We start from the raw sequence: 72,089 nt of genomic DNA, 5'->3' as shown, positions 1-72,089 counted from the left end.
ATAATGGTTAAACCAAAGGCAAGCCTCCAGAGGCTCCATTATTAAGACTATAGTTCCCAACGGTGTACCTCCAACTAAGTCCTTCTCAACCAAGATAATAGATCCTTGTCCCACTTACCCTATTGCAATAAACAGGTCCAACCTTTCATGGACAACTTAAGGACCTCTCTTCTAAAACAAGAAGAGAGAAACCAATAGCTCTGATACCAATGTAATGGAAATGTCCTATGAACTTTAAGAATATCAAAATTAAGAGAATTAGAGTGAACATTTTTGTGAGACTACTTTGAGAACATAGAGGGTGAACTTAATTAGCGGTAGCAACATAACCATAATACTTAATTAACTTGGCATGAAGAATACTTTTGCAAGAGAGAGAGTTAGAGAACTTGACAACAGTTGAGGACCATATTTATGTGGAGTCAGTCCCCCCTCCATTATAGATTCTCCCATCAAGAGAGACTTGGTACAATACAATATTTGTGTTCCTTGTGACCTAGGTGATGCAAAGAAGCTGGAAAGCTTTATGCATCACGAGTATAACATAGACTTTGTAAAAAGCATTAACCATCCTTGACCTTAGTCCAAAGGCCTCAAACAGCTTCAAAGGTGGAGAGAGCTAGCGGGGAATGAGGGTAGGGAAGAGGAAGAAGAAACATCCATAGGAAAAATAAATAGTTCCTCACTTATCATCACTCTTCTTGCTTATCATAGCATAACAGCATAGTAATGAAGATGAAGAAGATGGCAAGCTTAAGCATTGAAGCATGGCTCTCGGTTGGATCTGCATTCCATAGCCAAGGGTGTTGGTGTAGGCTCTCAACTTCTCAACAAGATTGGAGAAGGAGATGGAGCTCTTGCACTTTGCACACAATGAGAGTGTGTGTATGTGTGTGTGGGAGAGTATACCCCCCAAGCTAGCCCCTTCCTTGCTTTGGTCAACCCCTTCTTCTAGCTCAAGATGGAAGCTCATTAGACCCCTCCAAGCCTGGCCAATTACATGCAGAGTGCATATCAGGCAAGCATGCTAGCCTTGGGACAAGTGTCCCCCTTTCCCCTTTGAGAGAGAGGACTTGATAGATGCATAATAAATTTATTCAATTAACTAAATTATCATTGGACCCCTTGAGAGGCCAACCAATAGGCTTTAGGCACACCATGAGGGCAACATGAAGAAAAACTTGACAAGTGTTCTAGTTGCTTCTTTAGACCAAGCTTGACTTGTGTGAGGGTGTGTGTGTTCTCTCTCTAGCTCCTACAATGAGGGATCACTCCCACTTGAGTAGGGATCATGTTGACTTTTGGGAACACTTTGATCCCTTCAAGCTTGGAGAAGGTTCTCACTACAAGCTGGAGAAGGTCTTAGGTTCCCACATCAAGCTCAGCCCTAGAACCTCAAGCACAACAAGCACCTCAAGCACCTTAGTCATCAAGCACAACAATCACCTCAAGCACCTTAGTCAGCAAGCACGACAAGCACCTCAAGCACCTTAGTAGCAAGCAAGGAGGACATGGGCCAGGTTCCCACCTCAAGCACAACCTTAGCTTGCCTAAGGTCAAAGGACTTTTTAACACTAAAATTTGGAGGTCTTTAATGAAGCTAACCCTAAGGTCTTTAAGCTCCATTAGGTAGCATTGCTCTTTGACAGACCATCTCTCATTTGGACCCTTTTACCTTGGCCCCGTGTTGAGATAGATCCATAAGAAAATGTCTATATCCTAACCGTTGTTCCCATTTATTCTCCCACATTAAATGATCAATTTAATATGAGAAAATCATTTGGGTTGATTAGATATTGGACTTGACAGACCATCTCTCATTTGGACCCTTTTACCTTGGCCCCGTGTTGAGATAGATCCATAAGCACATGTTTATATCCTAACCCTTGTTCCCGTTTATTCTCCCATGTTAATTGATCAGTTTAATATGAGAAATTACTGGGTTGGTTAGATATTAGATTTTATGACAGATCGAATGATAGAAGGAGATGAGATGTTGGAGGAAGTCCCTAACCTCCAATTACTCAATTTTCATGCAGTGGTAGTGGAGGGTCGTCAATTTTTGCTCCTTGATGACATTGCTTAAACACTTAGACGTAGAGCAGACGAGTCACTCTCAGTGATTTATATCTATGAAAGCATGAAGGATCCATGTGGAAAGGTAGATTTGACCAAATTTTAAATTGACTTTGAAAACCTAAGTCTCCTTGCAAGCCTCTTCTACCTCCCCACCAACTTTGAAAATGAACAAAATTTGGTGCAAATAGTGGCAACCACCCTAGTAGAGGTAAAATCATGTGCCTCCTTTTATGGAAATGTTCTCAAAAGCACTTTCCACCCACACAAACCATTGGTTCGAATGGGTGGAGATGATCACTCAGGCATCAACCTTGCAAGGAAGTCTCTTGAATAAATAAATGAAGATAAATGTAAACATTTTTAAATCTAAATGATTGTCTATGTTTTTCTTACAACAAGTGGTAATGTCCTTTTAAATGTTTTGCAGGCCCCATATCATGTTGATAAATTCAAAATGCAAACTAGAGGTTCTTGCAAACGTCCCCACTAGTAGGGATACCTTCTTGTGGCATTATTTGAGCCACTTTGGACCATCCATTCTTCAAGTTACTCATGTAGAGTTCTCAAAGCATGGTTTCATGGAGCTACTCAAGTGCAAAGCATTGAGTGTCATCCTTACCAAAGATTCCCTGGACCTTAATGCAAATGAATGTATATAAGTGGATTGCAAGGCGGCCATGTATGCCTTTACAAGCAAGCACTCTAGATCAATCCTCTCTCGCTATTCCTTAAGCCTAGGTCAAGGGGTGAGAAACCCTAAAGAAATTGTAAAAACCTTTGGCATTAGGCCCGCCATTTGTCCCATACCCACTTTTGTAGAAAGAGAAGCCATCCATGATGTAATTCCAAGAACAATAGAGAAAAATTCGGTCTTTTGTATTGTGTTTTTAATTCATTTTGTACTATACATTTTTTCTTTGTTCATATTGTCCAACCAAATTTGATTAAAGTAGAATGGCTTCCATAAAAACCCTTGACCATGATCACGTATTCCGGACTAGCCGAGGGACACCGTAAGGCAAACTTTTGTCAAAATGAGGCAACGGGGGGACCGAATGGATGTGGCGAGTGGCCCACAATGCACCATGACACCCGATGGAGCCAGCGAGGCTAAGAAAACTCCATGTGCACCACAACGCATAGGGGGCCATTTTGACCACAGTGTGTAGGGATCTTTTTTGCCTCTGTTGGCCCCCATGGCACATGGGCCACCTGCCACATGCATACAGTTCGCCTGTTGCCCAATTTTGACAAAATTTTACCCGATGATATCCCTCGGCCACCTAGACTACATTATCATAGTCAAGACTTAAATTAAATGATTTGAGATGTACAAATACTGAAAAGTTACAATGTAAACAATTAATTTTACAGTTGCACCAAATGGTAGAAATTGAATCATTGATATTATATGAAAGATTACAAATATCAAAAGAGAGGTTACATGGAAATAATTTAATTCTTATGGAGGCAACCTTCATTTTGCAAGTTGATTGCAAGAGCTAAATCTGTGTTTTTTAAAGTGAATCGCTTTGCATGCACCATACAAGAAATGCCATCATAGAAAGTTGCATCAAGATATCCTTGGAAGCCTCTTGTAGGGCCAATAAGGCAACATGATCTATCCTGGTTACAGATTCACTATATTCTTTGATAATCTCTCTACCACTCGAGAGAAGGCCACTTTTGGAATGATCGGCTTGGTGCTCTTCTCATAATTTTTTATCTCCCAAAGAGACATCATTCCCAAACTCCATCTCTGCTTCTTTTGGGTTATTGGTGGTGGAGGAGGAGTTGGCTCCTGGGTCCTTTGAGGAGGGTCATTTTTTATACTTTGCCCTCCGCTCATCTTGGGGCATGTTGTTCTTTGGGTGTCAAGTTGTCTTTTTCTTCTTGGCATATGTTTTTCCTTGTTGTGGAATCTTCAAAGACTTAGATCCCCCAACTACAGCTTGTTGGGAGGCTCTAGCCCTATCCTCTATCGCCTTCTTCTCTGCCTCTACCCTTGCTTGTAAATTTTCAAGGTAGGCTCTCTTGATCTCTACCCTTCCTCCTACTGCCTTTGCCTTCTATGTTTCTCTTTCAACCTCCTCTTTCTTTTGTTTCTCCTCAATGCTTTTGATTCTCTTGGCTTATTATGCTTTGGATTTGGGGTCTCCTAGGTATTACCTATCGAATCCTTTGTTTGATGTGAGGGCCAAATCTTCACCATGTAGTTCTTGAGCTGCAAGTGTTTTGATGACAGGCGGGATCTCCTCATTAAGTAGCAAGCCCTGATATTCTTCTTTAGTGGGTCATGTTTCTTGTTCCGCTTTTTGTAGAGTAGAGAGCGGGGGGGATCCTACAGAGACGTGCGGCTGGCATGATTTAATGGTGGTAGATTTCCAAAAAAATTCATATGGTGGTTTGATTCTCCCTATTTTAAGGTTGGCGAGGCTTTTGGATGTCTAAAGCAGGTTGTGGCGGTGGGTTTTCCATGTGTTTGAGGTTGTGAGCGTTAGGAACAGAAGTTTTGCCACTCGCAGCAGAACCATAAGAAGTGGCTGCATTGTTGTTACCACCCTTTCTTTGAGAAGAAATAAAAGCCTGTTCAATTGCACGTTGCCTAGTCCTGTTTTTTCAAGAAAGTGACTCTTGCAACAGCAATGTGCATAATGCATCAAAACTTGACAACTTCAGGATTTCCTTGGGTCATTAGTCTCCAAGTACTAGCAAAAGTCTAGTATGAATCTGGTAAGGCATCAAGAACAGTCTGCACAAGGGAACTGTCTGAAATGACTTCACTTGCAGAAATAAGTTGCTCATTGATATCCTTGACACCAGCAAGGAAAGTGTCTATATCATCTTTCTCATGCATAATCTTCGATTCCAGCTTTTTATGCAGCAAAGCAATTTTAGCCTCAGTCTGGCTTGCATAAAGACCTGCTAGAATATCCCAAGCCTGTTTTGCAGATTTTGTTGAACGAATGTGAGGAACAATGGTGCACTTCACAGACAATGCAATCAATGCATGAGCATGCGCATTCTTTACATCCCAACAAGCTTGTTCTCTGTCGTAGGCAAAACAACTCTAATAGCAGCAATCCTTGCAACAAGACCTGCAACATCCTCAACATCGCCTACGTCTTCAGAACCAGAACATACATCAATGCCCTACACAATATTCCAAATGCCCTTTGACACAAGAACATGTTGCATCATGTAAGCCCACACAGGGTAATTGTCCCCGTCCAACTTGTCCTCAACAGAAAACATCTTGAACACATCTGTGTTGTTGTTAGTCATGGTAAATGCTGCACCTGATGTGAAATCTACCTAAAAAGAGGAGAAACAAAGCGGCAACAACATGTGCTATATATCACAAACCGTAGAAGACTGTAAGGCACCTGTTATGCAAAAAACGGCATTGACAAAAACACATGTTTTGTCGACCTGCGAACGTTCACCAAAGCTCACAGAAATCGGAGAAAGTGAGCAGGCGTGTGCTGGAGCTACCAGCGATTGAGCCCGAGAGGACGGAACCTGCTCTGATACCAATTGTTGGAATTAGGGTTGCAGAGAAACGCACACAGCTTGGAGAAGACGAAGGAAGCTCAAGGTACACAATAGAGAGTCTGTTACTTAGTGTGCAATGGAAAGATAGATAGCCCTAGAGTGATGGGCATATATACAATGCACGGGGGGAAAAACCTCCTAAAGAGGGAAAAAATGCCCTAGCGGTCCTAGTGTGTTTACACACATCACTACCACATGTATATGGTAGCAGCTAGGCTGATATGAGTGTGTGTCTAAAACAGCCCTTCTGCTCTCTCTCCGATGCCGATGGTGAGAGAGGACCCGGCTAAAGAAGATATCGATGCCAAAATTCGAGAGCTTGCCTCTCTCTTTTGATGCCAAAGGTGTGTGTGCATGTGCGCGCAAGGCACACATCCTTCTTCCTCCTTGCAAGCACACAAGAGCTCTCTCTCTCTCTCTCTCTCTCTCTCTCTCTCTCTCTCTCTCTCTCTCTCTCTCTCTCTCTCTCTCTCTCTCTCTCTCTCTCTCTCTCTCTCTCTCTCTCTCTCTCTCTCTTTCCCACTTTCTCCACAGCTTGTAGCGCTACCTCATGGAGCCAACAATATCTTCAATTTCAAAGCCAATTATTTCTACAAAACCAATTCTCTATAGTGCTTTGCAATTTATCTGCTAATGTGCTCGTTTTTATAGCGTTGTTGTAGAGTCCACAATTTCCATTGATTTGCTTCTGTAGTGCTATATTTGACTAAGGAGATAACGCCATTCCTTCAAATTTCTCTTACCTCATTGAGTTTTTGTCAAGGCTGCAGAGTGTCGAGCTCTTTCGGTCTCTGTAAAATCACTTGCTATAAGGCTTTGAGCCTTAGCTCAAAACGAGAGCTTGTGCACGCTTTGTCGTAGGACCCAAGAGAGCTATCGTGCTCTGATACCACTTGTGAGGCGAACAGATGCGTATGGAGTGTGAGTGCATAGTGCAAAAGAGTGAGCGCTCAGGTTTGGGTGGAGCTTTAGTGGATAATACACCCACAGCCCCTTATTATGTTTTTGTATTAAAAAAATGAGGTTGAAGTTAGATGGGCAGCACCCGGGCCGGGCCAATATGAATTGCACCCTTACAAGGAGAGAGAGAAACAAAGATATGATAGAGAGAGTACTTGAATTGGCATTAGTTGATTGATGAAGCAGAGCTTTGTTCCAAGTGCTTTAATGCATCAGTGAATATAACTTGTACCAAATGCAAGTGGCATGAGCAACATGGGCTCAAGTCTTGAAATGATTGGGTGTTGGACTTAGGATAATGCAATAAGGACTAGCCCTCTCCTAGCTATTACTAGAAATCCAAGTCATGTTTGAGGAGATTAGCTATTGCTAGTAATCCAAGCCATATCTGAGGAGATTAACTATTAGATAAACCCCTAGAAGACCTTTAGGAGTTTTCACTAGGTCATGTCTATGAAAATTTCCTTGATTCTAGTATCCAAGCTCCAATCAATAGGAATTGTAATATCTATAAATCAATTTTCTTATTCGCTCTTCACTCATGCATGCACATTGATTGCCTTGCTTTTGTGTATGAGCTTGATCTAGTGCACACATTCTCTAATTAGTCCCTTTAGGATTAGCGTTGTAGCTCACATACATTGTCATTTAGCATCTTGTGCACCCTCTTATAACTATAGCTCTTAATCAGGAGACAATATGAGATCTTCCACTCTTCATCCATGCTCGCTTGCATCTGTGTATGAAATTGATCTATTGCACACACTCTCTCATTTGGTTAGCATGGTGCTAGCATCCACTATGATGAGAATGTTGCACATTGTGCTACCTCTTGTAATCATATCTCTTAATCAAGGACATTTACGTGTGGGGCAACCTTATGGTTGAAGCTTTATATAAATTTTCTAGGTATATTGTTTGTACTATCTATCCCCTTTAATCAAAGAAGAAATTATATTGTTTGATAATATCTATCCCCTTTAATCAAAGAAGAAAGTATATTGTATGGAGCTATCTCTTGTGTATTGGCGTGCATGTAGATGGGGCACTAAATGGGAGTCTACTACCATTACTAGGCCATCAACTTGGCTTTAGCTTAGACGATGCAACCTATGCACCATTTACAATTCTTATTCATAATGTGGACAACTGATTGGCATTAACCCTCATTTTAATTGTGATTTAACATATTTGGAGATGAGAAATTAAGGCTTTCAAGCATGAAACCCATTTTTAAATACTAATGTGAATTAATAGGGAAACATCTCACATGCAATTTCAACAGGTAGTTGTAGGCAGTTTATAAAAATTCTAGAAAACCTCTTTGGCTTTAATGAATTTTAGTTATTTAAAACCTTCCATGTATGCCAAGTGTCCATTTTAACAAGAAAACGCTCTCACTGGTTTCCATATCATAACAAAGCTATCCTAATGGCAGAGCTATAAATTTGTTGTTAGCTTCTCAAGATAAATACTGAAAGTTGGTAAAAAGAAAACCAAACATGAAACTATCCCAAGATTCTTCTCTTCTTTAATAGCAACTTGCGCATATGTATATTAGAGAAAAATAAAACAAAGTATAGCAAGTAGCGAGGTCATGGTCCCAAGGTTCTTTAGTGTCCAATATTATACAGAACTAGACCAGAAAGTTTCAAATGGTGGTTTTCATATCAAAAGATGGGTTTTACATGGATAATTGTTACACTACTAGTATGTGACCCACGCGGTACTACGGCTAATAAGAAGCAAGGTTAAACTCTGTGACGCTCTCCTAAGCGAAGAAACCTAGGTTTATTAGTGTGATTCTACCTACAAATTTTACATGGATAATTGTTACACTACTAGTATGTGACCCACTCGTTACTACGGCTAATAAGAAGCAAGGTTAAACTCTGTGACACTTTCCTCAAGTGAAAAAACCTAGGTTTATTAGTGTAATTCTACCTAAAAATTTTGAGATTTGCCTCTGAGTTTTAAACTTGAAGGTTAAAAAACCTACAAATTTAGTCAATTTACCTCTAAAATTTCTTATGTATAGGTTTGCCAAGGTTTTGGATTTATTTCTTTTGGAGCGCTTCTCTCCTCTCTCATCTTCCCCTCAAGATGGCAACATGTGCAAACATGAGAGAGAGAGAGAGAGAGAGAGTATTATGAAGAATAATTCCATTTTTGTGTGCTTGTTGCAGGTGACATCGGACTGGGAGAGTAGTTATGCATCTTGCAAGGCTCTGGGTATGAAGAGAGAGAGAGGGGGGGGGGGGGGGGGGGGGGGGGGAATGTGGAGCTATGGGCTGGAGAGATGCCTCGAGCAACGAAAAAATGCAGGTATGGCTAGGTCTAACCTCATTTCATCAACCCCCTCCCTCTCATATGTGACTACTGGTGGCAAGTGCAACTATGTCTGCAACCTCTAATCGCCAACCATCGCCTTCTCATCATCCATGATAGCGCATATTTTTTTTCAAAAAGAAATGGCCAAGAATGTCTCTGGATTCTTGCAAGGGCCGACACGTTTGCATATAGCCCCAACATGATGACACATCGAAGGGCTAGTGGGCAACAACATTCACATAGAAGATGCAAGTTGGCGGGGAGATTTCATCGTACATAATCAAGTGGAAGAGCTAGGATAGACTGATGTGGGGTTACCTGGAGCTTGTGTTATTTTTTTGAGCTCAATAAGGAAGAAGATTAGATCCTTCTTTGCATGAGTTGGATCCAATGGGGCATCTCAAGAGCATCTTGTTATATCTCTATTATGATGATTTCTAGTAAATTCCATCTTGTGGATAATCCCTCCTTCATGATGTTGAAAAGAAAGCAAATGAGCATCACCAGTTAGAACTTCTATAAATTAAGCTCATTTGCCAATATAGCCCAAAAAACAAAATTGTTTTGGTGAAGGTGTAAAACAAAGAAAGAGTTTTTTACCAGCTATGGAAGCCATATTAAGAGAGTGCCTAGTTTTGAAAATGTGAACATAACCCCATTAGTACCTATATGCATGCACACCGTCTCTCTCTCTCTCTCTCTCTCTCTCTCTCTCTCTCTCTCTCTCTCTCTCTCTCTCTCTCTCTCTCTCACACACACACACACACACACACACACACACACACTTGTTGCTTCTTGTTCCTCTCTCGATCAACACCAAGAGTTCATCATAAGGTATAAAAATGGAAGCAAATAATGTTCACATCACAAATCTACACAATTGGCTTCTAAACCAAAAGCTGCAACATAAAACTCCACTCTCTTTGCCATTTTCTGTTCTCACCTGTTTGGTCCTCATCTCCAACCATGTCTTCATCTGTTACTCCATCTCTTGTGAGTATGATTTGGTTGATGCCCACATTCCAGAATGCTCATTGCACATGAAGAATCTTTCATAATGTGGGGGTCTTAGTGATTAGTGGCGTAATCCATCGATGCATGAATATGAATTCTTTTTCATACAAATCACTTGGTTCATAATCTTCTCCCTCTCTTTGACTATTGGGTAGGGATTCTTCTTCCCAATCTTCTTCATTCGCTCTTCTTCCTCTTCTACTCCTCGCAAGCCCGCTGCATAGAAAATATCGGAGCATAACTTTGCATGGCATTGAAAGATAGAAGAACTTGGGCTATTGGTTCCTCATGCTTGCTAAAGAAGCAAGAAACTCCATTGGTGGCTTGCCAAGCACACTTGCACCACATTCTCCATGGTACACACCCCGTCAATGAAGTGATCTCATCAAAACGCAAACCCTGTCAAGATCGACTCCCATGCATCAACTACTCGTCCTTCCTTGCCTGAGTCAATCTTGCTTCGCTAGCTAGAAAAAAAAAAGGCATGAACGATATCCATATGGGGGGAGAGAGAGAGAGAGAGAGAGAGAGAGAGAGAGAGAGAGAGATGTGGGTAATCTATAAGGTTGGTGACGATGATATGGGCAAACTTGGAGCAGATAACTTGGGAGTCGTAGGGAGTTTTTCCTTGACTACAGCTTGCATAGAACATCTATTACTTTTGTTGCTTCTTCTTTGTCTTCTTCTTTCTCTCTCCTCTAGCTATATATTGACATTAGCGATTGCCATTTTCTTCTTGCAAGAATTGATACAAGGAGTTCTCTCTCTCTCTCTCTCTCTCTCTCTCTCTCTCTCTCTCTCCACACACAGATCTATAGAAATGTGTGTGTGTGCTATCCACACCTCCAAGAGCTTGTATTGTGCACTGGTTTGTGATATATGAAGTGGGTTGCTTAATATATAGATGCCATCTCTCTCTCTCTCTCTCTCTCTCTCTCTCTCTCCCCACAGAGTCACTAACTTCCTTTTTTCTCCTCCAATCTCAATGTGAATACGTGTGACAATGCTCTCTACTCGAAGAAATTTTAAGCAAAATAAAGAAGTAGCACATGTAGGTGTAGTTTAGAACTGAGTTTGACTTAAGTTTTAATAAGGAGTAGAATAGATATAGTATAAATATAAAATAATATATAGAGTACAAAGCTTTTTGACTTTACCTTGCTAAACTAAGAAATCTTTTTATTTTTTACAATCTTACTACTTACCTTTCGCTTTTGGATTTCAAATTAAACTTGAAATCAACCTATGTGTGGCACGTGGATGTCCTCTGCTTCCTTGAAATTTTTAACCTCCATCATATAGAGTATAGAAGCTTGCATAGAAGCTTTTTGACTTTGCCTTGCCAAAATTGAACTCAACTCATAAGTCTTTTCATTTTTTACAATCTTACTACTTACCTTTCACTTTTGTATTTCAAAGAAAACTTGAAGTCAACGTATGTGTGACACACGGATGCCCTCTCCTTCCTTGAATTTTTTAAGCTCCATATATACATACACACACACACACACACATATATATATATATATATATATATATATATATATATATATATATATATATATATATATATATATATCTCAACAAAGCAAGACCAAATCTCTTTTACCTTCTCATCTACAAGCTTAGTACATGTCCATATATTACAATGTGTATAGTGTTTGTTTGAAACATGCTTTAGAGGAGAAAGGAGAAAGGAGTGCAAATTTTTGATTGCTTTTGTTTTATTTGGAAATGGGTACTTCATCTACAGATTCACGACCTCTTTTTGAACTTTTCGTTGTGAAATCTCTCTCGCTAGTTGTAAAATGTCCTTTCATTTAACGGCCTCAAGAATTTCTTTTCAACTTTTTGTTTTAATATGCCAACGTGAGCCTGAGCCTTGTTTGCAAAGTGTAAGTGGGAGCGACATTCTTGTCCAAAAAGATTAGAAGAAGTTACATCACTAATAGTTACAGAACATAGAAGCATGTCATTACCAAGAACACTTTACCTTATAATAATAACCATAGGAAATAATAAAACAGTTTAATGAAATGGACTTTTATGTGTCTTCAACCGAAAAGGATTCTTTCACATATTGAAATATTAAAAAGATTTTAATGAATCAATACTTTACATCATGGGATCAAACTCCTATGAATGCACTCTTTAATCCTTGTTCTCTAAGGCCTTTTCAATAAGCGGCGGCGATTAAGCGTCATTGTTTAGAAAAAGATCTCTAAACAATGCACATCCTCTCCAATGCTAAAAAGAAAAAACCTAGGTTTAGCGTAATTCCACCTACAAATATTAAAATTTACCTCTAAATTGTAAATTTGAAGGAGAGAGAATTTAATGAATTTTTTTATTAAAAAAAGTGTAATGTCATGTAAAAAACCGTCGAATTTAGTATATTATTTGCCTCTATTGTTCGGGAAAAATGTGTCTCAGCTTAATATCGTGCCGTTTTTAATTTCAAAAATGCCGATTGAGGGCAAGGGGAAAAGGAGAAATTCCTCCTCAAAATAGAGAAAAATATTGTAAAAACTCAAATTTCCTCTTGACAAAATCAAGGAAAGGAATTTTGTATGTTTGGAAAAATGATTTTTCCCGAACACTGGTCATATGTAGGTTTGGAAAAAAGGTTTTTGCGAGCTAAGGGATGATGTGAGTGATTGACACTTGCAAAGTATGGAAAGAAGTGTGGGGAGGAGCTTGGGAGGCGCCATTCCCTATTTGAGGAAGTCGGCTAGTCGCTGTCCAACGCCTTGGGCGGCTACGCGCCGCTAGAGCTGTGCGGCCGCCCGCACGCCTGCTGGCCGTGGGGAAAACGTGGGAAGGCAGACTCCACAGAGAGAGAGAGCGGCGTCAGCAGGCCCCCGCCGCCCCTCCCCGCCCGGCCCGCTGCCTTCAGTGACGACTAACGTCTTCCCGTTAACGTCACACTAAGCCCTCTCTCTCTCTCTCTTTTTTAAAATTTATATTTTTCATTCTCTCTCTCACCTTCTCCACTTCCCAAGAGTCAAGTCTCAACATCAGGACCCCGCTAGCCCCATGACGTCGTACCAGCTCACATGCTAAGAGAAAACCCTCTTAAACCTACGACTTAAAGGCCCCGGTTGATTTTTCCTTTTTTTCACTTAGAAAGATTGGAAGATTTCAATAATCAAGAAGGAAAAAGAAGGTACATCATACATGGATACCCCCAAGCCATGTACAAATCAAATTATGCATCCTCTCATCCTAAGTCTCATGGCTCCTTAGATTTTAGTAACCTTGGCTCTCCATTGTTGCCATCTCATCACCTCTGTAAATCTGTTTGGGAAGAAATGGGATCAGGGGGCTTCATACATTTTTTTACACAGTTTTACATTTGCTTTTACTACATCATGCTGTAATATTACAATTGAACTTTGAGAACTATGGGAGAAATGATAGCATTCTATGCACCCACAAAAACCATAATATCAATTCTCTCCATATGTTCCACAATGGAATGTCCAAACCCTTACAGTTGACGAGTAGCAAACCTTGTACATCTACTTTCTTGAGGTTGATATGCGCACATGCTTTCTGAATGAGGGATGTGATTTTGACATTATCCCTACAGCTCAAGAAAAGGTGAGGGATATCTTCTACACATGCTTTACATCTAAGACATTTGCCATCACTAACACCAGCTCTAAGTGCCTTACCTCCACTCCATAATCCTTGATGGATGATTAACCACATTAGGGTGGTGTTTGTTGGCTATTGGGTAAGCCATTTAAACTTGTAAGTCGATTTCTTGGAGCTCCATTGAAGCTTCCACCTCTTGTTAAGCTTCCTCTTCATTTTCTTTTCCACTCCTCCTTCGAATTTGAATTGATTGAAAATCTCCAAAGCTACCTTACCTGTCGAACTTTTCATATTACACTCTCTCGAGGGAAGGCACGTTTTAGCCAGTATTCACTTCTGCTGATGTTGAGCTCTCTTTCAAGTGAGGTTTTTGTTTTCAATCTATGATTTTGAAACATATCCCTCCATTCTTTTATTCCAGCTTTGAAGCACTTGTGTGCTCTTCTATTGGGGAACATCTTTTGTTTAACTGCAAAATATCCAAACTAGGGTGAGTCATTCAGAAAAAAAAAGTAGTTAGATTTGAAGTCCATGGAGGGGCTCCATTTGCTTTTGATGTCCTACCATGCCAGAATCTGCATATGAGTTTACATGCCATTGGCTTGAAGGTCATAGGGGAGAGCAGGATGTCCCCAAGGTTTGTATTAGTCCAAGCCTCGTACTCTTGCATCTTGAATCTGTAAATATTCCTTTTGAGGAGAAGAGCCCAATATTCCTTTGAGTCTACTACTCTCAAGATCTGTTTGCCATCCATTTTGGTAGCAATTATGTCCAAGTTGCGAAGGCCTAGCCCTCCTTTGCATTTGGGAAGACAATATGTGGCACATGCCACTTTGGAGATCTTAGGATAATCAGAATCTCCTTGGCATAAAAAAGATCTAATCAAAGCATAGATTTTCTTCATATGATACTTGGCTAGCTTCCAACAAGATAAGAAATAAATTAATGAGGGTAAAATGTACTGGTTTAAAGCAAAAGATCTAGTAGAGAGAGATGCATAGTAGCTTTGCCACTCGAAAATTTTTAACTCGAACTTTGACATCACCCATTCCCACCTTTGAGCAAAAGTGACCTTAAAACCCATGGAAGTCTGAACACTTGCCAATCCTCAATGTTCTTACATCCAACATCAAGTATTATCTAAGATACAATGCCTGTAGAGAGCTTATATCCGGTTTTAAAGTGGTTAAAGATTGACCCACTTGCCAAGAATAAGGTATTAACGCATTCTTAAAATGATTCAATGGAATGACTATCATTGCACTTCAAAGCATTAGTGTCATCTGCAAACATAGTTCTTGAGTTGCACTTGAGATTTTGATTCCTTAGACCTAACCTCTGAACCTTGCACCTGAGATTTTGATTCCTTAGACCTAACCTCTCAACCAGCTAGCCTAAAGCATCAAAACATACACCAAAAAGTAGAGGGGCTATTGGACAACCTTGTCTAACTGACCTTCTCAAAGGAATAGCATCTTTGAGCCATTTAGGGCGATCCTTGAAAAAGTATTACCAAACAATGTTTGTACAAAGTTAATAAACATTCCTCCAAAACCAATATCAAAAAGGGATTGGAAGAGAAGTCCCACTCCATCCTATCATAAGCTTTGTCAAATCAATTTAAAAGAACATAAACTGTCTTGAGCATACTCTATAGCCTCCCACAGAGTTATGATTGCATCCAAAATTAATCTTCCTTTAAAGAAACCTGTTGGCTCTAAATAATGATGCAATGCATGATAGGACTAATTTTTCCTTGATTCTTCTAGCTAGGGAGAGGACAAAGTCTTTATACACAGACAGGTGGTTCCTCTCCAATTCCCTAAGTCCTCCTTACCTCCCCTTTTGATATCAATATGATCACCCAAGTATTCATAGTAGTAGGAAGAGCTCCTAAACTTAGTGCTTTCTTCCAAATTCTGAGAAGGTAGGGAATCAAGAAGTCTTTATACTCATGAAGGAATTCATTGGAAAGGCCATCCAGCCCTAGAGATCACATGCTTCACGGATGGAGATAGTATCTCTCAACTCTCCCTCTATGAGGGGCTGATCCAGCATCTTAGCTATATGAGCAACATCTTTTTCCTTAGCCAGCTATGGTTGCTCTAGCTTTAGTGCGGTTAGGTCCTCGCCAAGGGGGATAGAGAATATGTCAGTGAAGAAATCCTTAGCTACCCTAAAGTTGTGCTTGTGAGACCTGACAACCATTCCCTTTTTATCTTTCAATAAAGGGATGAAATCCTTAATTTTCTTTTTCTTAAGCAGATTAACATGCTTTTGTGTGGCTTATCAATTTTTCCAGCCCAAAATTCTCTAGTCCACAACATGGAAGACTAAGAGCTAGGACTATCAGAAGGGACTTGACTCTCCAAGTCAGAGATCTTCTTAGATCATCATCCTTTTGTGAGCCCTTATCTCCCTAGATTTTTTATTATATCCTATCATCAGTCTCACTGATTTTCCTTTATTGCTTGATCCCAAGCTATAAAAGATGAAATATGCATACAAAGGCCTTGTCAAATGACTCTTTCACTCTTTATTTGACTATTTTAATAGAAAATAGAGATTGATCTAAATGGGGTCATCCAACTTTAAACATACATTCCTCTTTATGAAACTCAAAAATCACAGGAGCATTATCAGAATGCAGAAGAGTGTTATCTTTGTTATAGCTTACCTGCCAAAATCTTGATGTAGATCAGAATTCATGTATACTCTATCAAGTATGGCTTCCCTGTAGTAGTCTCCCAGTTTCTTCTTAGTCCATGTGATTCATGTGCTTTCTGATATGTCAATTAGCTTGTGAACGTCTAGCATCTGTTCCAATTTCAGTTCTTTAAACCATTGATTCCTTGTCCCAGGTTATTCCATCTATCACCTTAGATGTCTCCTAAAAGCATACACTATTTAGGGAGATTGGAGCTTTCTTCCCAAGCAGTGGCTCTTGTTGTTACAAAGTGAGATGCATAAATTCATTCATACCACCGCCGCTAGGGCTGATTTTTGACGTGTACCTTTGCCCTTGAAATTTCCAAGACTTTAAGAATTTTTTTGCAATTTAGTGTATTTTTTGAAACATTTTCACCTGTAAGAAACAGGCAAAACACCCCAAAACGGGTAAAATGCCTGTCAAAAGGAAACCCTGTAAGTTAGAGCACGGCCATTGAAATATTTATAATGTGGTTCCGCAAGAACCCTGATAATCATCAAAGACTTTAATTGATGTTGTTGAAGTGTGTAAAAAGAGAACTTGACATTACTATGGCCAAGTTCAGATGAGCCCAACGAAAGGATGCTTGCGTGTAAGTTGCCATTGTGCTTTCTATTCACAAGAGGCGGAGGTAAAACCTACTCAATAAATGACCTGCAAGCAAGCATTCAATGGGCGATCGATCATGTGGCAGGTGAGTCAACAACTTGAGACCTTGCGATCTGTGTTCGAGCTTCATTGTCTACATATGACACTAAAAATTGCCCTATCATGCTTGTCTACCAGGGAAGGGGGGGGGGGGGGGGGGGGGGGGGGGCTATTTGACACCTACTTTTTTGGAGGGGATCTACAATCCCAAATAATTATTGATCGTGGACCATTCGATCCATTTGGAGGAAAAATATGAGTTGTGTGGGATTTGACCTCAAGACCTCCCTGTCGGGGCACTATTTGACACCTTTTTTGGAGGGGATCTCCAATCCCAAATAATTGTTGAGCGTGGACCATTTGTCCATTTGAAGAAAAAAATATGAGTTGGATGGGATTTGACCTCGAGACCTCCCCGCCACGCAACGAATGCCTTACCACTACGCTTGTGCACGCATTTTGTTAAGCAAGGAAAATGTTAGCATTATATTGCGTAGTTTTAATCGTTGTAATCCTAGTTTACACCGAGTTTACTTCTGTTTACAATGAGTTCACATCAAGTTCGCACCACCAAAATGTAGTACACATGGCGTGCAGAGTTCACATCTAGTTTACATGCAGCTTTGCAAAGAGTTCACATTTGTCTGAGTTTACACCTAGTTTACATCAAGTTCGCAGTGAAGATCAATGGTTGTGATCTTTGTCGACAAGCGACATAGATTTTCAACCATAGATCCCCTCTAAAATTGAGGTGTCAATTAATTTGGGGGGTGCCGGAGGGGGGGGGCGGGGGGGGGGGTATGTTCTGGTGGGTCCGCAAAAGCTTTCCTCTTTTTTTGCCCAAAAAGAAAGCTGTAGCACGGACACAAAACCCTTTCGTTGTCCCGTATGAACCTAGCCTATATTGAGGGAAAGAAGAGCGAGGTTGGAAAGATAAAAGTCAAGGAAGAATTTTGCTTAGTACTCTCACCTAAATCTTCTTAATATCAAGGGAAAAGGTAGCATCAATTATACCACTATTATTCAAGATTCTATCTCGCCAGGCAGGCTCAGCTCTTACCTCTAATATGGTACTACCATGCTAATTAGGGGACACTCTGCCACTTAGGAACGTGACGTTGCACTTAAGCAACAACAGTACAAGCAGTACCATTTTGATGGTACTAAGCTTGTCGGATGGCAGTGTTGAAGAAAAATGATTTTTGCAACCATACACAATTTCTTTTTATGATTTTTTTTCAAAAGGAACTCTTAAAAAATTGAGGTAAATTTACTATTTTTACCATTAGTTTGGCACTAATACACTTTAGTGTCCTTTTTTCTTGCTATTTTAAATCAGTGTAGGAAAACTTCTAGAGAATTCTATGCAAAACTGAGATTTGTTGAGTAGTTGTAAGAAATTCATGACAATTTTGGTATAACGGTACTAAATTTTTACCAAAATTCACATTAAAACTTATCACAACAATCTTAATTTTGCAAAGATTTGCCCCCCAACAAAATTTTCCTACAATGTTCACCTCTTAACTTACTTGGGTAATGAGCATGGCCTATAAATCTCATCTCTAGCTTCACTAAATACTTATGACAAGTTGTTGAAAGAACAGGACACTTTAGAGTCTTGTCAAACATAAAATTTAGTACCCCAACTGTGTAGCTGGTCTCTTATTCTAGGAGACAAAGGTTTAATAAGGATTAATTAGGCAATATGAAACATAGTAATTGATTAGGCAAAGCTTTAATTACAAGAAACCTTGATTAATTGAGAAAGGGGATCTCTCTCTCTTGGTTCCAAAGAGGTCTAGCTACAATGTCATTGGATCCCCTTGTGCTAAGAAGGTCAATCAAGGAGATTTCTACATTTTTAAGGGACTAAATAGTTCTCTCTCTCTCTCTCTCTCTCTCTCTCTCTCTCTCTCTCTCTCTCTCTCTCTCTTTTTGAGAGGGTTTTGTTCTATGAGAGTAGCTGGAAGAAGTTTCTCCCTATAAGATCCTATGTACATTTACTGTGTGTCAGAAAACTTTAAAAGGATAAGGTTTTAAAGTGACCCTGAGACCTACAAATCAAATACCTACTCTCAATAAAGTTGAGCCAAGATGGAAAGTAGCAATTACACACAATGGAAATCACAACAATGAATACACCGCAATGTGTGGCATCAGGACAGAACCCATCCATAATTGCCCGTCCCTCTCCTCTATCTCACTTATAAACTTCACTGTCTTTCCTGTTTGGTCCTCTAAAACCTCCAGAATTTTGCCGTCTTGATCCAGACGAATAGCTAGAGCGTGAGGATGTGAGCCTAGAAAGATGGTATTGAGCTGCTTGAAGGTAAGAGGAAGCTGCACAAGTGCTCGGCGCAACCACGGAAACCGCAAGAGAAGCCAAGCAGTCCTTGATTGCCGACAGTATATAGCAACCCAAAATTGCCCTTTACTATTCACTCTCACATTGTCTGGAAACCCAGGCAACTCCGCAAAAGTTTCCATGGAGCCAGCCTCTGCTCCTTTCAACCAAAACCGATTAAGCCTGAAAAAGGAAAACACACTCGCAAGGGCATCTCTGCTTCGTCCAAAAAAAGAGCAGGTTCCATACTTCCAAGGCATATTACCATAGAACATGAAAATTTAGATCCAACAATGTTGTAACATACAGTTCGTTTCTTTCACAATCTGTTAGAAATGGTACATCCTGTCATGCCAATTGACATGCAATTTCAAACCTTCACAGCATTGACAGAAATATATGCCCATCACTTAATGCATTCATATGGCTAACGCTAGCCAGAACCATAGCATTGACATTCCACAAATTTCTTGTTGGATCATTAATGGATTGTCAATGAAAAGCATGTTCACACAACGAGTTACCTATAAGAGTTCTAATCTTTTGACCTTTAAGCTGCAAGCTACTTCCACAGCTTGATTCCTTTGATTATCCAAATCAGCTCAAATGCAGAAACTCTGTTTTTGAGCCCACACACAATGAACCATTGCACTAAAGCATCAATATATATAGCTTGGGACTATTGCTTTAGATTTGAAAAAATGCAAGGTGCAAAAGTGAACACATTACCAAGAGATTGAATTCACTAGACAATGAGGAGAATATGAATCATGGTGAATTGCAGTAGTATGGGGACTGCTAGCTTGCCATACAGTATACCCTTATGTCAAAGCAAGCCATGCAGTTTAACATGGTTTGCCTTATGGTGAGCCACACATGAGGAAAGTCACTAAAGCGCTACATTACCATATGAAGCCACAAGACTCACTCTCAAATACCTGGTAACCCTTGAGGAGAGAGTGAAAGCATGACGCATAGAGGACAGAGTCTGCGTACAGAGAAATGCAAGTGCATAAAAATGATACTAAGACTTAGAGATAATTGACCGAAAATTAAAAGAGATGCAGATTTTTTTACTCCCAAAAAAAAAAGGTCAGAAATGCCGTTTCTTCAGGGAAGAGACCATGTTTCTTGTGACTATGTTTGCATCTTTTGAACATTTTGGTTATCATATTGTAACCATATGATTATGATACGGCTTCACATAAGGTAAGCATATGATAAACCCTACTTCTCTCAAATGTCAAGCATTTATTTCATTGAGATATTAAAAGCAGGCAAAGAAAAACTTCGACACCTTAGCATCCTGACCTTCACATGCACAACAATGAAATGTAACAAAAGACAGTTTTTACTACCTGCATTGACCCGTCTCTGCAAACACCAAAAAGGAACCATCTTTGCTCATCGTAATCCCATTTGGAGTAAGCAATCCACGATAGAGAACTTTCACTTCTCTTGTCCTAGGATCATAACTTAAAAGCCTTCCAGATCGATCTCCAGCAAAAGCTGTCAGCAGAAAGCGACTGCGTTCGGAGAATAAGCACACAAACACGAGTATGAGCACAGAAAATTTGGAAGCTGAGTAAAATAGAAGAACAATTGTCTTTACAATCATATTACAATGGATGAAAGTCCATGCCCACAAGGCTCTATAAAGCTAGGATATGTGACACGCAGCTTATTCATCCTACTACAAACACACCATTCACTCTAGCACATTGTCAGACTTCATCAGTATGCTGGCAATAGTCCTTTCTATCTCACTGTAGAATATACTACACCTTTCCCAGTCTTTGATAGGAATTCCAATAAGATGAAGAAATTCTGCAAAAAACAATGCACATTAACTATGGTGGCGAAAATGCACTCCGAAATTTTTTTGTTTTGGCTGATATGTCATAGCAGCATAGCTCTGTAAACTGCCAATGTTCTAATATCTGAGGGGTTGATAGTTTAATGAGCTTCCCAGTTTGGGAGGATGCTTTTTCTCTCAGTTTCCAATTGCATTGCCAGTGCGTACAAGGAGCACCTTGCAAGAAGTGAATCACAGAAGTACAAAAAGTGTGGACAAAATCAAGCGCATTGGCAATGCACATAGAGCTAGCATAAACAAACAAAACCTTCTTGGATATAGATCACTTGAAACGGTGAAGTAAATTAAGCCCTCGGGACTAATGACGAGGTCATTTGTAAAGGCAAAAGTAGAGCCCTCTGCCTCCTTCACCAACTGCTTGGCCTGACCACCATCTGGACCTACCACAAGAAGCCCAAAGTATGAATCTGCAATGTAAAGCTCTCCTGTACTCTTCATAAATTGGATGCCAAGAGGTCTCCCACATTCATGCTCATATGCAATATTTGGAGCAGGAGGTGTTTGCGGTTTGCAATTCTCTGACCTGTGTCAAGCAATCAAGTAATCAATCACAAAGTACTCTAACAAAATCAAAAATTCTCAAGCAAGCCATGAAGCACCTAGAGACATGCAGAAAACAGCAAATTAGTACAATCAACAAGCCTAAAACTGCACAGATAAGTTGCAAAGCTGCTTCATTACACTTCAAAGACCCTATTGAAGTGTGTGTGTGTGTGTGTGTGTGTGTGTGCGCGCGCGCGCGTGCACTGCTCACAAAAGAAAAAATGCGTGCTCTGCACATGCATGTTTACGCAAGTGCGAGATGGGAAATCCTTTCCCTCCTCTTCTTAACTTCAAGAATCTTTTCAATGTCAGCCCCCCGTTATGCTGCGTTTTTAATCAGCTCTTAGTTTCAAGCGATTCTGTGTGGGATACCTTGTTTTCAGCCCCTCTTCTTGTGGGATCTCACCTCTACTTGCATCCCTCCTCGTAGGAGATGAGTGTGGTGGAGCTAGGTTGCAAGAAAATCCCATAAATCTTCTGTTTTTCTTTGCAGCAGCAGATCTACCCCTCCTTTGCCGAAGCGACTCCAATCTAGTACATTTCGGCGGTTCAAAGGTATCAACGTCTGCAATTTTGACGGCTGCATTTCCGTTTGCGCTTTTTCATTTCGGCCCAGATCCAGCCTCTTCTTAACAAAAGAACCTCCCTACACGCAGTTGCATCAGTGCTTTTGCAGATCATCCACTGATCTGCAATTTCCACCTCCAAACGACCCCCTCCAAAGTAGTTTGTATTCTGTGTTTTTCCATCCTCCGCATTTTTGCAGATCACCCGTTCTCCAATTTTCAGCCTCAAAGCGCCCCTGTCGGCATTCTTTTGCAGGCTGGTTTGCTAATTTTGTTGCGGTAGACATCAAGTGCTTGCTATAGTTGAAAGGTCAATTTTAGCCTCTATCCAGTCACCGCAACGTCTCTACTTCAGTGGTTCTGTACGGATCTATTGCAGATCTAATCACATCTCTCATTGGAGGCTCCCGCATTGAAGTATACTCAGATATCACGTCCTAATTGGCGAGTAACCGATGCTCTTCGCACCTCGGGCACTTGCGCAGGGGGCGGGGGAGTCACACTTGGTATCGACAAAAACATAAATTGTGTTATGGTGGTGTCTCCTACTAGGTGTGCCCCATGAGGGCCATGACTTGATGAAGTCCCGTTAACTCCCGAATTACTCAGCTTGGTGTCGGCCTAAGTCGCGTTTCGTCCAGCCATCAATCCAACTTAGGTGGTCACCCCATCTCCAAGCCCATAGCCCCATGTAGTCCCAAGCTCCAACTGCACGAGGAGTATAGCGTCCCCTAGCAAACCTTTGATGAAACACCGTGGTGCACGGTGCGTGAAGTGGGCTAGCGTGTCAAGGTAAGGGATCACCACTCGTTGGCCCTTCGCACAAATTTACTCCCTATTTATCACTCTCCTCTAATCTCTTTTTGTTGGCGGATTGTCTCTCTCTATATCTGATGTTTCCTGATGTCTGGCAAAAAACAAAACTCAAAAGGAAATCCCAATCCTGTGCATTCCCTAGTGAGGAGCCGAACCCCCTCCTCGCACCAAACCTGATCCTCGCCTTCAAATAGATTCACCATTATTACATATGTATGGCTCTCTCGTCAGAAACACTGTTACAGCCACTCAATGTGTCACTACTTTCCTAAGAGAACCTCCCTCTACATTGGGCTTTGATCCTGCTTTGTTTGGTACATTCTCTTGCATTAATCCATTTGCAGATACAATGGCGACTTTGATGGTGCATTCTATTCAGCACTCTTACAACTGTTTTGCCAATTATCACAGTTCATGCATCAAGCACATCAAGTCCTTTCATCAATCCATCTACGGGAGTTCCATACCCACATCTACTAATGTTCCTCTGCCAGCTTCATTTAATCCATTCTCTTCCAACTCTCTCTCAAACTCAGAATTGACGCCTCATACTTCTTGGAATTGACCAACTTTTATGCAGTTTCTCTTGAGCAGCGCAGGATTGTGTTCTATCATTGGTCTCCACAATTCTCTCTCTCTGCAACTGCGAGATTTCATGGAGTCTCAATCCATTACACTTGTGAGTCATGGTGTATAACTCCTACTGCTGCTCGTCAACTTTGACATAATCCATATGCTTATCTCTATCATCAAGCATGAACTTACTATTGCAGAGAGCAACAACATTATCCAGGAGATTGGAAAGTTCTCTCTGGATATTGGAAAGTTCTCTCAGATTAAGTGGCAACTCAGAGAATGTGGGTCCCAAGTGACCAATCCAGTACACAAGCTACTTGGTAAGCTTCCTTCACCTTTCGAGCACTCTTATGGCATCATTACTCTACGAATTCCCTTGCCCTCCTATGAACACCTGATGTGTCTTAAATGTAAAAAGCCTTAACAAGAGAGAGCACAATCCTCTTGTGAAGCATTGTCCTGGCAATCATTTGTTTTTTGAGGGTACCGCCATGAATCCTATTTTTATGCTGACAGCCTCATGGCTACCTTGAGTATGATACCCGGAGGCGATGCGTGAAACCGGCCAGTAGCCTTACTAGAGGGCGGTAAAACTTTGGTTTTCACTTGATCTATACGTTATTTAACTTTACCTATACTTTACGACATAGAGTAACTTCACGATTAAACATGTGACTGGAATTCACCACTTTAAACTAATTACGACTTGGTGGCCAGAGTGCTCCCAAGTAGACAGTGATACCTTGTTGGCTCCAAAAGTTGGCGCCCCTTTCGGTATTCCTTTATTCCAATTAAACTTGGAGAAAAACCTGTAATCTTCTACGAGCTGTCCCGCTTTGATTGGGCTGAAAATTCCCTACTATAGCCCAATTTCGGTAGCATAACGACAGTAGAAGGCTTCATGGACAAAATCCCCATGTAATAGGTGACTTTTCCACGCGCATTAGAGGACTCTAAAATGCACCAAACACTTGTTTGACAGTTCCCTAGCTTCCCCAAAGCTCCAGGGACCTTTACAAAAAAGGGTCAAAACCCTAAGCCTGCCAAAAATTACAACAAGCTGTACATCTCTGTTTTGGATTTCGAGTGCCAAATGCACTTGTAGGTGGCCCTCAAGTTCTTGGACCTGTAGGGCTACTTTCCCTTTGATTTAGACAAGATTTCTCACGAGAATTCTCTCAAAATCAACATGTACTTGCTTGGGATTAGCAATAACCACAATAGAAGGCTTCATAGACAAAATCCCCATGTAATAGGTGATTTTCCACACGAATTAGACCACTCTAGCAAACCTGGTGAGAAAGTATAGCACGCTGAATTCTCTATTTTTAGCCTCTAAAATGCACCAGAACACATGTTTGACAATTCCCTAGCTTCCCCGAAGCTCTTGGAACCTTTACAAAAAGGATCAAAACCCTAAGCATGCAAAAGATTATCGTAAGCTGTAATTCTCTACTTTGAGTCCATTTCGCGTGCAGAATGCACCTATAGGTGGCCCTCGAGTTCCTACACCTGTAGGGCTACTTGCCCTTTGATTTAGACAAGATTTCTTGCGAGAAATCTCTCTAAATCAACATGTACTTGCTTGGGATTAGCAATTAGCTATCCGGTACCTATGCAAGAGGCTCCTGCCTCGGAAATCGAGCATAAACCCACAGAATTGAATAGCCCTTGAGCTGGACATCACAATTTTGTATTCAAAAGAGGGAGAGGTGCACGACAGCGGAATCATCGTGCTACATGAGACAAGGGAGAAGGCAAGCTTTCCATTAAAGCTATGAACCTACACCCCCCACTCACACACATTGTAGTCACTTAATGTGTAGAATCAGTTTCCTCCCTTCTTGAGATCGATTTTGGGTGTTTGAAACGAACACACGGAGTGGATCTCCCAGCTACACGGACCGCGTACAGACGCGCGTCGGACGAACCACCTGACTGTAGCCACCATCTGGCAACTCCCCCTTGCTGGTGCCAGCATCCGAGGACGTAGGCGTGCACCTGTAAGATCGAGCGTCCCATACCACCCGGCCTCACCACCTCGAGGTGACCTCGCGCACTCCTAGCCTCATGGGCTAACCACTGGCACTCTGCCAGTGGGGTTCGGTAACTACAAATGAGGCCTTGGCCTCCCTTTTATTAATAATGGCCAGCCACATTGGCCGGTTTCACACTACGTCCCCCCCAGACACTGAACGCACATCCCGATGACGTTTAGGCTAGATCCCCTCTCCTATAAGCGGGACATAACATACTTCCATTTGATGTCCTCATCAATGAAGTGGAGATATTGAGCTTTTAAAGCTCTACCTGATTCCCAAGTAGCAAACCTTTCAGATTGGCCCTTCCATTTAATTAAGTACTTGTCATAAGCCTTTTGGCACGAATGACGGGTACGATGATCTAAAACTGCCTCTGGTTCTCGAAGAATATACTCAGTTTCGATATCTTGCCATGCATTTTCCTCAATAAGCACAACAACGTCGGCCCCCCCTAGTTTTTCTTTAAGGCAGCTGACATGAAACAATGGATGCACACTAACATCTAAAGGAAGAGCCAGTTTATAGGCAACTTGGCCAATTTATTTTGGGATCGACAACGGATCACAATATATAGCTGAAAGCTTATAATGCTTTCCGTTCGCATGGTCTTAAAATCCTTGGGTATCTTCAGATAGACCCATTGTCCCACCTCTAAAGCCTGGGAGATCTCTTTTAATTAGCATAAGTAGTGACTCGATCACAAGTTGTTCTTATACTATCCTTAGCCAGTTCGAGCATTTCTTGCATGTCATACAAAAATCACGAGCTTGGCGTTCCTTGACTTTTCCTAAGCCAATAGCAATCAGGGATTTAGGCTCAAATCCATACATCAGCAAGAATGGGCTAAGGGCTAAATCCAATAGCAGGCTGCAGAATGCTTGCTACTATTGTAGGCAAACTCTAACTATGAAAGATACCTTTCCCAATCAGATTGTCCGTGAGAGACATAAGCTCTCAACATGTCCTCTAACGTTTGGTTCATCCTCTTTGTTTGTTTGTCGAACTCAGGATGGTCAAAAGACGACATACTCAACTTCGTCTGAAGATGAGCAAACGCATCTCGCCAAAATTGGCCAGTGAACTTAGTATCTCGATCATTGACGATATCCTCTGGCATACCATACAGCTTGTAAAGCTGATTGACAAATAAAACCGCCAACTCATAGCTTTTTACTGTCGACTTCGTTGGTGTAAATTTTGCCATTTTTGTAAGTCTATCGACCACAACCCAAATGGAGTCATTGCCCTCACTAGTATTTGGCAAACCAACCATGAAGTCCATGGAAATACTTTGCCACTTGGCATCTGGGATTTTCAAAGGATGTAACAGGCCAGCTTTCTTAAGGCGCTATGCCTTATTGACCTGACACTGAGCGTATCTCTTCACATAGCTCTCTATGTAAGAGCGCATCCTTGGCCAATAGAAATATCGCTTGACCAAAGCTAAAGTTCTTTGGATGCCTGGGTGCCCAGCACTAGGAACATCGTGGCATTCGAACAAAATCCTTTGTCGAACCTCATCAATTTCAAGCACGCAGACCTTTCCATTTTTGAACAATAGTCCACCTCTAATGGAATATTGTCGTTGTCTCGTCTCTCCAGCACAACTCACTTGGGTCTCCGGACCACCCAAGCCTATACACGAGTCATGCCCCGCTTCGACCTCGTTCCATATCTTGCCAAAATAGCTATCGGAACAACATACCGCTCGGAGAGAGATAGAAATCCGTCGAGATTTCAGCCATAGACAAGGCATTACCTCAAAAATCCTGCTGAGTGCATTGGCGACTTGATTGATGGATCCTCTTCTATAACGGATCTCAAAGTCAAACTCTTGCATAAGTTCAAACCATCTAGTCTTCCGGCCTCTAAGATCACCCTGATCACAGACATAGCGCAAAGAGTGATGGTCTGTCCATGCAACAAACGTAGAGCCATACAAGTAGTGTCGCCATTTTCTCAAGGCGTGGACTACGGCGTAAAGCTCCTTCTCATACGTTGGATAATGCATCTCAGCATCAGAAACTTTCTACACAATAGGACGTCCATCCTGGTATAACGCCGCACCAATGGCATAATCGCTAGCATCCATTTCAACCACAAACGGTTTGCTAGGATCCACAATGTGCAATATTGGCGCCGTAGTCACCAAGTGCTTTAGTGTCCAAAAGCTATCATCGAGACGCTCAATCCAAACCCCAGGGGGCTTTTTTTTCCTCTCCCTCTCCCCTCTCTCTATCTCCTCTCTCTCACTCCCCTTATGTCTCTCTCTGCCTCTCCCTATCTTTACGGTGAGGACCCGAAGTCTTCGCTCTTTTCACCCCTCCTTTTAAAAGTTGCCTGAGCGGAGCAACGACTTTAGAGTAATCCTTGATAAATTTGCGAAAGAATCTTGTAAAGCCTAAAAAGGACTTCACTTGGCACACATTCTTCAGAGTGGGTAAAATTTTGCACTTTATCGAACTTTTCAGGGTCCGACGTAAATTCCATCGCCAGTAATGATGTGACACAAGTATAGAAGCTCTTTCTTGAAGAATTCACACTTAGAAGCCTTAGCATAAAGCTTCTCAATTCTCAGTACCTCAAGAATAGCGTGTATATGCACTAAGTGCTCAAACAAACTTCGGCTATAGATCAAAATGTCATCGAAAAATACAATGAAATTGCCTAGAAACGGTCTCAACAGATCATTCATAATCTGCTGAAACGTAGCTGGAGCATTGGTCAAACCAAAAGGCACGACCAAAAACTCATAGTGACCATAATGCGTACAGAAACCCATCTTGGCAACATCTTCCAATTTGATCTGTATCTGATGATAGCTTGATCCAGGTCTATCTTCGTAAAATATAGCGCTCCATGGAGCCGATCTATCAGATCGTCCATGCGTGGGAGCAGAGACTTATTCTTGACAGTGAGCTTATTCAACCCCTTGTAATCCACGGAGAAGCGCATAGTGTTATCCTTCTTGCGAGAAAGCAACACTAGCGCTTCCCACGGGGATTTACTTGGCCAAACAAAACCTCTGTCAAGATAATCTTTCAGTTGCCGCTGAATCTCGTCCTCCTCGGTTTTACTAAACCAATAGGGTTGCTTTGAGAAGGCTGACTACTAGCCACCAACTCAATGTCATGATCTACTCCTCTCGAAGGCGGCAAGCCAAGCGGTAGATCATCACGGAAAACATCTTTAAAATCAGTCATAATTTCTCGGATAAGTTTGGATTCGTCGGAATTCCGAAGTTCAACAGAAGAACATGAAAGATTTTTACGAAATTCAGTGACAGAAGTACCAAGTACTAATGAATCAAACCAAGCAGATGGTACACATTGATAGAAGTCAACATCAAAAGACTTTGTATCTTTATACATTTCCAAAGCAGTAACAATTGGTATTGCAAAACCATTATTTACAGAAATCTGATAACAAAGCAACACAGATACATGAGGCATGTCCTGTTTAACAAAAACAAGAGTGATGTACATAGTCTATATACAATGAGTCTTGTTTATCATAAAACCATGGAATTCCTAAAATAACATCTGCTCTATCTAGACGCATGATGTGGAAATCCAGGTTCTCTTCGTAATCAACTAGCTCGAGCGACAAATCTGGAACCATCTGATTCCATACATCCGTATCCTCGCCATGAGCCATCTTCACGCGATACTCATGGTCATTGTCCCGCGTCCGCAGACTCAGTTTCTGCACCAATTTTGCATCCACAAAACTGTGTGAGCTTCCATTATCGAGGAGCCCATCTTCACGCGAAACTCATGGTCATTGTCCCGCGTCCGCAGACTCAGTTTCTGCACCAATTTTGCATCCACAAAACTGTGTGAGCTTCCATTATCAAGGAGCACGGTCACGTCGTGACCAATGATCTTCCCCGGGAAATGGAGAAGATCGTGTTTATCAAACACTTTGGTGCTAAAAGTACAGTTAATGCATGAACTATGCGCTACGTGATGGATTTCAACTTGAATGACATCAAAGTTACCTGAGATCTCGTGAATCTGAACCGAAGGACGACCCTACGGCTTCTTTGTCTTCTTCGCATCCGCAGGCTCAATTTTTTCACCAATTTTGCATCCACAAAACTGTGTGAGCTTTCATTATCAAGGAGCGTGGTCACGTCGTGACCAGTGATCTTCCCGGGGAAATGGAGAAGATCGTGTTTATCAAACACTTTGGTGCTAAAAGTACAGTTAGTGCATGAACTATGCGCTACGTGATGGATTTCAACTTGAATGACATCAAAGTTACCTAAGATCTCGTGAATATGAACCGAAGGACGACCCTAAGGCTCCTTTGTCTTCTTCTTGGGGCAATCCTTGATTTGGAGTCGCTTCCTCGAAGCACCCTCAGCGGATTGGTGGTATGAAGTTCTTCTCTTCTCATAATTCGCTCCATTTATCAAATGGAACGTCCTGGCCTTCACCACTGCATCCTCGACATCAGTCGGGACTTTGTCCTTGATTAAGGCGCAACGGTAGTCCTCATGTAATTCTAGCAAGTACATGTGCACATCGTGCGTGGAATCCACCTTGCAGAAGGTGAGCGCTTCTTTGAATGTGCAGTCATCGACTGAGCCGTATTTTCGAGAGCGGCAAGCCGGGTGTTACATCCCTGTACGGCCCCTTCAAGAGAGGTAAGCGAATGTTCGTCTGAACGTTCGCGTTTTCCAGAGTGGTAACACGCTAGTCAAAGCTCTGGAAAGTGCTCGTAATCCATGTTTATAGAGCATGCGTAAACGGAATTTGAATGTTACCTAGCGCGTCGTCACGCTTCACATCCGAACTGGAAGAATCCATGGTGAAGTCCGTGAAAATTTGGAAATTTCACGCGAAACCGCAGCCATTTCTGCACTTTCCGTTTGCGAAAAGTTGAACTCCGAGGAGCTCTACGCGTCGGCGTGAGTGTCCGGAGACGAGCAGGGGATGGCAGGAGCGCTGGAGCAATTGAGAGGGAGGAGCGGTAGAGAGAAGAAGAGGGCTGAAAAATGAGTTTCTCTGCAAAAAAACTATCTCTCTGTAAGTGAGTTTCTTATAATTTACAAGTTTCAAACCATGGTTTAAAAAAAAAACCCAAGTGACTAGGTCACTTAAAATAAAAAGGTCCTTATTAAATAGCTTAGGGAAGCAAATCAATTTGGCATTAAAAAAAATCAACAAACGCTGCCAGCTTTAACCGACGCATGGAGAGAGAGCACGGCAGGTAGCGTACGTAGAAACAGAGTCTCCACGCTCGTGGGTGCTCATGTCCAGCTTAGTCAATACTATGGATGATGGAGCTAATGGTTATATTGTCTTGTGGATGACTACCCGTATGACTGGTTTTAGGGTTAGGGTTTCTACGTCGAGATCATAGACGCATCGGATGAATGCCTTCGTTTGGCCCCAGACTCACTTCCCCTATAAAGGTGGTCTATACCCATCTCTTGGTCAAAGTTAGAATCCTCTGTGCCACAATTAGTTCCATGTGGGATTTGCATCTGGAGTCATCTACATGGTGCTATGAACACACGTGTGACCTTCGGGTCTTAAACTAACTTGATTAAGTTTTGCATGAACCGGTCAAGAGGCCTAGAGCTTAGAAGAAGAAGAAGAAATAGAAAAAATACCAACTTATTAAGTCTTGCAGAGTGGTCCAAAGTTATATATGGGTTAGGATTTTTAATCAGAACCCCGCCCAGCTTACAGGAACCAGCCGAGGGGCCCCAACCCATAAAAAGAGTCTACACACACAAAAACAATATTTGGGCATGGAAAGTGATGGCGTGGCATGCTGTACAGACATTTCCGCAAATTACGGTGACTGATGATGTGGCACTACTGAACGGATTTCCGTTTTTTACGCTGGCAACCATGGGTAGATTTTTACATGAGCTTTTAAGTTTTAGGTGTTGATACTGTTAAAATCAAGTGCTTTTAAGATGGAAGCTTTTTGCAAACCTGGCGAGAAAATACAGCACGCTGAATTCTCTGTTTTTAGCCTCTAAAATGCACTAGAACACTTGTTTGACAATCCCCAGCTTCCCTGAAGCTCTTGGGACCTTTAGGCATCAAAAAGAGTCAAACCGAAACTTGCAAAAAATTACAGCAAGTAATTCTCTGTTTCGGGCTCCATTTTGCGTGCCGAACCGACCTGTAGTTAACCCTTGGGCTCTCGCTCTTGTAGGGCTACTTGCCCTTTGATTTAGACGAGATTTCTCACAAGAAATCTCTCTATATCAACCTATACCTGCTTGGATTAGCAGCTAGCTAATCTGATACTTGTGCAAGAGGCTCTTTGTAACAGACTTGGACACTCCAAGTCAAGAATCTACCGTGACAGCAACAAATAACCACTGCAAAACAATTCACAGTTCACAATTGATTCACACTGGCCCGGCGGAGTTCCGTGCCTAGAGATATTGGCCCCAGAGACTGGAGCCCCTTTCGGTATTTCTTTTTGTATTAATCTAAGTTCAAAGTACAAGAGTGCGGACAGGCAGTCACACTCAAACTCTGCGTCCAGATGCTCTGAGTTGTGAGTGGCCTACCCACGTATTTAAAGATACAAGGGATGCCAAAAGCAGAGCCCAAAAGCTGAAAATCAAAAGCCTAAAATTCCAAAAGCTTTTGAAGATTAAAGCCCTCATAAAATAAAAGCAGAGGCTCCTTCCTTCTCTCTCTTATGCTTTTGTAAAATAAAGCAAACGAGTTCTCGATCTATCTCTCTTTCTATTTGCGTAGAATAAAGCCAGCAAAAGCTGCCAAAAGCTTTAAAAATCTGTCAAAAAATTGCCACGTCAGCCTGTACGGTTTTCTGTGATTCGCGCCGCAAAACACGGACCTGCCCGTACAGTACAGTCACGTGTCATCTCCGCAATCATTTAGGGTTAGGGTTTCCCACCTGCATCCATTTAGGGTTAAGGTTTCCCATCCACAGCAAAGCGGGCAGCCACGTCATCACTTTGTGACATACCCCCCTCTTGAAAGCATTGTAATCGCCCTCGATTACGTCTGCAAAACAAACAGAGGCCATAAACTGTCTCAGCAGACACTGACTGTTAGCACCTACGTACTAGGAACACACATCTAGCACATGTACCAATCGACAGTCACATCACACGACATCACAGGACATCATATGACATTCAACATTCATAAGGATCTTAGACCATGATTTATCGGCAATGTAGCTAGCAATCGCATCTAGATCCAATCGCGACCCCATAGATGGCTGATTGACTAGCCCCTATTGCAACCATGTCTATTCGAGATCAATTAGACCAAAATGCTACAGTCATTCCGTCTATCAGTTCCTGCACTTACAAACAAGTCAAGACCAAATCAGTTTCATATTCAGGAATTCCATTTCATAAAGTCATACAGCAGAATAATGTCAGCTCTCAGTATCCCTGAAGCTCAAAGAGACATCAGTGACTTTAGTATACAAAAATCAAGGCATCTGTTGACAAAGGAGCGGAGTAACTCCCCTCTTGTGCATCCCACTGCACCAGATCTCCGGCCAAGTTGAATTCTGGGTTCGATTTGGAGTAGACTATGCTAAACCAAAAGCTTCGAGGTAAAGTTTCACAATCTGAGGAGTATCTGCTAGGTCCTCCTCCTCCATCCACTTCGCATCCAACGCAAGATAGTTCTTGAACTTAACCAAAAACCTACTTCGGACTTTACCTTTATTCTTTGTGTTTTTACGTGCCAAAATCTGTTCAGGAACAAGGATCTCCTCGATTTCTTCCACTTCGGGTTGCTCATCAGGCACATCACCTTTAAAAGGTTTCAAGAGACTCACATGGAATGCATTGTGAATCCTCCAAGTGTCAGGCAGTTTTAGTCGGAAGGACACATCATTGATCTTTTCAGAAATCTGGAAAGGTCCGTAGTATCGCATACTAAGCTTTGGAAAAAGCCTCTCCTTTCCCTTCTTTCTCAAGCGTGCCTTCTCAAAACGTTCATCCTCCTTCAATTTCAAATGGCGACGATGGCGATCCGCTACCTTTTTCTGTCGTTCTTGAGAATTCTGCAAAGCCTCGCGGACCCTGGCAAAAGTCGTGTCTAAGTCGCGCGTATACTCATCCGCTTCAAAAATCTTATCTCTCGTGCTTAGGAAGGGTGGAACCTTCGCAGCACCTTCAACAATCTCAAATGGCGCCTTCCCCGTCGAAGAGTGTATCGTGTTATTGTAGGCAAATTCCACCAAAGGTAAATACTTTTCCCATTGAGTCTTCTAATCCGAGATATAAGACTTCAATAAATCTAAAACCACTGAATTGGCAATCTCAGATTGCCCGTCAGTCTGCGGGTAGAACGATGGCGAGAACTGCAACCGCGTGCCAATGTTCTCCCAAATTGCCTTCCAAAACAAACTCGTGAATCCGGGGTCCCTGTCGGAGACAATCGTCTCAGGCATGCCATGTAATCTGAAGATCTGGGCCACAAAGAGTCTCGCTAAGTGATCCGGCTTGACTATTTTCTTCACTGGAATGAAATGAGCCAGCTTGATAAATCTGTCAATAACAGTCCAATTACCATCGTGACCACTCTGTGTTCTCGAGAGATCAAAAATGAAATCCATTGCAATACTTTCCCATGCGCGGGTGGGTATGGGCAAAGGCTGTAACAATCCCTGTGCTTTATGCCTGTCAAACTTGACCTTCTGGCATACCAAGCAACTGCGCACAAACTCTTCCACATCCTTCTTGAGTCTCGGCCAAAAGAAGTATCTCTCTACCCCTTTCATGGTGGTAGCGATGCCGCGGCGACCCGTAAAAGGTGTACAGTGGCATTCAATCATAACCTTTTCCCTCAACGGCTGTGTAACGCACAACATGGTTTTTCTCATCAAGTAGCCATCCAGAAAGGAATATCCCGCTAATGTCTCCCCATCCCGTATGCGTATGAAAACGTCTGCAAAATCTGGATCTATGGCATACTGGTCGACCATATTCTCGAAGCTCCTATGATATATTGCGGAAATAGCCAGAACCAACGGCTTCCGAGACAAGGCATCTGCCACCACATTCTTCAGTCCCTGAACATGGACAATCTGGAAGCGACTGTGACAAGATGTTCGCCCACCGCATCTGCTTTTCCGATAGATGCTTCTGTGACAAGAAGTAGCGCAAACTTTGATAGTCTGTAAAGCCAGTAAAATCCGCTTCGAGTAGGTAGTGTCACCACTAAGTAAGAGCATGGATAACCACCAAAAGCTCTTTCTCATCAATCTGTGTTGTCATTTCCGGCATTGAGAACAATCGGCTCTCGTACGCAATGACATGGCCTTCTTGCATTAAGACCTCACCCAGACTACGACCACAAGCATCACAATATACTTCACAAGACTTCTGCAAGTCCGGCAGAGTCAAAACTGGTCCAGTAGTCAATTTCTCTTTCAAAGTCCGAAAGGCAGTCACCTCTGTGGGTCCCCACGAGAAAGGGACTCCTTTCTGTGTCAAGATATGCAAAGGGAAAGCAACCTCTGCAAACTTTCGAATGAACCGCCTATAGTACAAACAAAGACCCAAGAAGCTTCTAACTTCATGGACATTCTTCAAATCGGGCCAATCACGGATAGTCTCTATCTTGGCCGGATCCATTTGCACTCCTGCTGCTGCTGACACAATGTGTCCCAAAAAGTGTATCTCTCGTAGGAAAAATTCACTTTTCTTTGCATTAATCACTAACTTGTGATCTCGTAATGCCTGAAAGACCTGAAGAAGATGATCTCTATGTTCTGCCTCATTCTTGGAGAAAACAATGATATAATCAAAGAAAGTGCCAACAAATAGCCTGTACTCTCGAAAAATCGTGTCCATCATCCGGTTAAATGTCACAAGAGCATTGGTTAAGCCAAAAGGCATTACCAAAAACTCAAATAACCCAAAAGTCATCCGAAATGCTGTCTTGTAGACGTCTTCCGGCGCGATTCTGATCTGATGATATCCACTCTTCAAATCAATCCTGCTAAAGCACGAGGATCCCTGTAATCTGTCGAGTATATCATCGATCCTAGGAATCGAAAATTTGTTCTTGATGGTGATTTTGTTGAGAGCTCTATAATCGATGCACATTCTCCAAGATCCGTCTTTCTTCAAAACCAACAACACAGGAGAGCAATACGATGAAGTACTAGGCTAGACAAGACCCTTTTCCAAGAGGTCTTTCACTTGGTTCATAATCTCTTCATTCTGTGCTCGGCTCACACGGTAAGGTGGCCGGTTCGGTGTTGTGCTTCCAAGTATCAGATCAATGGTATGATCTTCAAGACGAGCAGGTGCTAACTCGCTTGGTAGGCCCTCTGAGAAGCAATCGGCGTGAGAGTGGAGAAAATCTTGGCGTTCTTTATCAAGTTTAGACAGATTTGTCCTATCCTCATCACTCAACTCTTTCATAAAGATCGAGTAAACAAACAGACTGTATTTCATTAATTTAGAAATGGCCGAAGCCGATACAATAGGGACAGACTCCCCTAAAGTTTAATGTCAAGTATGATGGTCTTGCCCTTCTCTGTAGTCAATGTCGCTTTCCTCGTCCAATAGTCGACCACGGCGTTGTTCTTGTGGTGCCAAAGAATTCCCAAGAGAATGGCTACGTCCCTGCCGGGTGCCGCTAGAACTGCCTCCACAAGTGATCCCATCCGAACAGGAGTGATCTCGAGCCGCGCCGCCAATTCCGGTGAAATAAAGTTGGCCTTGGCTCCTCCATCAAAGAAGATCAGGGCCTCTTGGTCTTTCACTTTACCCCAAGCTCGGCAAAGTTTTGTACTCTTGTCCATTGTGTTGGGATCGGTACCCACACAATCTGGAACCAGTCCTGTTTTCATCTTGCCTTTTCTTCCACGTTCCTCAGCTGCTCTCGAACTCTCAGGCCTTTCTCGTCCTTGTCATTTTGTCCTTTCTGTGCCTTTTTAGGGCACTTCGCGGAGATATGTCCAAGTTTCCCGCATTCGAAGCACTTCCCCTCCCTGATGAAGCGAGCTCTCTCCTGAGGAGTAAGCTTGGGTCATGCATCCTTCTTTTCTGGGTTGCTCTTTCTCTTTCTACTTTCATTTGCTGAATTCTGTTCAGCTCGTTGTGTCATGACCTCATCGGTGGGGTAGGTCAGACTGCAGGAGTGAATAGCAAATCCCCGTTTCGCATGACTCATCAACTCCTAAATAGAAGTTGACTTTTGTTCCAAGCAGTGATCTCGGATCTCTATAGGTAGACCCAAGGTAAACCGCTCAATTTGTGCTCTGAACGAGATCTTCTTGAATGAAGAGGCGGGTAGAAAAGAGCTCCAGAATCTCTCGCAATAAGCGTCCACTGTATCTTTCTTCGTCATCCGAAGATGGTTCCAAGAAGCTCGTATATCGCGTTCATACTCTTGAGTCAGCCAAGAAGAAATAAAAAGCTTCTTAAATTTTAGCCATTTAACTGTCGTCGCAGTCTTGTTTAAAAGATGCGTGGACCACCAAGTTCAAGCTTCTCTTGCTTTGGCTTCCAAGCGTGCTTGCTCGCTCTCACGCGCTATGGCTACCATTCTTTCTTGGTATTTGCGCTCTATGGCTGCTCTTTCTTCGCTTTCTAACTTCCTATCCATCATCCTCTTGTCGAAAGCCTCCATAGGAGTTAGTGCAATCGGTGTCGTAGATGGAAAAGGAGGAGGGTCTGAAAAACCTCCTGGTGGGGGAAATTCTTCTTCGCCTCTCTCATGCTCATCACCTCCAAGCGAAGTGTCCATTCCGCTTCGAGTGATGATCATTCTGAAGTCGTGGGTTCTTGGGTTCTTGTGGTCTTGGGTTCTTAAGTTCACGAGGAACTTGGGTTCTTGAGGGTCTTGGGTTCTTAAGTGCACGAGGAACTTGGGTTCTTGGGGGTCTTGGTTCTTGAGGTTCTTGAGATTCTTGAGATTCTTGAGGTGTTCTTTCGCTTGCAAACCGCATTTGAGAAGGATCTTCTCTTCACCCGAGTTCTACTCCTTTCTGCGGGCGCACCCCTTGGCGGCCTTGCGCTCACACCAAGGTTGCTTTTCCCCACCTCACGTCGATTGGCCAGCCGCTAAGTGCACAGTCCGCTCTCAATGAGTGAAAAGAGACACAAGGGGAGACTGGACAAGCCCTTCTTTCTTGGGATTCCTGTCATTCTTCAAAAAACACGATTAGGAATCGACACGCCCAAGCGAACTTGGGTTCGTGCGACCGCAACAAGCAAAAAAAAGTTCTTGTGGTTCTTGTGGTTCTTTCCTTGAGTGATACAGAACATTGCCAAAGCTCTGATACCAATGTTAGGTGCAGCGTAATGATTGTTTGCGCTTTGCTCAAGATGAGTGCTCCGAACTGTGCTCAAGGTTCCTTTTAGTTCTTATGGAAGGGAGAGCCTTCCGTTCTTAATGGAAAGTGCTATGATCACAACAAAGTGAATGGACACTGTGCGTGCAAGTGTATGAGACTGAGAGATAGAGAGAAGAGAGATACGACACCAGAGACAACGTAAAATCCTCCTCCGAAGGCCCCACTCTCGTCGGCGAGAGTGGTCTACTTTTGATTGCACAAAGTGGTACAATGATGATGCAATGGACTGATGCAACCTAGGACTATGCCGATGACGACGACGGTGATGACAACGACGACTTTAAGGCTGAAATCTGTGGTCTTCTATCTGCTGAAATTCGGCACTGTTTCGGTGGCTGAAAATGACTGTTTTGGCTGCGTTTTTATGGCTGAAAATGGGGGATCTTCTGTGTGTACTTAGGGCTGAATCTGTTGTTGATCAAGCATGCTGAAAACGCTGCCTATTCTGCTGCATTTTGGCTGAAAATCACTAACGCTGATTTGCTTGCTAAGCTAGCAAAAATGCTGGCCTTGATGAACTCCAAAAACGCTGATGGCTGAGATTGGAAAACGCTAGCAAACTGATGCTTCTGTTGGCGATTGGGTGGATCTGCAACCGCTAGGGGACTGGGAGATGATGGCGATCATGCAAGGAATGGAAACGCCAGGGATCTGGTACTGCTGCTGATGCGGAAACTGTCAAGACAGAAAACGCTAGGTGCTTGTGGGTGTGGCGAGGATGGGGATATCAAAACGCCAAGGGGTTCTTGCGGGGTTCTGCTAAGAAGGTGTCTGTTGAGCATGTGCTCTTCTGCCAGAAAGTGCTAACTTGGGTTTGCTTATATATTAACTTAGCAAAATTGCCCTACCTACTTTTGTTGGAAAGTCACTTAAAAATAATAAGTGAAAATACCAAAAATAGGGAAAATAGGCTAAATGCACTGGAAAATTCCCCTGACTGAATCTGATGGATTCTGAAGGGAATACTGATGATCATGCTGTGTGCAACCAGAGGATATGCATCTACACTCAGTGACTGGGCATGCACGGTCTACGAATAGACTCACAAAAGTGCCACATCACTTCTAATCTAGACTGATTGGACTAACTGAACCCTGATCATGCTATAGCTTGTCCACGGACACATAGGGTTGGATGTGTCACGTGACACTTCTTGTGGAGGCGATTCCTTTGCTAGGAAAGACATGGGCAGCATATCTTCCCCTTCTTGTAATTGTCTCAATGCAGTCCATCCCGTGGGCATCTCAATCAGAGGCATAGCACCACCCTCTTGTGCCAGTCTAGGAGAGCAGAGATCCAGTTCTCTCTCTCTCTCTCTCTCTCTCTCTCTCTCTCTCTCTCTCTCTCTCTCTCTCTCTCTCTCTCTCTCTCTCTCTCTCTCTCTCTCTCTCTCTCTCTCTCTCTCTCTCTCATAGTTCTTCTTCTACCAGGAGATGGATGAGTGTTGGGGAGCCTGCCGGCCCATGTTGTTGTCATGTCAGTGGTCTCATGTGATGTGCAGGAGCAGTTGGCAATGTCAGTAGCAGTCGCAATCGTGTGTACCTCGGGTGCATCCACTTGGCATGTCAGTTCTATGCCGGACCACCCTTGGTCACTTGTATGAGCAGATTGTTATCAGCATGGAGAGCCTCTCTCTCTCTCTCTCTCTCTCTCTCTCTCTCTCTCTCTCTCTCTCTCTCTCTCTCTCTCTCTCTCTCTCTCTCTCTCTCTCTCTCTCTCTCAGTGATCCCTCTTCTCCACAAATGTACCTTGTTCATGTCTTTCGCATTGCAGGTGTTCTAGATAGGAGTCGAGGTGGTGTCCACCGGATCACGAGCTAGTTCTTGTCTTCATTGCATCTTTCGTTGCCACCTTTGACTAAGGGGACACTTGGCAACCTGTGGGCATTCTGCACAACACCTCATGCTCGAAGGGACACTGTTATGTCCCGCTTATAGGAGAGGGGATCTAGCCTAGCGCCATCGGGATGGGCATCCAGCTTTCGTTGCCATCTTTGACAAAGGGGACACTTGGCAGCCTGTGGGCATTCTGCAAGACACCTCATGCTCGAAGGGACACTGTTATGTCCCGCTTACAGGAGAGGTGTCACAAAGTGATGATGTGGCACACAGAAACCCTAAAATTCCTGCAAACCCTAATTTCTGCCAAAAACCCTAAATTCCGGAACTTGTGGAAAAAAAAAATCAATGATGAGTGACGCAAATCTTGCTTTTTCTCTATGCAATGAGAAAGAGAGAGAATGCTTTTGCTTTCAAGTTTTGACTCTGTGAGAGAGAGAGAGAGCAGTTGCTTTTGATTTGAAGCTTTTGGGGCTCTGCTTTTGGGCATCACTTGTAACCTTTAAATTAGTGGTGAGGGCCTCACTTCTCAGAGCATCTAGACGCAGAGTCTGAGAGTGAACCCCGAGTCACTCCCTTGTACTTTGAACTGATTAATATAAAAAGAAATACCGAAAGGGGCACCAATCTTTGGGGCCAATATCTCTAGGCATGGAACTCCGCCGGGCCAGTGCAAATCTATTGTGATCTGTGAATTGTTTGAAGTGGTTATTTAGTGCTCTCGCGGTTGATTCTTGACTTGGAGTGTCCAAGTCCGTTACAGTGGTATCACAGCACGGCTGATTTCTCTTCTACGGGAAATCCGATCCCCAATTTTTTTTCCGCGGCACATATGGCTTCACGCAAGGATCAATCGACTCCCTCTGCATCTGGAGATGCGGGTTGGGATCACAACGAAGATTCAGACAGAGTATGGCCCGCCTCGGCCTACTCAGGCGGAGCAAAGAGAGATGAAGCGTCGTCAATCGATCGACGATGCAACAAAGATGATGCTCAGTTTTGCGAAGGATCCGAAATTGGCAAAATATATGAGTGAGACTTCTTTTCGGGAAGTGCATGCACAGTGGCAAAAAACCACCACACCACCCCCGAAATCTGCTTTCAAGAAACCTTCTGATCCCAAACAATATTCAGAGAAGGAACTAGAAGAGGTGGTTGATGCACGGATTGCTCAACTCTTTAACGCACAAAAGAAAGCCAAAAAGCATGGCAAAAAGCAAAAGAAAAGCACTAACTTTCCAGGTTATTTGGGTAGTCAGTCGACTTTTGACAAGGCGAAGAAACAGAAGAAGCGTGTTCGATTTGAAGGAGTACCCAGTTCTTCTTCTTCTTCTTCTTTTGACAGTTCTTCTAGCTCCTCGGATTCGAGCGAAGAAGACAGAAAAGGTAAAAAGCAGAGCAGAAGCAACGCTTCGGAAAGGGCAAGAGAAAGGCAAAGAAGGCTAAATCTCGCCCAGAGACTGACAGTTCTACTAAGGACTCGTCTACAGACAGCTGTGATTTCGATGACGGAAACTTTTATGCGAACAAGAAGAATTTTTACAAAGCCAACCAGTATGACTTTCTCAAAGAAAAAAGCAAGAAAGTCCGAGAGTTTAAGGAAGGTGGCCACTCGATCAAGTTTGATACTTTCTCAGGATACTCAGATGCTTCGAAGGCTTTGTCTTTTATACAGCAGTTTGGCATCGCTTTCGCGGGAGGACGCTATTCAGAGCACTCCAAGATTCAGAGAGCTACCTCTTACTTTAAGGGGAATGCTCGTACTTGGTGGTCCACTCTTCTTTTAAAAGACTACGCGAATTAAATGGCTGAAATTTAAGAAGCTTTTTATTTCTTCCAAGAATCTGAACGAGATATACGAGCTGCTTGAAACCATCTTCAGATGACCAAGAAAGATACAATCAATGCTTACTGTGAAAGATTCTCGAGCTCTTTTCTACCCGCCTCTTCATTCAAGAAGATCTCGTTCAGAGAACAGATTGAGCGGTTTACCTTGGGTCTACCTACAGAGATCCGAGATCACTGCTTGGAACAGAAGTCAGCTTCTATTCAGGAGTTGATGAGTCATGCGAAGCAGGGCTTTGCCATTCACTCTGGCAGGCTGACCTACCCCATAGATGAGGCCATGACACAACGAGCCGAACAGACTTCTGGGAATGAAAGTAGAAAGAAAAAGAGCAACCCAGAGAAAAAGGATGCACGACTCAAGCTTACTCCTGAGGAGAGAGCTCGCTTCATCAGAGAGGGGAAGTGCTTTAGATGCGGGGAACATGGACATATCTCCGCGAAGTGCCCTAAAAAGGCACAGAAAGAACAGAATGATAAAGACGACAACAGGCCTAAGAGTTCGAGAGCAGCTAGGAACGCGGCAGAAAAGGCAGATAGAAAAGCAAAACTGGTACCACATGGCGTAGGACCTACACCAAATCTAATGAATGAAAGTACAAACTTTGCGCTTTTCGGGCAAAGTGAAGGATCAGGAAGCTCTTTTGAAGGAGTCAAGGCCAACTTCTTTTCACTTGGAATTGGTGGCTCGATTTGGAATTACGCTCGACAGACTGACACCAAGGAGGTAGTTCGACTGGCACCCGGATGGGATGTTGCCATTACACCGAGCATTGGCAAACTTCGTTTGCAATGACAGGGGTGTTTAGAGCACGCGAGTGACTTTCTACTCAAGATCCCTTGGTACCACAAGAACTACACCGTGGTTGACTACCGGGCCGAGAAAGCGACTTTGATAAATGAAGGGCTTAGAGATTGTACTTGATGAACTTCAGTTTCTTACTCATTCTTTAGGGAGAAAACTGAAGGATGGATAAAGGTTGAATATGTTTTGACCTGATCAAAAGAATGCCAAGATTTTTCTCCACACTCATGCCGATTGCTTTTCAGAGGGCCTGAAGATCAAACCATTGATCCGATACCTGGAAGCACGCCACCGAACCGGCCTCCTTACCATGTGAGCCGAGTACAGATTGAAAAGATTATGAACCAAGTGAAAGACCTCTTGGAAAAGGGTCTTGTCCAGCCTGGTACTTCACCGTACTGCTCTCCACTGTTATTGGATTTGAAGAAAGACGGATCTTGGAGAATGTGCATTGATTATAGAGCTCTCAACAAAATCACCATCAAGAACAGATTTCCGATTCCTAGGATCGATGATATACTCGACAGTATACAGGGATCCTTGTGCTTTAGGAGGATTGACTTAAAGTGAAACCGGCCTGTACTTTCAAAAAGGGCGGTAGACCTTAGACTTAAACCTTATTTGCTTTCACCCATTTAATTTGTCGCCCACTTTACCTGTACTTTCAAGACACAACAAAGGGGAAAGGGATACAGGCTGCTAGAATGCACCTGTATGAGAAGACCAACACCAACTTGGCCCCTAACTTAGGCGCCCCTTTCAGTATTTCTTTATTGTTTAAAAGAGGGAATAAACGTTGTGGTTCCCTACAAGCTGCCCCGCACAAGCTTGGCTGAATTTCAACTGTTCCGGCCAGATTTCGGCAGCATAACGGTACTAGGACCCTTCACAGTCAGTATTCCCACGCATCGAATGACTTTCCCGACGCATACGGGCACTTTGCAAAACCTGGACAGAATCTGCAGCACGCTGAATTCTCTGTTTTCAGCCCCAAAAATGCACCAGATCACCTATACAGCGGTCCCCTCGCGTCCCGAACCTCCTGGGGGTATTAGGGTCCGTTCAGGGCCAAAACCCTAAACACAGCAGGCTGTAATTCACTGTTTCGGGCTCCGTTTTGCGTGCCGGTCGCATCCGTAGCAAGCCCTCGAGCTCCCGCACCTGTAGGGCTACTTGCCCTTTAAATCAAACGAGATTTCTAACGTGAAACCTCTCCGAATTCACCTATACCTACGGGGGATTAGCCGCTAGCTAATCCAGTACCTGTGCAAGAGGCAAGAGAGTACCTGTGCAAGAGGCTCTTGCCTCGGCAATCGCGTATGAACCCACATAACTGTACATTGGTCAAATGAAAAGCCCACTAGTGGGGCATAACATACTGCCATAGGGGAGAGAGAGAGCAGTGCGTAGTGTGCAGGGCATCACTCCTGGCACCGCACTGTACATAAGAGGAAAGGAAGCACTCCATTGAAGCTCTCAACCTGTGATAGCATGAAAATGAGCCTTCTCCCCTCTAAAATCAGTGCCCCCTTCTCTTGCATGAGGAAACTGCACAGAAATGTGCCACTTGGCACATTTACAAGCCATTTCTTGTTTCGGGGTTGCCGCCTAAAAATCTCCCTACCAGTTGCCTAGTTGACTTCGCGGCAGAGTTGTAAAATGTTGCCCTAGTCATACCGGAGGTAATGACGCGAACACATTTTCAGGTCCCAAAATAGCAGTTCCCTAAATTTTAGGAGATGCTGCCATTGTATCTTTCTAGGTCATCTCACCCCCTTTGTACACTGCAGCCACACCCATAACTGAAATGTAGCCTCTGTAGCAAAGGATTCCACTTTGGCTAGTCAATGACCCCCTTTGGCTAACCGTAGTCCTTGTCCAACCTTAGTGCTCTCTTGCCCTCAGGCCTGGACTCCCTCTGAACAATTCCACACTAGCTATGCAATGCAGGGCAATTAGATTTCCTGAGGGGTGTTTCCAAAAAGTGAAAGTAAATAAATAATAAGAAAGAAATCAACAAAAAGGATAGATAGTAGTCACACGTTGGTGACATACCCCCCTCTTGAAATCTCAAACGTCCTCGTTTGCATCTATGTCGTACATGCTTACAATCAACACTGATGTATTCAACACCTGTCGACACATGTACGACACATACATGCTCATTGTCAACCCTAGTGTATTCAACACCTTGTCGACACATGTATTGCCTGCGTGTGAATCCTGTCCCAATGACATAGTGGTAGCTTCGCACTGTGCCATTGCTTTGAGTCATTAACTTTCCAATGACAAAATGGTAGCTTCACATTTTGCCACTGTCTTTTAGAACACGTTGGATCCAGTAACACTTTCGAGCATACCCAAACCGACAGTTTAAGAATACAGTTACACATGTACCCTTTAATAGAAGCAATTACTGTATCCTTGACAAACTGACAAGAAATACTCACTTCTATAGCACTAACCAAAGTTTTGGACTTTCCATAAGAGCAATTGCCAAATTGACAATCTCTACAGTGCTAACATTCATGTAACATGTATTTGATTTGAGCTCACTTTAAATACGATGTACATCATTTGTTTCAAAAGCCATTGTCACACTGACAATCCATGTAGCTTTGAAACTCAAGGGGTCAAGGTAGGTTGCAAATCGAAGGCTTCAAGGTAAAGTGATAACACAGTTGGTGACTCTGCAAGTTCACCTTCTTCCATCCACTTAGCATCCATTGGTGGATAGTTTCTGAACTTCACCGAGGAACGCCTAGCAACCTTGCCTTTCACTTTTCTTTCTTTATGTGCCAAAATCTGTTCCGGGACCAAGATCTCGTCAAGTTCCTCGACTTCCGGCTGATCTTCAGCTGGCATATCCTCTGGCACATCACCCACATAGGGTCTGAGAAGACTCACATGAAACGCATTGTGAATCTTCCAACTCTCAGGAAATTTCAGCCTATATGCAACATCATTGATTATGTCGCATACTTGAAAAGGCCCATAGTAACGCATGCTGAGCTTTGGAAACAGTCTTTCATTGCCCTTCATCTTCTTTAACCTTGCCTTTTCAAAGCGTAGAAGCACCCAATCACCAAGTGAAAATACCACTTCACGACGGTGACGATCAGCTGCTTTCTTTTGCTTTGCCTGAGTCTTTTCCAAGGCCACTTTGACCTTCTTGTACATTTCATCCATGTCCTGAACATACTTATCTGCTTCAAATATCTTGTCCTTTGTATGCAGTATGGGAGGAACTTTCTTGCCACCTTCAACTATCTCAAAAGGTGCCTTGCCAGTTGATGAATGCACTGTATTATTAAATGCATACTCCACCAATGGCAAATACTGCTCCCACTTCCCTTTATGCTCTGACATGTACCACTTTAGCAGATCTAGGACAGTAGAATTTGCCTCTTCTGACTGCCCATCTGTTTGAGGATGAAACGACGAAGAGAATTTGAGTGTGGTGCCCATATTCTCAAACAAGCCTCTCCAGAACAAACTTGTCATGCGTGGATCACGGTCGCTAACAATCGACTGTGGCATGCCATGATACTTGAAGATATTGCTCATAAACAAGCGTGCCATCTGATCTGGCTTTATCTTCTTCTTGACAGGAATAAAATGAGCCTGCTTGCTAAATCTGCAAATGATGGTCCAAATACCATCGTTTCCTGTCTGCATTCTCGGAAGATCAAAGATAAAATCCATAGCAATACTTTCCCATGGTTTATCTGGAATAGGTAGTGATTGCAATAACCCTGGTGCCTTTTGCCTGTCAAACTTGACCTTCTGGCAAATTAGGCATTCTCGCACAAAGGCATCCACATCTCTTCTCAATGTAGACCAGTAGAAGAATGTCTCAACCGCTTTAACTGTAGCATCGATACCACGATGCCCTGCATACGGCGGGACATGACTCTCTTCCATAACTTTGCGTCGCAATGGCTTTGTGACACACAATCTGCCATGCATCATCATGAACCTATCTTTGAGAAGATAGTGTTCATGACGTTGTCCATCCATTAGCTGCTCGAAGACCCTTGCAAAATCTTCATCATTTGCATATTGTTCCCTCATATGATCAAGTTCATGATGATAAGGAATTGACACACCTGAAATTTGTGGCTTCCTTGACAAGGCATCAGCCACAACGTTCTTCTTGCCTTCCACATGCACAATCTGAAAGTGGAACATGGACAAGATATTTGCCCATCGCATATGCTTCTCATATAACTTTGCCTGTGTCAAGAAGTATCGCAAGGTCTGATGGTCCGTTTGGACAACAAAGTCTGCACCTAGCAGGTAGTGTTTCCAACTTAAGAGCGCATGAATCACAGCCTGCAATTCTTTTTCATAGACTTGCATAGTCTTTTCTGGCCATTGCAAGATTCTACTCTCATAGGCTACTACCCTAGCATCTTGCATTAGCACTGCACCAATGCTACTACCGCAGGCGTCGCACTGGACCACAAATGACTTCCTAAGATCTGGCAACACAATGACTGGATTTGAAGTCATCTTTTCCTTTAAGAGATTAAAAGTTGAAATCTCTTTCTGTGTCCATCTAAAGGTGACTACCTTCTTTTGAAGAGCATGTAAAGGTGAAGCAATCTCAGCGAAATTTCGGATAAACCTTCTGTAATAGGAGCATAGTCCCAAGAAACTTCAGACATCATGCACCGTCTTCAAATCTGGCCATGACTTGATCGCTTCAAATTTTGAAGGATCCATTCTGACACCATCCTTTGAGACAATGTGTCCCAGAAAGTGAATCTCTTCCAGAAAAAATTCACTTTTCTTTGCATTGATGAGCAACCTATGACTGCGTAGCTCTTTGAACACAATGGCCAAGTAATGCCTATGCTGCTCTTCATTCTTTGAGTAGACTATCATGTCATCAAAGAATGTACCAACAAACTGCTGGTGTGGACTGAAAATTATGTCCATCATCCTATTGAACATAGCAGGAGCATTTGTGAGACCAAAGGGCATCACTAAAAATTCGTAAAGGCCAAACGTCGTTCTAAAAGCAGTCTTGTGCACATCCTCTGATCTAATGCAAATCTGATAGTACCCACTCTTTAGATCTATCCTGCTAAACATAGCTGCTCCTTCTAATTTGTCCAGAATATCATCAATTCTAGGTATAGGGAACCTATTCTTGATGGTATTTGTTAGGTGCACCGGAATGAATATTGTATTTTCTCAAGATTAGTGATCTTTATTGCTCAAGGTTCCTTTTAGTTCTTTAGGGAAAGAGAGAGCTTTCCGTCTTGTAGAGTGTTGTGGTCACGAACAAAGTGAGTGGATTGTGCGTGCAAGTGAATGAGACTCAGAGAAGGAGAGAGAAGAGATATGACACCCGAGAGGTTGTAAAACCCTCCTCCAAAGGCCCCACTCTCGTCGGCGAGAGTGGTCTATTCTTTGATTGCACAAAGGTGTACAATGCGTATGCAATGGACTATGCAACTTGGTCTATACCGATGACGACGACGACGACGACGACTCGATGACTGAATCTGTGATCTTCTTAGGCTGAAATTCTTGGACTGTTTTAGGGCTGAAAATGACTGTTTTGGGCTGTGTTTTTATGGCTGAGAATGGGGAACCATCTACAACCTCCTTGGGGGATGATCTGCTATTGTGCTTAGGCAGAAAACTGCGTTTTCTTACCGCTGAAATTGCAGGTCAAAAACGCGGAACCTTTTTGCCGCCTTCAACAATCTCAAAAGGTGCTTTGCCAGTAGACGAATGCACCGTATTATTGTACGCATACTCAAGCATAGGCAAATACTGTTCCCACTTGCCCTTATTATCTGACACATAGCATTTCAACAGATCTAAGACAGTAGAATTAGCCTCTTCTGATTGTCCATCAGTTTGTGGATGAAACGAAGACGAAAACTTGAGCGTAGTGCCCATGTTCTCAAACAATCCTCTCCAGAACAAACTGGTCATGCGAGGATCACGATCACTGATAATCGAAAACACATTGTACATGAACAAGCGTGCCATCTGATCAGATTTTATCTTCTTCCTGACAGGGATAAAATGGGCCTGCTTGCTGAACCTGCAGATAATGGTCCATATACCATCATTCCGTGTTGGCGTCCTCGGAAGATCAAAGATAAAGTCCATAGCAATGCTTTCCCATGGCTTATCCGGAATCGGCAGTGGTTGTAACAACCCTGGTGCCTTTTGCCTGTCAAACTTGACCTTTTGGCAAACTATGCATGCTCGCACAAAGGCATCCACATCTCTCCTCAAGGTAGGCCAATAGAAGAATGTCTCTACCGCTTTAACTGTTGCATCAATGCCACGATGCCCTGCATACGGTGGGACATGACTCTCTTCCATGACCTTATGTCGCAGTGGCCTAGTGACACAAAGTCTGCCATGCATCATCATAAAACCATCTCTGAGGAGGTAGTGCTCGTGATGTTGCCCCTCTTGTAACTCTTCAAAGATCCTTGCAAAATCTTCATCAGCAGTATACTATTCCTTCATGTCATCTAACTCATGATGATAAGGAATTGACACAGCTGAAATTTGTGGCTTTCTTGATAACGCATTAGCCACAACATTCTTCTTGCCTTCCACATGCATAATCTGGAAGTGGAACATGGAAAGAATGTTTGCCCATCGCATATGCTTTTCGGATAACTTTGACTGTGTCAAGAAGTATCGCAAGGTCTGATGATCTGTTTGGACAACAAAATCAGCACCTAAGAGGTAGTGCTTCCAGCTAGAAAGCGCATGAATCACGGCCAAGAGCTCTTTCTCATAGACTTGCATAGTCCTCTCTGGCCCTTGCAAAATTCGTCTTTCATAAGCTACTACCCGTCCATCTTGCATTAGCACTGCTTCAATGCTACTGCCACACGCGTCACACTGGACCACAAATGACTTCCTGAGATCTTGCAAAATAATAATTGGATTTGAAGTCAACTTTTCCTTTAAGAGACTAAAAGCTGAAATCTCTTTTTGGGTCCATCTGAAAGTGACCTCTTGCTTTTGCAATGCGTGAAGAGGTGATGCTATCTCTGCAAAATTTCTGATAAACCTTCTATAGTAGGAACACAATCCCAAGAAGCTTCTGACATCGTGCACAGTCTTCAAGTCTGGCCATGTCTTGATAGCTTCGACCTTTGCGGGATCCATTCTAACACCATCCTTTGAGGCTATGTGGCCCAGAAAGTGGATCTCTTCAAGGAAGAATTCACTTTTCTTAGGATTGACAAGTAACCTGTGACTGCGTAGCTCTTCAAACACAATGGTCAAGTGACGCCTACGCTCCTCTTCATTCTTCGAATACACTATCATGTCATCGAAGAACGTTCCAACAAACTGTTGATGCGAGCGGAAAATCCGGTCCATCATTCTGTTGAACGTGGCAGGAGCATTTGTTAGCCCAAACGCATCACTAGAAACTCATAAAGACCAAATGTCGTTCTAAACGCGGTCTTGTGCACATCCTCTGGCCTTATACGAATCTGATGGTACCCACTCTTAAGGTCTATCCTGCTGAAAGCTGCAGCACCCTCTAAACGATCGAGAATATCATCAATTCTAGGAATAGGAAACCTATTCTTGATGGTATTCTTATTCAACGCACGGTAATGAATACACATGCGCCATGAGCCATCCTTCTTCTGCACTAGGAGCACTGGGGAGCAAAAGGGTGAAGAACTAGGCTGAATCAGCCCCTTCTCTAATAACTCCTCAACCTGGCCCATAATCTCTTTCTGCTGCGCCGCACTAACCCTGTAGGGAGGTCTATTTAGTGGGCTACACCCTGGCACCAAATCTATCCGATGGTCCTCAGGTCTCTCTGGCGGCAATTGCAACGGTAATGAATCAGAAAAACAATCACTAAACTTTTGCAAAAATGCTGACCTTTCTTTATCTAACACAAATAAATTTGACTGATCACTATCTGAGACATCACGTGCAAAAATCAAGTACACAAAAAGATGATTCTTTATTACAGAAGTGATAGCAGAAGCAGATACAATAGGGACTGACTCTCCTTTAAGCTTTACATCCAAGATGTGAGTTTTGCCCCTATGCTGTACAGTGATCTTTTTGTTGTAGGCATCCAAGACTCCATGCACTCGGAACATCCATGGGATCCCCAACAAGGCGTCACAATCTTCCAGCGGCATGATGTAAAACTCTTCAGTGTCCACATACGGCTGAATATGCAGACGCAGTTTTCCAATGATGGAAGTAACACACTCTGAGTGGCCAGGACATGCCAACCCTGCCTCTGCTGTGTACCCCATCTCTTCAGCTCTAATGCCCAGCTTCATAGCTAACTCTGGTGAGATAAAGTTGGCTTTGGCACCTGGATCAAAGAAGATGAGTGCCGTCTGATCCCTAACTTTACCCCATGCCCTGCATAACTCACTAGCATCTGTGTTGGGCCTGTCACCCACCATGTCTGGCACTAAACCTGCCGTGGGTTTTGGCTTCTTGCCTTTCTGGTCTTCTTTATCCTCTGAGTCAGCTGGCCTTTTCCTTTGTGGACAATTGATCGAAAAGTGACCAGGCTGCTCGCATATAAAGCATTTGTTCTCATCCATTAGGACCTTCTTTTCCTCGAGCGACTTGCGCACAAAAGGCTTCCTTTCTGTTTCTTTGCCTGCGGCGCTGCGCTCCAGAAGTCCCGGCTGAATACTTGTCTTTGGTGGCCTTTTCTGACCCCTATGACGCATCAGGAGCCGTTTTCACAAAGGGCTTCTTTGCTGAATTTTTCTTTTGCTGCCCTCCTTTGTCAGTGCTCGAAAATCCACTGTCCTCTCCTTTCAACAAGGCAAGACAAGTGTTCGCAACTTCCATAAGCTGAGTAAGGGTAGCCACCCTATTCTTTGTACAGTAATCGCGAAGCCCTTTAGGCAGCCCACAACAGTACTTCTCTATCTGCTCTGTCAATGGCACAAATCTGTAGGAGGTCACTGAGAGTAACGCTTTACAAAACCTCCTATTATACTCCAGCAAGCTCTTGCACGAAGCTGAAGTAAGCTGGTGCCAATCTGTCAGGACGTCGGCTTCAAATTCATTTGATAGCCAAGCAGATGCAAACATTTGCTTGAAGTAAACCCAAGTGGCGGGTGCCTGTCCTTGCATTAACAATGTCGTCCACCATGTAAGCGCATTGTCCTTTAAGAAAGTGGCAGCTTCCCCCCGCATAAGCTGTATCAAACTACTGGAGGAAAGTGAGGGCCTTTGACTTATCCTCGAAACCACTAAAGGTACTGAACTTTACCGCTGCACCACCTTCTTTGTAAGCCTTCAGCTTCTCTAGTGCCCCCAAGTTGTCATACGGAATGGTCTGCAACATGGGCATTGTAGTAGGAATGATCGGCACGCCTTGGCCATTCACATTTTGCGTCAGAGGTGCGATATCTGGCTGCTGTCCAGAAAAACCAGCCATGCCAAAATGACCCGGTGGCACCCCAAACTGGCCCTCGTTGCAGTGGAAACCTTGCTGCATGCCGATACTACCATACATGGGGTTTGGCATGATGCCTTGCATACCCCCGAACACTGTTCCTGGCATGTACGGCTGACTTCCAGACGCATAACCAGCCATACTTTGGAACACTGAGCCACCCCCGAAATACCCAGGATGTACCGTGGGTGGTGGAAAAACTGAGTGCATAGCCTGGTATCCAGCTCCCTGTCCATTCAAGACAGCATGCTGGCTCTGAAAGGTGGCGGGCTGAACTGGCATAACCTGTGGAATAGGCGTTCTAGCCACCTGTTCAAGCACGAGAGGAAACTGCTTTGGAGCCCCCGACTCCGCAACATGCGAGTGCTCCCTTTCCACCTGCGCCACATGAAGTACCTGGGCTTGAGCATCAACAAGCTCCGTACGCGGCGTAGGTTGCCTATTTCGCTGTTGCACTGGTGGCGCTTGCAAGAATTCCATAAACCTTGGATTCTGCACCAGCTGCGAAAAGACATTCACCGTGGCAACTAACTGAGTCTTGAACGCATCATCCTCAAGTTGCCCAGTCATAAAGCCCTGTACTATTGGAGGGACAATCACGTTGACAGGAGGTACAGACTGACGTGGCCGTGAGCTCTCGCCAATCTCAAAAACCATAGGAATCTCCTGCCTGTCCTTTGAAGAGGAACCCTCTTCCATAATTCCCTTCCCCTTGTCGGCCATAGTGTAATCCCCGCGTTCCTGCGCTCTGTGTCTTTATCCCAAAACAATCCAGGCTCACTCTTTAAGGAAAAAGTGATTGATGTCCCGGCAACCGAACCATGAAACCGGCCCGTAGGGCGGTAGGTGTTAGCTTTCACCCGAAATTCTTTACTTTAGACACACACAGAGTACTTTGCAAAGGTAACTTGTAACGGGAATTAACACTTAATCACACACACGGCTCGGAAGCTAGAATGCTCCGAGCAGACACCGACAACCTGTAGGCCCCAAAATTGGCACCCCTTTCTGTATTTCTTTATTCTTTATCAAAGGGAATAAAACCTGTGATCTCCCACAAGCTGCCCCGCACAATCTAGGCTAAGAAACACCTGTTCTGGCCCGATTTCAGCAGCATAACTGTACTAGGACGCTTCACACTCAGTATCCCCACGCAATAGGTGACTTTCCCGACGCATACGGACACTTTGCAAAACCTGGCGAGAATCTGCAGCACGCTGAATTCTCTGTTTTCTCCCCGAAAATGCGTCAGTTCAATTGTACAGCGGTCCCCTTGCGTCCCCGAACCTCCTGGAGGTATTAGGGTCCGTTTAGGGCCAAAACCCTAAACCTGCAAAAATACACAGCAGGCTGTAATTCCCTGTTTTGGGCTCCGTTTCGCGTGCCGGTCGCATCAGTAGCAAGACCTCGAGCTCCCGCACCTGTAGGGCTACTTGCCCTTTGAATCGGCCGAGATTTCTGGCGTGAAACCTCTCCGAATTCACCTGTACCTGCGGGGGATTAGCCGCTAGCTAATCCAGTACCTGTGCAAGAGGTTCTTGCCTCGGCAATCGCGCATGAACCCACATAATTGTACATTGGTCAAATGAAAAGACCACTAGTGGGGGATAACATACTGCTCGTAGGGGAGAGAGAGGGCAGTGCGTAGCGTGCAAGGCATCACTCCTGGCACCGCACTGTACATAAGAGGGAAAGGAAGCACTCCATAGCTCTTAACCTGTGAGACAGATTGCATAATGAGGCCTCTCCCTTCTCTAAATTCAGCGCCCTTTCTTCTGCATGAGGAAAGTCCAAGAAAAATCGACACTTGGCACATTTACAAGCATTTTCCCGTTTCGGGTTCGCCGTTTAAAAATATCCTGACCGGTTGCCCAGTTGACTTCGCGGAAGAGTTGTAAAATGTTCCCCTAGTCATACCGGAGGTAATGACGCGAACACATTTCACGGCCCAAAATAGCAGTTTCCTAAATTTTAGGAGATGCTTCCGTTGGGCTCCCACTGGTCTACTGACCATCTATCCTCATTGGGACCGCATCCAAAAGTGCAATGTGGCCCGACTGTCGGATACTTTTTGTTGGTAGTCCCACCTTGACTTTATGCCTTTATTGAGTTCACTTCCTAGTATCCACCAACTTACTAAGTGCGACGGGGGAACCTATATGATCTTGCTCTGAGCCTAGACATCCTCTTACCATACGAATTCCAGTGCCGACCACTTCCCGTCTGCGGGTGAAACTACCGTTCACATTGGCCATACAATGTCCGATCGTTTGCTACTTCAAAAAGAGGGTCTCAAAACAAATAAAATAAACCCCATTGGAAAGAAACCAACAACCAAGGTTAGCAGTTGCCACATCTTTGTGACATGGTTAATAACTGCCACGTCCTCGTGACATAAAGCATTTGTTCTCTGACCTCAGGACCTTCTTTTGCTCTTCCGACTTGCGAGGAAAACGTCTTTTCCATTTCTTTGTTGGTCCCTTTTCTGATTCAGCCGTAGCTTTGCCTTTCCCTGCGTTGGCTGGCTCCTGAGTCCCTTTAGGAACCTCATTGGGAACGTGCTTCTTCGCTGAATTTTTCTTGGCTGATCCTTCCTTGATGCCAGTATTGAATTCACAATCTTCTCCCTTGAGCAAACCATTGCCAGTGTTTGCTACCTCGATGAGCTGCGACAAAGTAGTGACTTTGGTCTTCATGCAATACTTTCTCAATCCTTTGGGTAGGCCACAACAGTATTTTTCAATCTGTTCTGTCAATGGCACAAACCTATAGGAAGTTACCGGAAGTAGTGCTTTCCAAAACTTCCGATTGTAGTCATCGAGATTCTTGCAAGTGGCAGCATTAAGCTGGTGCCATTTTGTCATGACATCTGCTTCAAAGTCATCAGATAACCATGCTGCTGCAAAAATCTGCTTGAAGTAAATCCATGTGGACGGAGCTTGCCCATGAAGCAATAAAGTTGTCCACCATTGTCCCGCATTCCCTGTCAAGAAAGTGGCTGCCTTGAGGACCTTTGAAGCCTCTGTAAAGTTTCCCCCTGCATAGGCCTTGTCAAAATGCTGGAGGAATGAGAGAGCCTTCTTCCTATCATCAAACCCTGTAAAGGTCGTGAATGTCACACCTTTGCCACCTTCTTTGTACGGAGTTGACCTCTCCAGTGGCGTTAAGTTGTCATATGGTAGTGACTGAAACATGGGAACACTGTTAGGGTTCATCTGTGTTCCTTGACCGCTATTAAGTTGACCTGGAAATGCCATATTTGGCTGTTGATTTAATATTCCAGCCATACCAAAATTTGCCTGTGGCATCCCAAATTGGCCGAGAGTGCTTTGAAACCCTGGTAGCATGCCCGTGACACCATACATGGGGTTAGGCATCATTGTTTGAGCACCCCCGAACACTATTCCTGACGTGTAAAACTGATTTCAAGGTGCATGACCAGCCATGCTCTGGAATACCGATCCACCTCCAAAATAGCCAGGGTGTATTGAAGGTGGTGGGAAGACTTGTTGCATAGCCTGTAGGTTGCTACCCTGCCCATTAGAACTAGCTATAGGCTACTGAAAAGTGGCTGGCTGAACTGGTACAGCTTGAAAGACTGGCATCTCAGCCACTTGTTCTTGCACCTTAGGCACAGGTTGTGGAGACTGCATGTTCTCCGTCAAGTGTACATGTGTTTCCATTGACTCTGCAGTATGAATCAACTGTGCTCGAGCCTTAACAGGCTTTTGAATATGATCCAGTGACCCAACTTGCTAAGACGGAAGAGAAGGTTGCAGAAAGGCTAAAAACCTCGGATTCTGCATTACTTGTGTGAACATAGCCACAGCAGTAGCCAACTGGGTCCTGAATATATCATCATCCGTCTCTGGTGGTCTTGAAGACTCACCCACTTCATGTGTCTGTTGACCCTGTGAAGAGGAAACCTCTTCAGTCACATCATCTTGCCTGTCAGCCATAATTGCAATTCCCTGTGTCTGCTCTATGATCCCCTATGTCTTCAAGCCCAACCTGACCAAGGCTCACTTCTATGGGAAAAAGTGATTTAATCCCGGCGATGGAACCATGAAACCGGCATGTACTTTCAAAAAGGGCGGTAGACCTTAGACTTCAACCTTATTTGCTTTCACCCATTTAATTTGTCGCCCACTTTACCTGTACTTTCAAGACACAACAAAGGGGAAAGGGATACAGGCTGCTAGAATGCACCTGTATGAGAAGACCGACACCAGATTGGCCCCTAACTTAGACGCCCCTTTCGGTATTTTTTTATTGTTTAAAAGAGGAAATAAACGTTCTGGTTCCCTACAAGCTGCCCCGCACAAGCTTGGCTGAATTTCAACTGTTCGGCCAGATTTCGGCAGCATAACTGTACTAGGACCCTTCACAATCAGTATTCCCACGCATTGAATGACTTTCCCGACGCATACGGGCACTTTGCAAAACTTGGCGAGAATCTGCAACACGCTGAATTCTCTGTTTTCAGCCCCGAAAATGCCCAGATCACTTGTACAGCGGTCCCCTCGCGTCCCCGAACCTCCTGGGGGTATTAGGGTCCGTTTAGGGCCAAAACCCTAAACCTGCAAAAATACACAGCAGGCTGTAATTCACTGTTTCGGGTCCCAAAATAGCAGTTCCCTAAATTTTAGGAGATGCTGCCATTGTATCTTTCTAGGTCATCTCACCCCCTTTGTACACTGCAACCACACCCAGAACTCAAATGTAGCCTCTGTAGCAAAGGATTCCACTTTGGCTAGTCAATGACATAGATGCAAACGAGGACGTTTGAGATTTCAAGAGGGAGGTATGTCACCAGCGTGTGACTACTATCTATCCTTTTTGTTGATTTCTTTCTTATTTTTTATTTACTTTCACTTTTTGGAAACACCCCTCGGGAAATCTAACTGCCCTGCATTGCAAAGCTAGTGTGGAACTGTTCAGAGGGAGTCCAGGCCAAGAACAAAAAGGATAGATAGTAGTCACACGCTGGTGACATACCCCCCTCTTGAAATCTCAAACGTCCTCGTTTGCATCTATGTCATACATGCTTACAGTCAACACTGATGTATTCAACACCTGTCGACACATGTACGACACATACATGCTCATTGTCAACCCTAGTGTATTCAACACCTTGTCGACACATGTATTGCCTGCGTGTGAATCCTGTCCCAATGACATAGCGGTAGCTTCGCACTGTGCCATTGCTTTGAGTCATTAACTTTTCGGACGACTTTTGGGTTATTTGAGTTTTTTGGTGATGCCTTTTGGTTTAACCAATGCTCATGTGACATTTAACCGGATGATGGACAGGATTTTTCGAGAGCACAGGCTATTTGTTGGCACTTTCTTTGATGATATCATTGTTTTCTCCAAGAATGAAGCAGACCACAAAGATCATATACTTCTGAGATACATTTTTTTGGGGACACTTTGTCTCAGCAACAGGAGTGCAAATGGATCCGGCCAAGATAGACACTATCTGTGATTGGCCCGATTTGAAGAATGTCCATGAAGTTGAAAGCTTCTTGGGACTTTGTTCGTACTTCGAAAGTTTGCAGAGGTTGCTTCCCCTTTGCATATCTTGATACAGAAAGAAGTCCCTTTCTCGTGGGGATCCACAGAAGTGACTGCCTTTCAAACATTGAAAGAGATATTGACTACGGGACCAGTTTTGACTTTGCCGGACTTGCAAAAGTCATTTGAAGTATATTGTGATGCTTGTGGTCCTAGTCTGGGTGCGGTCTTGATGCAAGAAGGCCATGTCATTGTTTATGAGAGCCGATTGTTCTCTAGGCCGGAGATGACAGCACAGATTTATGAGAAAGAGCTTTTGGTGGTTATGCATGCTCTTACTCAGTGGTGGCACTACCTACTCGGAGCGGATTTTACTGTCTTTCCAACCCATCAGAGTTTGCGCTACTTCTTGTCACAGAAGCAGCTTTCGGAAAAGCAGATGCGGTGGGCGAACATCTTGTCACAGTTTCACTTCTAGATTGTCCATGAGTAGGGACAGAAGAATGTGGTGGCAGATGCTTTGTCTCGGAAGCCGTTGGATTTGGCTATTTCCGCAATACATCATAGGAGCTTCGAGGATATGGTCGATCAGTATGCCACAGATACAGATTTTGCAGATATTTTCACGCGGATACGGGATGGGGAGACAGTAGCTGGATACTCCCTTCGGGAAGGCTACTTCATGAAAAAGACTATGTTGTGCGTTACACAACCGTTGAGGGAAAAGGTTATGACTAAATGCCACTGTCCACCTTTTACGAGTCACCGCGGCATTGCTACCACCATGAAGGGGGTAGAGAGATACTTCTTTGGGCCGAGACTCAAAAAGGATGTGGAAGAGTTTGTGCGCAGTTGCTTAGTATGCCATAAGGTCAATTTTGACAGGTATAAGGCACAGGGACTGTTAAAGCCTTTACCCATACCCACCCGCCCCTTGAAAAGTATTGAAATGGATTTCATTTTTGATCTCCCGAGAACACAGAATGATCACGATGATTTTCCGATTACATGGCACGTCTGAGACGATTGTCTCAGACAGAGACCCCAGATTTATGAGTTTCTTTTGGAAGGCAATTTGGGAGAACATTGACACGCGGTTGCAGTTCTCGTCATCGTTCCACTTGCAGACTGACGAGCAATTTGAGATTGCCAATTCAGTGAGTTTAGTTTTATTGAAGTCTTGTATCTCGGATTAGAAGACTCAATGGGAAAAGAACTTACCTTTGGTGGAATTTGCCTACAATAACACGATACACTCTTCGATGGGGAAGACGCCATGTGAGATTGTTGAAAGTGCTACAAAGGTTCCATCCTTCCTGAGCACGAAAGATTAGATATTTGAAGCGGATGAATATTCGCGAGATTTGGATACGCCTTTTGCCAAGGTTCGCAAGACTTTGCAGAAGTCTCAAGAACGACAGAAAAAGGCAGCGGATCGCCATCGTCGCGACTTGAAACTGAAGGAGGATGATTGGGTGCTCTTCCGTTTTGAGAAGGCACGCCTAAGAAAGAAAAAGGGAAAAGAGAGGCTTTTTCCAAAGCTTAGTATGCGATACTACGGACCTTTCCAGATCACTGAAAAGATAAATGATGTCTCCTTTCGATTGAAACTGCCAGATACTTGGAGGATTCACAATGCATTGCATGTGAGTCTCTTGAACCCTGTTAAGGGTGATGTGCCTGATGATGGGGAGCTTGATGAGCAACCCGCAGTGGAAGAAAACGAGGAGACCCTTGTTCCTGAACAGATTTTGGCACATAACGATACGAAGAAAGGTAAAGTCCGAAGGCGGTTCTTGGTTAAGTTCAAGAACTTTCCTGCATTTGATGCGAAGTGGATGGAGGAGGAGGACCTAGCAGATACTCCTCGGATTGTGAAACCTTACCTCGATGTTTTGGTTTAGCATAGTCTACTCCAAACGGAACCCAGAAATTCAGCTTGGCCGAAGATCTGGTGTAGTGGGATGCACAAGAGGGGAGTTACTCCGCTTCTTTGTCAACAGATGCCTTGATTTTGATACTAAAGTCACTGATGTCTCTTTGAGCTTCAGGGATAATGAGAGCTGACAGTATTCTGTTGGATGACTTTATGAAATGGAATTCCTTATAATGATACTGATTTGTTCTCGACTTCTTTTGAGTGCAGGAACTGATAGCCGAAAAGACTGCAGCATTTTGGTCTGATTGATCTCGAATAGACATGGTTGCAATAGGGGTTAGTCAATCGGACATCGATCAGGTCCCGATTGGACCTAGATGTGATTGCTAGCTACATTGCCGATAAATCATGCTCTAAGATCCGAATGAATGTTGAATGTCATGTGATGTACTGTGATGTCTGGTGATGTCCTGTGATGTCGTGTGATGTGACTGTCGATTTTGTACATGTGCTAGATGTGTGTTCCTAGTACGTAGGTACTAACAATCAGTGTCTGCTAAGATGGTTTATGGCTTTTGTCGGTTTTGCAGGCGTAATCGCGGTCGATTACAATGCTTTCAAGAGGGGGGTATGTCGCAAAGTGATGACATGGCAGACAACAAAAACCCTAATTTTTGCCAGAAACCCTAAAATTCCTGCAAACCCTAATTTCTGCCAAAAACCCTAAATTTCGGAAATCGCCGAGGTTGAAAAAAAAAAGACTTTTTTTTAATGATGAGCGACACAAATCTTGCTTTTTCTCTATACAATGAGAAAGAGAGAGAATGCTTTTGCTTTCAAGTTTTGACTCTCTGTGAGAGAGAGAGGGCAGTTGCTTTTGATTTGAAGCTTTTGGGGCTCTGCTTTTGGGCCTCCCTTGTAACCTTTAAGTTAGTGGTGAGGGCCTCACTTCTCAGAGCATCTCGAAGCAGAGTCTGAGAGTGAACCCCGAGTCACTCCCTTGTACTTTAAACTGATTAATATAAAAAGAGATACCGAAAGGGGTGCCAGTCTTTGGGGCCAATATCTCTAGGCACGGAACTCCGCCGGGCCAGTGCAAATCTATTGTGATCTGTGAATTGTTTGAAGTGGTTATTTGGTGCTGTCGCGGTTGATTCTTGACTTGGAGTGTCCAAGTCCGTTACAAGAGGGGATCTAGCCTAGACGCCATCGGGATGGGCGTCCAGGCTCCATGCGGACGTAGTGTGAAACGGGCCAATGTGGCTGGCCATTATTATAAAAGGGAGGCCAAGGCATCATTTGCAGTTATCAACCCCCACTGGTAGAGTGCCAGTGGTTATCTCATGAGGCTAGGAGTGTGCGAGGTTACCTCGAGGAGGTGAGGCTGGGTGGTATGGGACGCTCGGTCTTACAGGGGCACGCCTACGTCCACGGACGCTGCCCCAGAACGGGGGAGCCGCCAGAAACCACCTTTTTCAAAGCAAAACATGGGGCTTGTAACGCTTAGCATTACATAGAAATGGAGTCAAGGGGAGAAATCCCAAACACACCACAAGATACATTAAGCGATAAGACATTCTAATCAGGAAGTGGCAATGAAGTTCTCTGGCCGTAAGAAACCTACAAAAAGTTGCCAAAAGCTTTCACCTCCTCGGGCAATTTAGTGAAACCCCAATGTCCAGTGCTACGTGCCTGATTGATATAAAGTATCCATTTTAAGAAATCTCCTAACACCTGTAGCACCTCATAGAAGCCAAGGGACTATGAAAGTCCTGGGTTGTGCCTCCAAAATCATCCGCATCCACCCTACCATGCCTGGATGTTGTACTCCCAATAAGAATGCAGATCTATGGGACGACAATATTATGAGAGGCAGAAGAGACCCATTTGTTGTCCACCACAAAAGCCAAGGGAAGGTACCAAGATGCACATCTCTCTAGGGCGTCACTAAAGTATCTCTCAAACAAACCTGCAAGCAACCACGACCTTGCATGTGAAGTGCTTGCTTTTCTCCAGAAATTCAAGACACGCAACTACCCAATTGATAGCCTCTCCCACTCCCCGAGTTGTAGAGTTTTGGAGGAGAGTTTTTCAAGGACAAAATTGAAAGACACTACAAGAGAAAAAATTTAAAATAATATCCCGCTCTCTGAATGCAATTTACAGAGGAGAAGCTTACTTGGTTCTTTGATTCTTTCCTAGTAAATGTTCCTTGACAGCGAAGTGAACCGGGGGGGGGGGGGGGGGGGGGGGGTAGAAAATTATCTTAGGAGGAAAGAGAGGAAGCAGATCACATCGCCATGATGTCTCAACCAACGCTCCCCAGCGCCCCCTCACTACGTTCCTAGATGTGTACAAATTTCAAAAGACCATTCCTCAACGCTCACACAATGACAATGACTCCTTGGAGGAAGACCAGCTCGTAGAAGAATTGCACTGATTGTCCGCTCTCTCTAAGACTTGTATCCGTTTGTGTCTAATTGCATCAAGCCACTCCTATCGCAAGGCACCTCTTGAGACTTGCTAATAGGCTGTGAGTTGAGATCTCGTCAAGGGATCTAATCTTGGCTACTGCAGGGCCACATCCGAGGCTTATCTGACTAAGACTTGTAGGCTGACATGGACCTCATCTGATGGCTGCACAATCAGCTGCAAAAACAAGGGATCCCACCAAAAAAACAAAAAGCCTTTTAAGGAAGTGCAGCTTATAGGCTCATCATCCACATGACAACATAGCTCATTGCAGTCATGCACATGACAATATACCTAACGGCTCCATCATGCATAGTATTGACTACAATATTATTTCTTTCCACTAAAATATTCCAGTACCAAAAGTGATGTGTAACAGGGCACCAATGTGCATGCCCCCCCACTCCCAACGAACACACAGACACACGATACTACATTAATACAAAGGTCTGCATACTGATGTCTGTCATGTAAGTTCAAATGTAAAGGCAGCCACCATGGCCCTCACTCTCTGACATTAAGAAGATGCCAGAAGTAATGCCAGCAGCCAGCGTGAAGCCAACAAGTGCTGCACACTTGTTGCTTTTGGGTTCTCATCTCTCTCAAGCATTAGACAGCGTACCCAGAAGCAAGAATGCCAAAGGCTATTAAGTAATAAGCTCAGTACTGTCACTGCTTAACCAACACCGACAAAAACTGGGACAATAGCTTGGAGCGTTTTTTTTAAAAGAGAGATTCCCACCTCAAGTATGCCCTCGGTCATCTGTATTATTATTAGTATAAGCCTTAATCTCAATAGGAAGACCCAGGTGCAGGGAGCAAAAATCTCTTTTACAAAATATTGTCAGGAAATGGAAAATTGGGGAGGGGGGCTTGGGAAGCGGAATAGAAGAAGGGGAGCTTACCCATTTGAGTAAATAGTAGCAAACTGAATCCATCCAAGTTCCGGACCATCCCAGCGGAGAATGCGGCCATCTGAAATGCCGGTGTAGGGGCCACGGCCAAGGGCATCGAAGGTGAGACTTTCAGGGCCGTGGAGCTGATTATAGAAGAGAATCTGGGAGTCCTGTAGCTTATTGAGGTGGTCCCGGGGGAAGTTGCGGCTGAGATGAAAGGGGCGCACCGGTACAGGAGCGGCTGTGAAGTTGGGATAGCCTGCAATGGGGCTTCGCTCCCATGGATCCACAGCTATAAAGCTTCCCACGGCGGCCACAGCCACAACAGCCAGCCGCCACCAAAGCCCCATTTCCTGCTTTGTACGTGTGAGTGTCCCTCGAAACAGGATGGAACGGCGAGAAACCCATCATGACAGTCGCCGTCTGCCCTTTTCACTTTTGACTCTGCTGCAAGAAGGCGCCACAATTCCCACAAAGAGGGCTGACGCGTGCCTCACCTTTAAGTGCCACGGGTCCCAAAGCATGGGATCAATGGCTCTTGTGCAAAATCAAAGGCGCGCGCAAATCTCGACCGTCGACAGGTAAAAATTAAACTCGGGATCTCGAGTTTAGTTTTTATGATGGGGTCCACAGAAACTGAACTCGGGATCCCGAGTTTAGTTTTTATGTCAAGATCTCGAGTTTAGTTTTTATGTCGAGGCACACGCGAGCATGTTGGTCAAGGCGTGTGTCCCCCAAGTTGATGACGAGGGTCCAAAACCTAGCTGGAAAAGCGAGGCATCCCGAGATTAGGCTGACCTCCCGAGATTAGTTTTTTGAAATCTAAACTCGGAATCCCGAGTTTAGATTTTAATCGATCAACGATCCAGATCGATCGCCATCTCGCCTTTCAATCGGGACCATTGATCCCATGCTTTGGGACCCCGTGGCACTTAAAGGGGAGGCGACGCGTCGATGGGTATCTCATTCGTTTTGGTAGGAGAAGACAAATTGACACCTGAAAAGTGAGGCCGCAGGCCCTCGTCACTAAATGACACCTCCCTGGGGAGCCTCTTCACTATATGGTACGGCTCTGGCCAGAGGGGGATTTAGAGCCCAAATTTGGGGGCGCAAGACGGCTTTGATCTCGACCGTCGGATCACACGGTGAACTAGGGGTGAACTCGGGACAAAAATGGCGCCTCGAGTTCACTCCTAGTTCACCTGCCTCGCGGGGTGTGGGTCGAACTTGGGACATTTCGATTGCCACACGAATGTCTTACCACCATGCTAGCGCGCGTCGCTGTGTATGTTGACATGGCAAATGATCATACCGTAGTTTAGGCGCCCCTAGTTCACCCTTAGTTCACCCCAGTTCACCCACCCCTGGCTTACCCGCCCCTAGTTAACCATTAGTTCACCCCCAATTCACCCACCCTTAATTCACTGCATGATCCGACGGCTGAGATTAAAGCCGTCTCGTGCCCCCAAATTTGGGCCCTAGATCCCCTCTGATCCAGATCCGTGCCATATAGTGACGAGGGGGCCTAGGGAGGTGGGATCAATGGCCCACAGTAGACGTCGCAAGGCGGGTGCAATTCGGGTCGTCCGATCATCATTTGAACTAGGTGTGAGCTAAGAGTGATCTCGGAGGTATGTGCACCAGACCAAATTTGGTGTGAACTCGGTGTGAACTCAACGCGAATACGGTGTGAATTGGGGAGAGTTTGCACACCACACCAAATTTGGTGTGAACTCAATGTGAACTCGGTGTGAACTAGGTGTAAACTTTTTCGTGACGCTATGATCTATAAACTTACCACACACACACCTTTCAACGAGCGCGCGTTAGCCTAGTGGTTAGAGTCAATCCCGTGGGGGAGAGGGTAGTGGGTTCAAATCCCGGATCCGAAAAAGTGAGAATCTTTTGCATTTCATAGGCAATCCAACGATCACAATCAACCGGTGATCGTGAGCCATTGATCCCACTCCCAAAAGGAGGTGTCATTTAGTAACGAGGGCCACCGGCCCTCCCTTTTAAGTGCCACGGTGTCATAAGCATGGGATCAACGACACTCGTTTCAAAAAGAGGGGCGCACACAATTCGGCCCGTCGATTTTTAAAAACTAAACTCGAGATCCCGAGTTTAGTTTTTTTCTCGATTTTAGTTCTGATAAGATTACACCTAATTCAAAAATTTGGAGAGGGTCTTCGTTTATCCAAAGCGGGAACGTAAGCACAGAGAGAAAGAGCCTCAAGTTGAGAGAGAGAGAGAGAGAGAGAGAGAGAGAGAGAGAGAGAGTCTTCTCAAGTAAAAAAAGGGAGATCCCATGGTACTTACTAGGCGCTCAAACCGTTATGCAAGCACGCTGAAAGAGAATACTATGGATGGCTTCCGGCAAAGCAGCAACTCTCCATTGAATCTGGTGGAAGAAATGGAGGAACATGACTCACTTACACTCCCATGGCGTATAGTAGGCGCTCAAACCGCGATGCAAGCACAGTGAAAGAGGATCCCGAGTATGGATTCCGGCAAAGTAGTAACTCGGGATTGAATCCAGTGCAAGAAATGGAGGAGCACGACTCACCTTCTCACATATCGATCCTTCACAAGTGTGTGTGCGCGTGTGTAAGAGAGAGAGAGAGAGAGGGGGGGGGAGGTTAGGGTATGTGTGTGTGTGTGTGTGTCTGTGAGAGAGAGAGAGAGAGAGAGAGAGAGAGCGAAGATGTGTGTATGAGTGTTGGAGAGAGAGATAGAGAGGAAAAGGAAGAAAGCACTTGCGTGTGTGAGAGAGAGGGTGTGTGTGTAGAGAGAGAGAGAGACACTTTCTGCTAATTATCCAGAGTTTGTTTATTGTTAAGGAAAATAACTATTTCAAATGTAACCAAGATGAATACGGGAGGTGGTGGCAGTATTGTTTAGCTTCTGAAGCATGTATAAGCAAACGTCAGCGTTTTGAGAAGAGAGTGGATATGAAACGCCACCTTGAAAGAAAGCATCAATGTGAAAATGTGGTCGTGCCACCGCTTCCAATAGGTTGGCCAAAGGGAAACGCAAAAATTCACAAACCCACTTCTTCCAGGTCACGCATTCAAAGCAAGTCTCGATTTTTCAATGTTGAGCAAAAGCTTAAGAATGCCAGAAAGGCATACGAGAAAAGCAAGAGAGAACAGGGAGATCGGGGATGGGCGCTTTGTGCTCATAAGAAGAAAGGAAAAATAGCAAAGGAGTCATGGATAGATGAATTTGTCAAAACTGAGCTAGCATCATGGGACTCATGCATCCCAACACAAGAGAAGTTGGTCATAGAACGAGTTTCGGATGGCTATGATAAAGCATAAGTTTCAATATGTTTTACGTGCTGCATTATTATATATGTGTTCTAAATTCTCATGAATTACAATGTTCAATAGAAGCGCATACAAACATTGGATTTACCTAAAGGAAGCGAGAAGAGAAATTCTACATCAAAAACAGAAACCACACCGGTATATTGCTCACATACATTGTCTCTTAAAACAATGCATATACTATTTTTAAATAACTTCTTTGATTGTACTCACCACCAGGATGCAAGCACAAGTCAAGTGGAGGTTCCACCTGCTCCTTCGCAAAAGCTAAAAACCAAAAGAAAGCATGACCCTGAGGCAATGGATGGATTCACATAGGAGATTTGCCAGGTATTTTTGAGTTTATATCAAATGAATAAATCAACCACACAACATCGTTGGCAACCAATATTTGATGATAAGAAGTCTCAACAATCCAAAGATGAAACCCATGTTGCAATTGAGATTCGCTAGGGCGTGATTGATTGTAAAAGCCCCATACCACTAAGTCCAAAAGGGACTGTCAGGTAAGCTATCATGTTTTTTAACGATAGGCTAGTTTCGTAACTTTCAAGTTATATTTTTTTCTTATTCTATGATATTTTTACTATTGTAGTGGAGGATTCGTTTTCCACTTAGAGTCTGTACGTTGTTTTAACCTTGGGGTTGACATGCTTCGATCGTTCCAATAGAATGAGCTTGATGTTGAGGCATCGACAATGGCTATAAACCTATTTGCTATGTATGAATTTTAGTTTTCATTCTTTTCTACATTTGTTATCACATATATACATATATTTGGTGTATACAGTTGGATAGAGCATACATTACCCACACACACTCTCGAGCAAGTGTGGTTTGTAGATAGCTTATTGTTGTCTTTTCTGTAGGAGAAGAAGGTTGGAAAAATTCCATGAAGAACTTCTTTGGTTCGCCAGATCTTGGAAGCCATAGTTTCACCTTCTTTCCAATTGTTGATGGGTAATAGTATTCACCATATTTTTCTTATGTATGGTATGTTATTGAAATTTATGACACCCTACCTATGTTCACATCCCCATCGGACGTTTATCGTTTTGTACAACCCGCATCATCTACGTCTAGATGGACTTCATTGAAAAAGGTCATGCTTTTTAATGTTTGATTCTCTGTCCATTCTACGCTCAGCTCGCGAGTATCGGGATGTTCTACAAAGGTATACTTGCAGAGGTTATGTATGCTAAATAATTTTAGTCTCATTGCATAAGCTTCTTGTTTTCCTTATTTTAGAGCCTGTGAACATTTTGGAAAATATTGTACGGATCAAGTTGTACAGTCAGAGCTATTGGATTCGATAAAGTCGATAGGATGTGAAACTATTGAGATGAGTGATCTACAAAATCTCAATGTATCTTATGGCATTCAAATGTAATTTGTTTTGTTTCTTGGTATAGACTCCACAACAGCCACAAATGCTCATGATTGGATGGTATGTGATGAAATGTATGCCCATGCTTATTGAGGGTGGCTTAATCGGTCGTCCGCCATGTTCGTGGGTAATCTATTATGTTGTTTGTTTTGTTAAGGGTTATATGCAAGTGTTTATGGAAGCTTTTGACTACTTGTATTTATGGTAGCTTTCTAGAAAATGGTTTCAACATGAAGATGTGGAGTTTATGGTTTACGTTTTCGGTATGGTTTTGAGTTACATATCCGGTTATGGTTATAGTTGCCGGTTATAGTTATGGTAAGTGTTTTCGACTCCGGTTATGGTTTGCGTTTATGATTTTTGGTTATGATTATGGTTGTGGTAAGTGATTCCGGTTATGGTTTACGTTTTCGGTATGGTTTCAAATTACGTATCTAGTCATGGTTTGCGTTTATGATTATGGTTGTCTGTTATGGTTATGGTTATGGTAAGTGATTCCGGTTATGGTTTACGTTTTTGGTATGGTTTTGAGTTACATATCTGGTTATGGTTTGCATTTATGGTTATGGTTGTCGGTTATGGTTATGGTAAATGTTTTCGACTCCAATTATGGCTTGCGTTTTTGGTTTTCGGTTATGGTTATGGTTTTCGATTATGGTTATGGTAAGTGATTCCAATTATGGTTTACATTCATTTTCGGTATGATTTTGAGTTACATATCCGATTATGGTTTGTGTTTATGGTTATGGTTGCCGGTTATAGTTATGGTAAGTGTTTTCGACTTCGGTTTGCATTTATGGTTTCTGGTTATGGTTATGGTTTTCGAGTATGGTTATGGTAAGTGATCCTGGTTATGGTTTACATTTTCGGTATGGTTTTGAGTTACATATTCGATTATGGTTATGGTTATGGTAAGTGTCGACTCCGGTTATAGTTTGCATTTTTGGTTTCCGGTTATGGTTATGGTTTTCGATTATGGTTATGGTAAGTGATTCCGGTTATGGTTTACGTTTCTGGTATGGTTTTGAGTTACATATCCGGTTAAGGTTTGCGTTTATGGTTACGGTTACCGGTTATAGTTATGGTAAGTGTTTTTGACTCCGGTTATGGTTTGCATTTTTGGTTTTCAGTTATGGTTATGGTTTTCGATTATGGTTATGGTAAATGATTCCAGTTACTCAAGGAGAGATGCTTTTTGCATATGGAGTTTTTCTTTGGACATAGACATTTGAGCTACATGTTGAGAGCTTCCTGTTGGAAAGAGGGCTATGGAGGGTGACGTCTGAGAGGAGCCATGGCGAGCTTGGAGATGGATGCAGCTGCAAAGAAAGAGAGAGAGAGAGAGAGAGAGAGAGAGAGAGAGAGAGAGAGAGAGAGAGAGAGAGAGAGAGAGAGAGAGAGAGAGCAACTCATCTTGAACAAAATTGCACGCAATGCTATTGTTATTAATCATTGTATATAAGACTTACAAAGTATATAAAGCTACAAAAAGCCATGCAAACTTGAGTCTATACTGCATGCCTATAAGAGGCTTTTCCCACGGGCTGACCGACAAGGGCTTGAACCCAACAATCCCCCCCTCAAGCCCGAACTAGACAGACCCTCTCAAAAATACCTCAAGTTTTTGGTGTACTCGTCAACCGTGAGTTTTAGGTTTTCTCACAACCAAGGATTTCTAGTGTATCCATAACCTGGTGCTAGATCAGTACCCCCCCCCCCCCCCCCTTGAACAGATAGGGTGTAGGCCAAATATGTAGCTACCCAAAAATGGAGTTTTTGGTTCATTGCCAAACCTTGGTTTTATGGTGTACCCAATAACCTCATGAGAGTGCAACAAAAATGGGCTGAGAACTGATAAAAATTGGGAGGTCTTACCACTTATCTTTGCGTCAGTGTCTATAACCCGTACAACTTATCATGGCAATAGTTGAAAATTTATAAGCTAAAATAACGCTTTGATTGAAAAATGTGATGGTTTTGACCAGAGACAAAATTTGACAAATTTGTGATAACATAAAGACAATCTGGTACTAGAGAACATTACTCTTGAATACTGCTTCAACAAACTCAAGCAGAAACTGGCATCTATTGTCCAAATAGCTTCGATGCACGGTCCATCTACACATTTTGAATCCACTTCATCCGAGCCACAACTTGATTGTACTGGCCAGCCACCGGCAAGTATAGGCAACCTATTGAAATAGTGCTCCACCATAGCCTCGACCATCAAGACTGTATCAATTGATTCTTCCAAAATATTTTGGTCATACCTTTCGGAAAACCCCGATACACGTGAGTCACACAAACCTAAAGTAGAGGATATCTTTTCTTGGATTCTGTTGGCATGATTGCATTGCAAGGCAACTCACCTATAAAAAGCAACCACTGATTTTGGCAGGCTACACACAGATGAGGCCGAGCATGAATAGACTCGTGGTCTCTGTTTGATTGCAGACGCCGACAACGCAGACGACAGAGGCTGGAGGATGTGCAGCGGGCTGAGAAGGCGGAAAGAGCAGGTGTTTTAGTGTCGATGGCAAATTTTGCTTGCAACGCCTGTAGGTATGCCGCTTAAGTGCCTAAAGATCCTTGCCTGCAACGCTTAGCAACACCACCAAGTTCCTCACGTTTCGAGAAGCGGCATGTCTGCGCGAGAAGCGGCCTGTCTTCCTGCGAGCGCCAAGCCTATGCTGCCAAAATTCCCACAAGGCTCTGTCTTGCCTGTCGTAAGAAAAGCGCCGGCCCTGGGCTACCTGTTGAGAAGTTGACCAAGTTCATTGGCTAACCATCCACGAGTTTTTATCTTCTTCACGATCTCCTTCTCACAGCAAGTCTCCCTAGAACGGAACCAACAGCTCTGATACCAGTTGTTGGAAAGAGGGCTATGGAGGGTGACGTCTGAGAGGAGCCATGGCGAGCTTGGAGATGGATGCAGCTGCAAAGAAATAGAGAGAGAGAGAGAGAGAGAGAGAGAGAGAGAGAGAGAGAGAGAGAGAGAGAGAGAGAGAGAGAGAGAGAGAGAGAGAGAGAGAGAGAGAGAGAGCGACTCAGCTTGAACAAAATTGCATGGACTGCTATTGTTATTAATCATTGTATATAAGCCTTACAAAGTATATAAAGCTACAAAAAGCCATGCAAACTTGAGTCTCTACTGCATTATAAGAGGCTTTTCCCACGGGCTGACCAACAAGGGCTTGAACCCAACACTTCCCACATCAAATAGATCATGTATACAACTTTCCAATATTGAAGGGTTGACAGGGAGATGGTACAGGTCATTTCTGGTTCCCGGTTTATGACCCGTATGGTGAGGATGAAGAAGTATTTGAACATTTCTATGTCTTGCTTATACTCTACTTGAACTTTGAAGCTACAACCATACTTCTTGGATGTATGCAATCTCTTCTTGCCTCCTTTTCTTCTAGGTTCACCTCCCCTATGGCATTTATAGTCAACAATGGTTTCAAAGAGCCATAAGTCTTTGTTGAACCTACTCGGAGCAACCTTGCCTTGTACTCAATCATTATACACTTAAGCTACTCTTCCACATTGGTCCTTGTTGTAGTGAGTATAATGGGAGGCTCCCTATTGAGGTCCATCCTTTGGCGTCGTGATTGTGGAGCGGTTTGGTTCCTTATGTGTTTGCACTCGCATGCATTGGCAAAGTCCCTAATGTAAGTAAGGGAAATGCCATGGTTTTGAATACCAACATACTATTTTGACTTCACCTCCTCTATCGTGTCATTAACATCACGATGTCTACCTTGAGTCTCATCAAGATGGGCTCATTGGACAATACTTTCCCAGTCCTCAATGCATGCAATCCGTAGATTGGGCGCTATCTTAAGACAAAGGCAAAGAACATTACCTTCTTTCCTTGCAAGCTTTAAATTATCCTTTATTCTTCTCCATTTCTTTAAATCCACTAAATGGGTACAACTTTTGAGATGTTTCAATGTTACACATAGATCTCCTTGCAATGCTTCAATCATTAGGTTGTACGTGTCTTTGTTGAAGTAGAAACAAACATGTGACACGTATGAGAATGGATCAAGAGTACCTCTTTGAGAAGTAGAATGGTTAACCAGCTTCAAGACTTTGAAAGGGTCGCGAAGACCCCCGGTGCAACCCATCATCACTTGAGGACTTCATAGTTGGAAGAAGAGGAGAAATAATCACTAGCTTCTTCTCCAAAAAGGGGTTCGTAGACTCATGCTCCATATCATGCATATAGATTTTGGGTTGCTTGATTAGCCATGAAAATCAATGTGAGCCCAACTTGACCCATCACTGCTAAAAACTAATCTCGAGATCCCGAGATTAGATTTATCCCGAGTTTAGTTTGATAGGTGGTACCGTCACATTTATGATGACTGTAACATTTAATGGCCTAATAACTTATGTGTAGCGGAAATTAGCATGAACATAGTGGGCATTTCATTAGAATAGATTCCTAATGAGAATTACAAGAGTGCTTGGGTGGAGAGAGCAACAAAAAGCATAACACCTAGTTAGATAGCATCAACAATACTTTCAAAAGAGAGAGAAATTAAGCTATTGACAACAGTTGAGGACCGGATTTGCATGGAGCCGGTCCCCCCTCCAAAAGGCTTTGTATTATGGTTTCTCCCATTAAGAGAGACATTGTACAATACAATTCCTTGTGTT

General features: G+C 43.5%; 1 protein-coding gene and 1 pseudogene across 1 annotated transcript; one reads left to right on the top strand and one right to left on the bottom strand.

Moving 5' to 3' along the window:
- Positions 1-18,955: 18,955 nt before the first annotated feature.
- Positions 18,956-63,107, bottom strand: LOC147433803 (protein STRICTOSIDINE SYNTHASE-LIKE 10-like). Its single transcript, XM_086490410.1, has 4 exons — positions 62,715-63,107; positions 21,368-21,643; positions 20,603-20,770; positions 18,956-19,427 (listed from the first exon to the last, which is right to left on the bottom strand). Exons 1-4 carry the CDS (start codon positions 63,053-63,055, stop codon positions 19,025-19,027), a joined length of 1,188 nt encoding a protein of 395 aa, XP_086346536.1. The 5' UTR covers positions 63,056-63,107; the 3' UTR covers positions 18,956-19,024.
- A 1,906-nt stretch (positions 63,108-65,013) lies between these two features.
- LOC147433802 (uncharacterized) lies at positions 65,014-69,949 on the top strand (annotated as a pseudogene).
- The last annotated feature ends 2,140 nt before the right edge of the window (positions 69,950-72,089 follow it).

The sequence above is a fragment of the Adiantum capillus-veneris genome, chromosome 19 (assembly GCF_014529385.1).
Source record: "Adiantum capillus-veneris isolate H3 chromosome 19, ASM1452938v2, whole genome shotgun sequence".
Classification (NCBI taxonomy): Eukaryota; Viridiplantae; Streptophyta; class Polypodiopsida; order Polypodiales; family Pteridaceae; genus Adiantum; species Adiantum capillus-veneris.
Note: the sequence above shows the minus strand (reverse complement) of the source record. Positions and strands in the feature narration are given on the sequence as shown.

Bases quoted from the DNA above. Each gene is read 5' to 3' on its own strand.
- LOC147433803 (XM_086490410.1), bottom strand. From the start codon at position 63,055: ATGGGGCTTTGGTGGCGGCTGGCTGTTGTGGCTGTGGCCGCCGTGGGA. The intron at 21,644-62,714 runs GTAAGCTCCCCT...TGCTTGACACAG, and splicing joins GCTACTATTTACTCAAATGG to GTCAGAGAATTGCAAACCGC. The intron at 20,771-21,367 runs GTTTTGTTTGTT...CTCCGAACGCAG, and splicing joins AGTGATCTATATCCAAGAAG to TCGCTTTCTGCTGACAGCTT.